The 72,089-nt window shown below is 40.0% G+C and overlaps 2 protein-coding genes across 2 annotated transcripts; one reads left to right on the top strand and one right to left on the bottom strand.

The window, feature by feature from the left end:
• The first annotated feature begins 5,391 nt into the window (after positions 1–5,391).
• Positions 5,392–48,666, top strand: wasf2 (WASP family member 2). Its single transcript, XM_068006689.1, has 9 exons — positions 5,392–5,566; positions 22,151–22,319; positions 23,569–23,703; positions 26,556–26,709; positions 30,282–30,399; positions 32,586–32,716; positions 37,425–37,580; positions 44,912–45,423; positions 47,148–48,666. The coding sequence occupies exons 2-9, from the start codon at positions 22,187–22,189 to the stop codon at positions 47,300–47,302; spliced, it is 1,494 nt and encodes a 497-aa protein (XP_067862790.1). The 5' UTR covers positions 5,392–5,566; positions 22,151–22,186; the 3' UTR covers positions 47,303–48,666.
• A 19,983-nt stretch (positions 48,667–68,649) lies between these two features.
• Positions 68,650–69,963, bottom strand: LOC137342853 (G-protein coupled receptor 12-like). Its single transcript, XM_068007036.1, has one exon. The coding sequence runs from the start codon at positions 69,961–69,963 to the stop codon at positions 68,980–68,982; it is 984 nt and encodes a 327-aa protein (XP_067863137.1). The 3' UTR covers positions 68,650–68,979.
• Between the last annotated feature and the right edge of the window lie 2,126 nt (positions 69,964–72,089).

The raw sequence follows: 72,089 nt of genomic DNA on the forward strand, positions 1-72,089 counted from the left end.
GCCTCAGAATCATTCATTGATTAAGAGGGGACTTTATATTTGAATCATTTTTCAAACAAGCTGACCCATTCTTGGTGGCATTTCTGATTAGCGGGGCCACAAAGAATGCCATAAGTAATGAAAGTTTCAGACTGTAAGTGCGTCCTGGGATGAGATTGGGCAGTGAGTGGCACTCAAGAATGGGAGGGTGACTGGGATAAACCATGTACTTTAAAATAAGAAAAAGCATATGATGCAGTACTGGATAAGAACTGGATCATTCTGGCCTACTTTAATCACTGCTCCTATGTTATGGTAAATGCAAGATAGGACTTGGGGGTTTACAGGAAAATAGAGTGTTGTTGAACATATAACTCACAATCAAAGTACAAGTGAGTGACACAGCTGCAAATTATGACAGATCAGCGCTCTGTCTTGTTTCAGATCGTAAGAATCTCTCCATTATTTTTATTAGGAATTTATAACTTGCCAGTATCTTAACAATTTCAAAATTGTTTGCTGTAACTGCTTCTGGGAGAGCTGTCTGTAGTGTCTCCATATGGAGGAAGTGTGAAATATACATCATCTATTTCATGACACAAAACTATTCAAATAGGGTAAATTTAGGTTTCTCTTCTTCCCAGCAGTCTCTGACTACATTTGAGGAAATATATATGATTGTGGTTATGCTATGTGGGTTGGAAGTTTTGTCATCCTGGTATTTATAAGATGGTGCTGACTCAGGCGGTCTGCAGCTACCAGGTCAGATTGCCTGGTCTAATAATTAATTAGTTAGCAATAATAAGAACAACTTGCATTTTTTATAGCTCCTTTAAATTAAAAAAAATATTTCAAAGTGCTTCACGGAGACTTGAGGAACACAGATGTTGAGGCAAGGAGAGATTAGAAGAAGTGACCAAAAGTTTGGTTGAAGAGGTTTGTTTTAAAGAGACTCTTAAAGTGAGAAGGGAAGTAGAGAGGCTAAGGGATTTCGGGAGGGAATTTCAGAGAGTGGGACTAAAGGAGAGGGGTGCACAAGAGGCTGGAGTGATTGGAATGCTGAAGAAAATTACAGAGATAGGGAAGGGTAAGGCCATGGCGGGATTTAAACACAAGGAATGAGAATTTTAAATTGGAGTCGCAGGAGTCTGGGAGCCGGTGTAGATCAGCAAAGTGGGGAATGATGGGCGAGTGACACGATAGTGCAGGATAAAAGATGGACAGCAGAGCTTTGAATGAGCTGAAATTTATGGAGGGTGAAAGATGGAAGACTGGCCAGGAGAGTCTGGAAGTGGTAAAGGCATGTATGAGGGTTTTAGCAGCAGATGTACTGAGGCAGAAATGGTTGATGTTATGGAGAGGACCAACAACTGGCTACTTATCCTTTTTCTGACATTATTATTGTTCAAAAACATAATTGTAAGGATGTCCGGGAAACCCATACTTCCGGCTTTCCCATCCGCAATTTGACCCCCCGGCCCCTTCCCGGCTCCTAGTCAAAATCCTGGCCATTGTATAGGACATCACGTTTCTTATCATAGGGAGCACGAGCTTGCCAATGCTAGCTGATTTTTATATGAAGCATGAATGGAAAGTATCAGGAGAGAGGTAGAAGCATAACGCACATCACAGTGGTTTATTTTTCAATAAATCAAATCCTGTCATGTATCATATCACGCATTTAGTAATTTTTGGCAGTATACTAAAGTTAATTTGGAAAAATTAAGGAAAGTTAAAATAATTTTTACAGGGGGACTCAGCACTGATGTGTACTGCTGCTTGCTTCTTGATACAAGTGTGTAGTATCATGTTGAGACCACGGGGATTAAATTGGATAAGGCCCGAATCCGGACACGGACATTGCAGTGCGCGATTAGTGTATATATGTATGTAGGTGGTCATTGCCTGGCACTTGTCTGGCGTGAATGTTGCTTGCCACTTATCAGTCCAGGCCTGGATATTGTCCAGGTCTTGCTACATGCAGGCACGGACTGCTTCATTATCTGAGGGGTTGCAAGCGGAACTGAACAGAGCACAATCATCAGCGAACTTCCCCAGTTCTGACCTTCTGATGGAGGGAAGGTCATTGATGAAGCAGCTGAAGATGGTTGGGCCTAGGACACTGCCCTGAGGAACTCCTGAAGCGATATCCTGGGGCTGGGATGATTAGCCTCCAACAACCACAATTAACTTCCTTTGTACAAAGTATGACTCCAGCCACTGGAGTTTTCCCCCTGATTCCCATTGACTTCAATTTTACTAGGGCTTCTTGATGCCACAATCGGTCAAATGCTGCCTTGATGTCAAGGGCAGTCATTCTCACCTTACCTCTGGAATTCAGCTCTTTTTTCTATGTTTGGACTAAGTCCGTAATGAGGTCTGGTGTTGAGTGGTCCTGGCGGAACCCAAACTGAGCATTGGTGAGCAGGTACCACTGTTTCAAGCCGCACACCCACAACTCACTGGTCACACACCTTGGCAGCCATTCAACCATGACAGGTACATCACCCAAACATCCTGCAGGACACTCACCGACACACGTCCGGCTTTCTTGCAGGAGAAGGTGGTGCATTACAGGAGGCAGAAGTGGCAGTGGCATTTAGCCTCTTGAGCCATTCAATGAGATCATGGTTGATCTGTGACCTAACCTCATTTACCCGCCTTAGCCCCATATCCCTTAATATCCTGGGTTAACAAAAATCCATCACTCTCAGACTTAAAATTAACAAGTGAGCTCGCACCAACTACCATTTGCGGGAAGACCTTTCTGAACTTCTCCCACCCTTTGCGTGTAGAAGTGTTTTGTAACATTACTCCTGGCTCTAAATGTTAGGCTATGTCCCCTATTCTAGTATTCAAGTATAGGGGACCTCCAAAAACAGGTACAAATGCATCAGCAACCAGAAGCAATAATCCAGCAACTAACCTGCAAATCCTGCATGGTCCCTTTAAATAGTGTGGTGGGGAGTCTGCCAAGCCGTCTCAGACATGTTCAGATGGTCATGGTTAAGACAGTGCGTTGGCTGCAGTGTTAAGTGCCAAAATGGTGTCTATCCCTTTAAATCAGCATTGCACACTGATCTAACACATGTTCTCCTTACTTAACATGCAGCCAGCGTTGGTCATCTGCACAGTCCCAATTGCTGTTATGTTGCGTGAACCACTTTGGAACTTCAGGAGGCCGCATAGCTCCTACACCATGGGCGCTACATGATCGAATTTCTAGCCCGATATGGCAGTTAGGGGATTCAGTAGTGAGGCAGACTGTTGAAAAATAGTGGGCAAGATTCTTGTGGTTGTGGAGTCAGTTATAATTAAAGAAACAGAATTAGGAGAGACCGAGGAAATTAATCAGAGGAACCTTTTCTCTGTGGAATTTTGAAGTCCATAGTTTATAACAATACTATCACTGGATACTCACATGTATGCTTCATAAGATTTTTTTTCAATAAAAGAATTCTGGCTCAGAAATAATTGGTAACATCACTCAGAGTGGTCACATTACGATTGATGCGGAAATGTTTCAATGGTGCAATGAGGGGTGCTCTTCTGAGCTTCTGGCATGAGACACATTGTTGCAACAGAGCAGAAGGAACTTCACATTGTATCTGATCATATTTTCATGATTGGCCTTAATATTGTTGAGTTGTGTTGTGTTTTTTTTTATTAGGGGGCTTGATTTAGCAGACAGTACTAAATTATAACATAAATTTGATTTTTATAATTTTTATAAATTACTTAGGGGTAAAGGACACCTCTTGTTCATCCTTAACCAATTTGGCGGGTGGCACACATCCAGCCAGAAATGTACATGCGCTTCCTTCCCGTCATATTGAGGCCTTAGTAGTCCGAGTAGTGCCTGAAAAACGGGTGCTGCGCAGACCACTTTCTGGGATCAACTCTAAATATAAGGTTCCCAGGCCTGGAAAAGGTGACTCCCTGATTGATGATTTTAAGACTTTGGGGAGGGGGGAGAATGGAACAGAGCTGGTCTTTTTGGTCTGACTTTTTGTTTTTACGAGTTCTCGCTTTTTGCAGAAATGGGGATTTTTTTTTGTACGGAGTCTCACTTTTGTGTGTGGAGGCATTCTGTATTTGAGGGGTGTCTTTTTTGTGTGTATGGAGGCCTGACTTTAAAAGATTTTCCCTTTTGTGTGTACCAGGATCTTACATTTTTATGTCAGTGATATGGGGTGGGGAAGTCTTGCATTTTTTGTGTATGGGAGTCTCACATTTTTTTATATGGGGGTTACATTGTGTGGCTCTCACTGGATTAGACATGCATATCTAGCCTCCACCTGCATATTAGACATGTGTATCTGGGCACCACCTGGATACTTGTGGGCTAGATGGGCAGTCTTCTCCTGCCTTATGTGCAACACATATCTTTTTATATTGCTGTTAAAGTACTCTAGATAATGATAATGTTGCTGAAGGGGTTCAAAGGTCAGAGCAATAGGTCTGAATACCTAACGAGCACAAACTAACTCCTAACCACTGAGAACCCTATTGTCAGTGCAGTTGCAAAGCATAAACAATATTGGAATAAAAGGTACCATTACACTGAATGGGAAGTTTAAATTGGGACTGCGCCATTGAAATCTGAACCACTGTATGAATTACACAGTAATATTTAACATTCTAAATGAAGGTTGGCATTCAATGTCCAGCAACCTTGAGAAAGGTGCTTCGCTATCAGTTAGGGTCGAAAGGTCCCAAATTTAAAACGTATATAGAATCATAGAATAGTTACAGCACAGAAGGAGGCCATTCGGCCCGTCGAGCCCGTGCCAGCTCTCTGCAAAAGCAGTCCAGCTAGTTCCACTCCCCCCCCACCAGCCCTTATCCCCGATAGAGTCACGCAAACTAATTTGACAAAAAAAAATCAATTGTCCCCTGAGGCAATCATTTCAAAATAGTTCATATTGCAAAGTAAACCAGATTGCTAAATACATTAAAATGTCTCTAGCCGCTGGAATCCCTAATCCCTGGGATCTCAGTTCCTGCCCAAACGCGCCCTGGAATCTGCAACACGACGACGGCGGCGCCTCTATTCCCAAATGAGCGTCCGAAAATTGCGACTCATAATTCAACGAAAAGCCAGGTTTCTTTCTTACACTAAATATAACGTCAGATATCATCCCATCATTATGTTAACAAATTAAAGATTTTAAAACTTGAACAGTTTCTTATTTAGAGCACAGCGAGGTTTAATATCCTTCCCCCCCCCCCCGATCCGTAATGGTTTATCCCAGCGCCTTCGCTCCCGCCGGAGTCTGGCGAGTCATTACGTCACCCCATTTGGACGGAAATGGCGCCATTTAGACCGACGTCATTAACAACCAATCAAATTATAGAAGCCGGCGCTTGGCGGAAGTCCCGGGGCAATTAGTATAATGAGGGGGCGGGATTAGGCGTTGCTATGCTGGTCTGAGTTATGGCGGATGGCGCTGTTTGGCGACTGTAGTCATCCCCGCTCGGGTATTTGGGGAAAAGGGGGTAGAATGGTCGAGGCTTCTGTTTAAGATGCGAATTTCTAAGCGGATCACATTGAGAATCGGTTCGAAGGAAGTTTTTCCCGTTTCAGGTATGAACTGGAAGTTTTTCTTGTGACGAAAGGGCGGGATAGAACCGTGCCTCTGCTAAATTGTGAGTGTCTGCAGGGAAGGGCTTGTGTTCAAACTTCCTGCTAAATTATGATACCCTCCATGGGCCAAAACTTTTATTGGAGTTTTACAATTCAGGCGCCTGTGATCGTTTTTACTCAGTTGTGAAAATCTTCCAGGCATTTTTGATCTGTTTTCAGTCAGTTTTCCTACATGTTGCTGTAACTTTATCATACATTGAGTTCCTTTTATAATAAGTTGTCTCCTGTCAAATATTAACTAGATAGGTGTGTGTATGTTTTTTTTATATATGTATGTTATGTTCAACTATATATGTGTGTATGTATGTATGTATGTATGCATGTGTGTGTGTGTGTATATATATATATATATATATATATATAGTTGAACATAAGTGGGGATCGTTGATCTTCTAACTGTTATCTTGAAAGGTGGGGTTGTTTGTTGCGCTGGTGGAAGTTTTTGCAGCAAATCTTGCTGTAAGTTTCTTTACTGTATTTATATAAACTGTTTATATTAGGAGACGGATTGTATTGGTTGAAGAAATTTCGCCAAAATGTTTCAGCTGAAGGAAAAACTTACGTGACCAACCATTGTGGCCATTTAAACTTTCAGATTGAGCTTCATTTTGAGGAAGGGGAAATACTTGTTCCGGATTGTGATGAATTGAGCCATTTCGACTGCCCTCATTTTGAGGGAGGCACGTAGATTTTCATACCTTGTTCCTTCTTAAAATTGAATTATCATAATTTAAACTGAACAACTTTGAACTGAGTAGTTGACTATTATACATTATACAGTACATATATAAAAATATATTTTCTTCAGCAAATGTATTATTTTGCCCTGGCTTTTAGTGTAGTGTTTAAAAACTGCGTATAGCCACTGCTTTTACATATGAATATCTCACTTCTCCATTATACTTTTTTTTAAAGTATGGCATTTGTTAATCAAATTGGAGTTTGATGTAGTGCTGCATGGTTGGAAATGCGAACATCAAAAATCGTCTATTGAACATCTCCACAAGCAATCAGTGAGTCATACCTGGGTGTGTACTTAACTATTCTTGTCTTCCCACAAGTCACTGCTTTTGTGGGTGACATAAGTTGAGGGAAGACGTTTGAATGTGACGAGAGCTTTGATGAGCAGTATTTCTTTTTTTTTTTAAAAAAACAGCTTTTTAAAAAAAAATGCAAATAGTTCAGTTTAACTGATCCGACCTACAACTTTGGAATTAAAAAAACCTGCAAATGGTTGAAATCTGAAATATAATTGGAATCCTGGAAATATACAGCAGGTCACATGTGAAAAGAGAAAAAAATAGATTAACAGTTCAGTTGTACACCCTTCACCCTATGCTGTTTCTTGGTCAGGTATGGTGATTTCTGAAACAGTGGGCCTATTATTGTGGTTCTGTACCATTGGATTATTTAGGAGACGTGAGTCAGTAAGTAGGATGTGGGCAGTTGCAGTTCTCCAATTCCTGCCTTGTTGGGTTGCTTGTTAAGTCATACTATCATTGCCTGGGACATCACATGGCAATGTGGGGATAGTACACTGGTATCAAATTTAGGGCTGACATTTTAATAAAAATTGTGCACGAGTTGGCATTGAATCTTTGCATCGTGGTCCTCATTAGCGATAGAGCTTCCCTATGATTTCTTGGAATTTTATCACAGTTCTATGGTTCAAAATAGTCTTTTATATTGCTGTAAAATCTCAAAAGGAGCATTTAATGAAATGGAAACTATTTCTGACTTGCCTTCTGAGAACCTAAAGTTCTGCTGTTAATCACGTGAGAAATTTCGCCAAAATGTTTCAGCTGAAGGAAAAACTTACGTGACCAACCATTGTGGCGGTAGAACTATTCCTGAGTTAAGCTGCTCCACACCCGTGTTTAACAGCATTGGTGGAGGATCCTGAGTTTTGATAGCACTGGGAACATGGTCCTCAGATTTGGTGGTAATATGATGTGGAGATGCCGGTGATGGACTGGGGTGGACAAATGTAAGGACTTGCACAACACCAGGTTATAGTCCAACAGCTCCATTCCAAATCACAAGCTCACTCACCTGACGAAGGAGGAAAGCTCCGAAAGCTTGTGATTTGGAATGGAGCTGTTGGACTATAACCTGGTGTTGTGCAAGACCTTACATTGGTGGTAATAGGTTAGGGGAAGGAGGGAAAAGCCAAGTATCATTACTCCATCCATTCCCAGCCCATTTAACCCACCCTCAGCAGGAACGTGGGGATGAAGTAACTTCCAGTATACGCACAGTTTTCAGAATGTGGGGGGAGCAATATTTTTCTAAAATAAAAATATTAGATGGACATGCTACACTGCGGACTTCCAGCTATCAGCTGTGTTCAGGCCAGGTAGAAGCCAAATGCTTGTTTGTAATGGTACAAGTAATTGTTTCCTGTCCATCATGTCCACGTTGCTTGGAGAAAAGGAGATGACAAATCTGGTGAGTGATAACATCCTCCTTACTTTAGGCCTTTAGTAGGGTGGATGGAACATCTACCTGCCCCCACCGAGAAATCTCTGCATCATCTTTGGGGTGTGGACGCAGTGTTTGAGTCTCATCCTTTTTCCTGTCACTACCTGTCCTTTTATGCACTATGCCCTGAAGAAATTCAGGATCGAGGTACCTACCACGAACCTGGTATAAGTTGCCTATCATTTTGTGTATCCCAGGCTTTAAAAAAGTAAGAGATAAAAATTTAGTGCATAGGTAAAGGGGAGATATTACATTACCATCAAGACCATTGATTTATAGCCTTCACAGATAACTGGCCAAAATCATGAAATTTGATACCCTGAACATGGATTTTAAAAAATGACAGACCAGCATGCGATTAAAAAAAACTCGACTTATTTGGTCACCGTAAATCAGTGAACCTAATGCACTGTGTCACATGGCATAACACCCTTGTAGTAAAACATTGAGGAATCTGCTCTTAAAAATATGTATTTCTTATCCTTTACATTGCACTTCAGGTACTAAACTTTCTCTCTGGTTCAAATTTTGTATTCAGAAAAGCAGCAAATTGGAATTCAGCAGGTAGGAAATGTGCGAGTCAAAGTGAGCAAAGCGGCTAGAAACTACCAGTGAATAAGTACTAACCAGGTTTGAAAGCAACGAATGAAGGATGAAGAGCAAGAGCAGTCCATCAGTGAAACAAAGTAGAAGCTGAACCAGTCAAATTGCTGAAAAAAAAATTGTAGTTGGTTGGAGAGCCATCCTGAATTTCCCCAGCTAAATATTTCAGAATCACATGAAGTCACAGGATTGCCTGTACTGTTACAAATCCGTGGAAATATTTTCTCTGTGCCCTATTCCTGTGTTGCGAGCCTATGGCTGAATTTAGTGTATTTGGCTGGAAATGGAATAATTTGATAGGCTGTGTTGACCTTTTTCTGAAAATGTCTTGGTCCTTTCTAACTGGTTGCTGCTCGTGTCAGTCACGACAAGGCTTCTTCCCTTGAATCTTGGTTCCCGAATGCTCCTTTTGAGTCTAACAAGCATTCATGGAGCATACTAGGATTTGCTATTTGAGTGCAGTGGAAAACTGAGATGCCTGTAACTAATGTTTTTTTGCATATGGAAATCTTAAAACAACTTCAACTCTGAGCTTTAGGACTCTGAGGTAAACTATGTAACTAACTATACATCAAGGGTGTCTTATTGATGCTGTATTTACCGTTGTGTTTACTGTTTGAGACTCCACTCACTCCCCAATCCTTTTACCTTTCAGGAATGCTGCTTTTAATTATTTTTTACTCCAAATGTGCATGTCCAGTTATCTGTTAGAAATGTCTGTAAAAGGAACTGGGTGATACAGTGGGTTAGATTGGTAGCCTTTCACCTGTGGGACCTGGGTTCAAGTCCATCCCTGCCTGCTGGGCTGAAGGTTTCCTCTCTTCATTTGAGCTTGAACTGTGCCTGGACTGGAACCAATCTGAAAGGAATATAATTTGACACCAATTATCACTACTTTTATTACTGTTTCATCTCATTATTTTCCAACATTAGTTGCAAAACAAATGCACTGTGGAGATCCATGGCTTGCGATTCATCACTTGGACTGATCGTTACTGACTTGAAATTTTGTTAGTTTTAAGTTATGTTCGGCTATGAAGTGGAAGCAACTACAGTGAACCATCATCATCTGTTTTGCATTTTCATCAGTGAATTAGAGTTTGAACTTGTTTCTGGTGAATACACGGCTAGATATGGTTTCCTTCTGTTCTGTTCCTTCTGGGTAGAAGTAACCTACAATTGCTGAGTAGGGTTGTTCAGTACCCATTGCTCTGTGGGAAAGCTGTGTCTTATCTCTTGGTAGTGTAATGCAGACTCTTCAGTTATCCTCACTCCATTAGCTTCTGCTGTACAAAAAAGTATAACTTACCTAGATTCTCTGGTACCAGCCCGGTTTATCACTCATTAGTCTTATCTGTTGAAAATTATCTCTCGCGCTAAATCTACATAATTTGAATAAGAAATTGTTGTTTTTCATGTATTTGGGTGACCATAAGACCGTAAGAGTCCCTCGAGCCTGCTCCGCCATTTAATGAGATCATGGCTGATCTGATTTTTACCTCAACTCCACTTTCCCGCCCTTTCCCCATAACCTTTGACTCCTTTGCTGATCAAAAATTTATCTAACTCAGCCTTGAATGTATTCAATGACTCAGCCTCCACAGCTTTTTGGGGTAAAGAATTCCAAAGATTCACGACCCTGTGGGAGAAGAAATTCCTCCTCATTTCCATCTTAAACAGGTGACCCCTTCAGAATCCTGTATGTTTCAATAAGATCTCCTCTCATTCTTCTAAACTCCAATGAGTATAGACCCAACCTGTTCAATCTTTCCTCATAAGGCAACCCTTCCATACCCGGAATCAACCTAGTGAACCTTCTCTGAACTGCCTCCAATGCAAATATGTCCTTCCTTAAATAAGGGCACCAGAACTGTACGCAGTACTCCAGGTGTGGTCTCACCAGCACCCTGTACAGTTTAGCATGACTTCCCTGCTTTTATACTCCATCCCCCTAGAAATAAAGGCCAATATTCCGTTTGCCATCCGGATTGCTTGCTGCACCTGTATGTTGACTTTTTGTGTTTCATGTATGAGGCCACCCAGATCCCTCTACTGCAGCATTTTGAAATATTTCTCCATTCAAATAATATTTTGCTTTTTTATTTTTCCTCCCAAAGTGGATGACTTCACATTTTCCCACATTATATTCCAGCTGCCAAATTTTTGCCCATTGGCTTAACCTGTCAATATCCCTTTGCAGACACTTTGTGTCCTCATCGCAACTTGCTTTTCCACCTATCTTTGTATCGTCAGCCAATTTGGTCACACGACACTCTGTTCCTTCATCCAAGTCATTGATATATATTGTAAATAGTTGAGGCCCCAGCACTGATCCCTGCAGCACCCCACTAGTTAGATTGCCATTTTGAAAATGATCCTTTTATCCCGACTTTGTTTTCTGTTAGTTCCAATTAGTTAGAATTGATAACTTGCAAGGGAGTTGGAAATTTTTCTTTTTGATAATGCACCACATTTGACTCCAGTATAAAGCATTGTAATCTGAAAGTATGCTGTCAGCGGCATACCATCAATCCCTCTTTATTCTTTAGCTTTTTTCCCCCAATTACTGCTGTGAACTTGGGTTGGTATGTCATTTGAATGGATTTTCTTGTTGTCGTGATATACATCTCCTGTGATTTGACTTGAGATTAATATCACTTTCGTGCAGTTAGCTGGCAAACATTTTAAAGGTGTTACTTGATATAGGCAAGTTGATTAAAAAGAGACTAAAGAAAATATCAATTATGCTAGAAAAGATAAGTTAAATTTAAATCTTCATTCGTGCAGTATAATTACTGTAAACAAAATTCAGTCCATTGCATAATTTCTTGTGTTGCAGCAATATTAAATATTAAACTATTACAGTTTTGTGATTCACATGTATTTGTCGAATGAATTGTGTGAAACTGAATTTGCTGTCTGTACGCAAAATGTAATGGGTACATCTTAGCAAATTACAACACAGGATTCCTATCGGGCATTTCAGCTGGAGTCATGATGAAATTTTATTGTCTGGACCTGGAGGTTACCTAATATATGCATATCCTTGTTTGTTTTTTTTTGTGGTGTTTTGCTATAAAGTCACGTAGAATTTGATGGAATGTGGTTTTGTGATGAACTGTAGTATTTTAACAGCATCGTAGACATATTTACAGTATATGTGATCAAAAATCTTGCACATGGAGCACATCACTATTGAATGTAACTGTAGCATGAAAAATCAATTCACGCTGTTCTGGTTGGCCCTATAATCTGGAGTCTATTTTTTTCTGTTGACTAGTTAATGACAACATAATCCAGGGATTGTAACAAAGAACCTTTCCTCTGTACACTGGCTACTGGAATGTATCACATGCTGCCATGTGAATTCTCTTTTTTTTGTGAATGGCAATGGCATTTTGGAAAAACACTCTTACCAATCCAGGACACAGTGTTTGAACCAATAAGTGGTTTTACTAACTTAAGCTGTGTCCGGTTCATTCTTGTATCTTAACGCAGTGAGATATATTTATATATTTCCCTATACTCTCCAATGTATAAAATAACAAATATGCAACTCACCACCTCTCTAAACATATGTGCACTTGTGAAAGCCTCGAGCTACCCTGACATTGCTTGTCAGCAGGCATGAAACTTTAAACCACTCAGCCTTGCATCTGGCAGAGTTTTCAAGCACTGACTTTTTTCCATGACTGATTTGGCTGCTCTTATAAATCTGAGAGACAGTCTCTACCTGATGACGTAGAGCAGCAGTCAATTAGGCATATGTAATTTTCTGTTTTAAGAGTAGAATGGTACTCATTTCATATTTCTGTTTTTGCCTTAAATATGAAGTCACTCACCACCACCATCTGGCAATGCAAAGAAAGGATTTTTTTAGGTGAATTGGCTGAAGAATTATGGAAAGTAAGCACAATGTGCGTTTTTTTTACAATAGGTGTAATGTTTAAATAGGCAGGGGAGAAGACTGAGGTAGTCTTAAGAGTTTTGTTTAGCTGAGGAATATCTGTCTGAGTCAGCAAGCTTTCCTTCTGACTGAAAATATTTTTTGTCAAGGGAAAGGGATATGTAATGAATTGAGGTTAAATTTATATGACATTTGTTAAGAGGTAATGTTCGAAAACCCTCTCTGTCCACTCTGTTTTCTAGCATTCGTTTCCAGCATCTCTAATGAAGTCTTTTTGATAAACCCAGATAGGAATGCTTATTTATTTTTCTCTCTTTAGCCAGTATTATGCAGTTAACATTCCTGTCCATTTGAATTAGATTCAAGGATCTGGTATAGTTTACTCCTCAAGTTTAGGGGAAGGATGTAAATACACATGCATCAAATGCAGTGCACAAAAAGAGGAAGTGAGTGGTTTTGTGACTATAATAGCCCACCTTACTGAAGAACTTGCATTTATATAGTGCCTTTCACAACCTCAGGACACCCCAAAACGCTTTTGAAGTGTAGTCACAGTTGTAACGTAGGGAAATGTGGCAAACGATTTTCTCACAGCAAGGTCCGACAGAGTAGCAGTGAGATTAATGACCTGATGATCTGTTTATGGTGGTGTTGGTCGGCCAGGACAACAGGAGAACTACCCTGCTTTGAGTAGTTCAAAATGACAACATCTCCGACAGTTAAGCACTCACTCAGTACAGCCCTGAAGCGTCAGCGTAGATTATGTGCTCCAGTCTCGAGTGAGGCTTGAACAGACAACCTTATGACTCGTGGGCAAGAGTACTACTGAGCCAAGGCTGACCCCTATTAGTCAGTTAAGGGTGAGTAAGCGAAACCTGGGGTAATTTTCATCATAGTGCACTGTGTTTTATTCAAAATGCGTAACATGCCATTAAACGAGTACATTTCTGTTGAAAAGACTTCTGAAAATTATGTTTTCAGATCAGATTTTCTAGAATGAGTGTTGACTAGTATTTTCTTGGAATAAAAACAGAAAATGAAGGATACACATCTGCCTTTTCTCTTTTTTTACAGATGCTGACTGACCTGTGTATTTCCAGCATTTTCAGTTTTTATTTGATTTCCAGCATTTGCAGATTTATTTTTATTTTCTTTATTGGACTGTTTGTACTTTAGTTTTGCTCAAACATATGTACCATAATATTGAGCAGATAGAGTTAACAGCAGTTTTATAAATGTTAAGCTGTGCAGCCTGTGTGACTGTACTCATTACAAGTGTCCTTAATTCCTACACTTGTAGAATGTTTAGTTGGAATATGGATGACCAAACTGATTGAAGTAAGAACAGTTCTGTGAAAGCCATAAGCCCCAGTGCTGTAGAATCTGTCCCATTTCTACTGTAAAGTGGATTTCACAGCAGTAGCAGGAGCAGACATTGTGTATGCACCAGCTTGGGAATGCACACTTGTTTGAAAGTCGCACATTCATAACTTGTAGTTATAGGCATAGCCATAGTCATGACGGCTAAGGGGGAAAACTCCTCTTCAGGTAAAAAGCAATAAGGAGGAATCTGTTATAAGAAAACCTCGACCTGGCATCACTTCATCACAAAGCCAGACTAAAGGAGCTCTTGCAAACATATGCAGCTCTTGTGGAGTCATTTGTTTTTCTTGGGTTTCCTGATTAGTGTCAGTACTCACAAGAAAAAAAAACATCAAGTAGGTATGACACAGGGACAGCTTGGTGCATGTACAGAGCTTGCGTCTGTTTCCAGCGACATGCTGACTTTTTAACTTAAACGGAATGTGTTATCTGCCTCTGCTTTCCAAGTCCCATTGGAGGAGGCCTGTTTGGCAAACAGAGAGGCATTCTGTACATGTACACATCAATGTAAGAGAGTGACAGATTTGGCATCGCTGTCCCAAAACCTGGGATAAGTGTAAATTAGTTTTCAATTCTTTGGTCTGCATAAAGTGTGGATTGCTCATTTAATCGGGATAGTCTCAGTACGTTATACTTTCCAGCCATGATCTGAAGATCTCTACTATGAATTCATGAGACATTGTGACCACTGTGCTGGTTTGATTGTTCCCTCCTCTCCTCCTCTCCCAACAAAACTTTTTTTGGCTACTTATTATTCACATGCCCAAGCAAAAACAATATTTGCTACTAGGTGGTTACAAGAAAGTGGTGTTGTTTAGTTGCTAAACAGTAACACAAATGTGCTGCAGCATAAGCATTGCAGAAGGGTGGGGCAAGTAATAAAACTGAATGTACTCGTCCAACAGGAAGTGAACCTGCTGGTGGTTTGAGCTCAGACAGGCACATGGGGGAGGGGGAAAGAAGTCTATTCCTCATCAGTTGTCATCTACGTGTAGGTTGAGAGGGGAAGATGAAAAGACTTTGCTTTTATAACCAAAAGTTCACATCAAACTATAATCTGTGAACCAATTGTTGAAACATGAGCATTTTAGGCATTTATTCAGAAACTTAGATGCCCTAAAATGGGAACTGAATTTCACCAATTTACTCGTAGCATTTCAAATTCATTTCAGTGCTTATAGTTTCATAAGTTTTGCTTTTGTGATTTGGAGAAGAGGAAAAAGCCTCTGAAAAGCTGCATAGCAGACAGACTGTGAACTGGCTGATGCTGAGGAAACTTAAATTTTGCGGAAGTGCTGTAGAAAGTAGCCACATTGTGTCATGCAACCACTATGTGACTTTTTTGACACTTTTTAGTTGGAGAACAAATATCACGCCAATCTAATTCTTTGCAGTTCCAACTATTCAGCTTGCAATGCTATTTATGGTGTTTCAAATTGATTGTTAGAAGATCTTGATGAATTTCAAAAGGCCTCCTTGATTTCACAGAAACTCATGCATTGTGCAAACAAATGCAGCACATCAAAATAATTTTTTCCCCTATGGTTTGTTGTATGATATTTTAGTGCACAATTTGATTTCATTAATTGTAAAACCACTTAATGGCATCAATTTTGATGTGTAGATCACATCATCGGTACTCAATCCAGGAGCCACTTGTAGCTCACTGCTTCCTAGCTGTAATCCGGAGCAGGCCTGCTGCTTCGTACGTCCCTGGGCCTTAGTTTGTGGCTTTTTTTCCCATTCTCGGGATATGGGTGCTGCTGGCAAGGCCGGCATTTATTGCCCATCACTGGTTGCCCTGAGAAGGTGGTAGTGAACTGCTGATAGCAATTTTGATACAACTTAGTGGCTTGTTTGTCTGCTTTAGAGGGCAGTGAAGAATCAACCATGTTGATGTGGCACTGGAGTCGCATATAGGTCAGACCATGTAACATTGGCAGGTTTCCTTTTATTAAATGGCATTAGTGAACCATTTGTTTTTTTTTGACAATCTGACTGCTTCATTGTCACTTTTATTCATACCAGCTTTTATGTCCAGATGTTTAAAAATTGAATTCAAATTCTGAAACTGCCATGATGGGATTTAAACTCACATTCTCTGGATTATTAGTCCAGACCTCTGGACTAATACTTTATTAACATGGTAGTTGTAGTATGTTACTGAAGCTGGACTCATGGAAGGAGGAAAGCGAGAGGAGAAATGGAGTTGCTTTGTAGGAGGTCCTTGAGATTGACCCTCATGTAAGTCAATGCGAGGGATTTTGACCCTTAACTCCTTGACTAGAGTGATATTAATTTCAAATGCCTTTGTTTTGTCTTGGAGATGAGTGAATGCTTTTTGTGATAATGCAGATATTTTGCAGGAGTTTTTGATCTTTTAAGGGAAGTACTGGTTGAAGACTAACCAACCATGTGGTGTAATAGTCTGAGGGTAAATCCCAGGGCCACTGTAGCCTACTGCCTGACAGCTGGTTACAGAGTTTTTAAAAAAGGGGGCAGTTAGGATTGCATATTTAAAAATTATTTTTCAAAAAAAATTTAAATTGGGATCCTGAGTTGCATGTTGAGGGGAGCTGTCCGAGATGTGCTCAGCAGATGTGATCTGCTTCTCAGATGGGTGAAGGTAAAACTGTCTTTAATTTACTGCTTGCTAATGCCACCCTTGTATTATATAGAACCACATCAAATAAAAGTGGTTCTGTCTATCTTGCCTCCTGGTGCTGTAGAATTGACCCCATTTATATTGAGGGGTGGATTTCAGAGCACCCCTGGTAATAGACACGCAACAGTATACACTTATAGTTTTAAAACTGCATTACATCTTTTGTTTCAGATCATAGATGTTAGTTAAAGTTCCATTTGGGTGGTATGAATGCCCAGTCTTCCCTGGCCAGATAAGCTGTTGCTTTATTAGCTTGCAGTGATTTAGGTGTCCATGTACATGGCTACAAAAAGTCATCTAAAAGGCTAATGAAATGTTGGTCTTTCTTTATCTCAAGGGGGTTGGAATACAAAAGTGAGAAGTGACATTTCAGTTGTACAGTTCCTTGGTCAGACTGCGTTCAGTTTTGGGCACCAAACCTCAGGAAAGGTATATTGGCCGTGGAAGGGGTACAGTGCCAATTCACCAAAATGATACCAGGGCTTAAAGGGTTAAATTATAAGGACCAGTTGCATAAACTTGGTTTGTATTCCTTTGAGTTTAGATGGTTGAGGAGGGGCAATTGAATCGAGATGTTTAAAATGATAAAGGGATTCGATACAGTAGATACAAATAAACTATTTCTTCTGGTGGGGGAATCTAGAACAAGAGGGCATATCTTAAAATTAGAGCTAGACCATTTTAGGAGTGAAATCAGGAAGCACCTTTTCACACGCAAGTTAGTGGATATCTGAAACTCTCTTCTGCAATAGGCTGTGGATGCTGGGTTAATTGAAATTTTCAAGTTTGAGATTGGTAGATTTTGTTGGGTAAGGGTACCAAGGGATATGGAACAAAGGCGGGTAAATGGAGTTGAGATACAGGTCGGCCATGATTTAATTGAATGGCGGAACAGACTCGAGGGGCTGAACGACCTACTCCTGTTCCTGTGTTTTCATTGCTAATTGCTAATGTGTTGCACACTGATACAAAATAGACCTTTAACTGAGACCTTGGAAACAATATATCCTGCAGCATAGGATTGAATACATACAATAAATGAAGTCTTGTATCTTTGCGTAAACCGGCCCCATTGCCCTGATCCTGCCACCAAAGAAAAACAAAACACAGTTTTGCAACTACTGTGACTGAATCAAATTATGTGTGATAATTCTGAGGAAGAATCTACTGCAGATCATAGCTAGAAATATATATATTATAATCTCCCTCTTTCTCCATCGATCTCTCTCTGCTTTGAGCAGGAGGCATGGGTTGGCCATGTCTGCTCCCACAGAAAGAGCTAGCAGCACTATTTATTTATTCTCCACCAGCAGTTCAATTGATTCTGCCACTAGATTTTTCAGAGTTGAGTGCTTTTCGTTAATAGTACCCACTTCCCTTGTATGTGGAATTGGGAAGAATGGCTGCTGTCAGGGTTTGGTGGGCCCATTTTGGACCAGTTGTTATAAGCAAAAATGGCCTTGTACTCTGAGGGCAGTTGAGCCTTAAAATGTCAGCACTCCTGTCGCCACACAGAAGGCCACGAATCAAGAGACACTCGGAAACCTCCTTTTACCCCTCAATTCTAAATATGGCAGCCGCTGAAGCAGTCATTTCTATGAAGCCCCTGATGGCGTCCATTGCTTTGTGTTGTAAAGCATTTAGATGTTTATATGCAAGGAGCATATTGTCACAAAAATAATCTGATCTAACCGCATTAGTTGCCAAATGTTAAGTTGCTGTGTGGTAGTGCAATCTCCACATGTTGACTAAACAATTATTTAGTTCTGCAACGACTAGTGCTTTTTTTCAGAAGTGAGCTGAGTTTGTTACAGAAGGGCTTCTCAATTTCCCTTAATTTTTGAGTTTGATTTATGGATGCAGTTAATGTCATGTGTAAATTCATTAGAAACTAATCAAGTCATACAAAACGGGGCTTCTGCCCTTGCCTCAGCCCATCTGCTAAGCCCATCTGCTAAACCCCTCCACCATGCTTTTGTTACCACCAGATTCGACTATTTGATTGTTCTCCTGGTCGGCCTCCCATCCTCCTCCCCCCCCATTAACTTCAGTGCAAAACTCTGATGCTCGTATCCTAACTGGCACCAGGTCCTGTGCTTGCTGACTTGCATTGGCTCCTGGTTCCCCAGCACCTGAAGTTTAAAATTCTCATTCTTGCCTTTAAGTCTCTCCATGGCCCTACCTCTAACCTCCTCCAGCCATCTCTGAATTCTGCATTCCTCCAATTCTGACTGCTTGCGCATCCCCACTCCTTTGGCCCCACCATTGGCGGCCTTGTCATCAGCCGCCTAAGCCTTGTGCGCAAGGATTTCCTCCCTAGACCTCTGTGCCTCTCAGCCACCTCTTTTTAAAACCCACCTCTTTGACCAAGCTTTTAGTCACCCTTCCTGATATCTCCATCTTTTAGCATTTTTGTCTCATTACACTTCTGTGAAGCAATATAAATGCAAGTTGTTGTAATTATCTTTTGGGGAATCTAAATGTGCCACATTCCCCAGCCATCAAAACCTTTTTCATTTCTTGGACCTGAAACATTTTATGCTTGTTTTTTAAAAAAAAATGATTTTATTCATTGCAAGTTTAGGAAAAATCTCAGGAATTTAATGAATCATTTGTTTTGGTGCTGGGTTATTGTTTCCCTGTAATACTGTCATTGTTGAAGCTGTTGAAATACGAATGGTCAGTGCATTCTCTTGGGCCTATATGTGGAATAAAAAATAATTCCCTGAAAATTGTTTTGTGATTTAATCTTTAAGCAATATGTCTTTGCATCACTAAAATGTAGTGTTTCTATAGATGTGAATGCAGTGTTCACCCTAGGTGAGCAACTGTTTTCAAGAGAATTAATTTACACAAGATAAGTTGCTTCAGAAGAAACGAATGGAGAGACTTCTTGTATGTTCATTAGCGAGACTTCACAAGAACAATCATCATTGTGTTGTGAAATGTTATAACTCTTCAGTTTTTGATTGAAGGTATATTCTATATTGGTACTATATTCCAGGCAATTGATGGTGCTGAGATGGCTGGTATCGTTTTAGTTGACTGAAATTGTAGTGCTTTTGTTTACATTCCTGTACTTGCATCAGTTCATTTTTTGGGTACATGTTTCTTTACAGATTGCATGTTTCACTACAAACAAAATAACTTAAAACAAAATGTATATGCAATGAATTAGAATTTGGAATCATTTTCAATCTCAATTCAACCTAGACTATTTGTTTTTTAGTCTTTACATGAAGCAGCAAAAATAATGTAATGCTGTAACAGTGTGGAAATGAAGAGTGTTCTTTTGACATGACGTCAGTTTTGCTTGCCGTGCATTATGGCATATATGTATTCTTGACCTGTAAATTCCAGTTGATGAAATATTCTAGAAATATTTGTTAGTGAACTATTTGGGTGAAAATGGAATGGTTTGGGGGAAGGGAGGTGGGGGGAGGGTGGTGGTGAGTGTCTTTGACAAGCACGCACTGGTGGCGAGTGATACAATAGCGTTTTAAAAAAAGAACTAGATGGACAGTTGCCAGTAAATGTTTAGGCCAGTGCTGGAATGTGGACCAGCCATTTTGAAATTCATGTTTATCTGTGACAAGCTTGCATGCCTTTGCTAGTCAGCCTGCAGCTGTTTCCACACACAGTTTATGAAGAACTTCAATGTTTCCGATAGGAAGTCTCTAGTCAGTGAACTGCATAAGATTTGAGAAATATACAGCTTAAATTTGTTATCCCAACATATTTTTGAATATCAGTAAGTTGAACATCTTGTTAAAATATACTAGTTCAGTGGTCTGATCACTTTTTATGGTCTGTTTATGCTGTAGAGATGAAGTTGACAAGATTTGCAGTTGCATCAATGAATTTACTAGCACTCATTTTAACCCTTTTTAATGCCAGCTCGAGTGTAATCATTGCAAGTCCCATCAGATCTTTTTGTGAGTTAGTGCAATTGTCACATTTTGTTTTCTTCTTTTCTGATACAAGACATAAATTTTCAATTTTCAGTATCTCTCGTACTCTGATCAAAAAAATAAATATTTTCACCTTAAAATGAGAATTCTCTTGATCGAATATCTGCTGTGGGAATTCTTGTATAATCCACAGAACACTTGAACGTCCATGTCACTCGGGGAACAGTCTAAGCTATTTATGTAGCAACTATTTCTTTGTCATGCATTTTATTTGGAAGGCAGGAAGAAGCAGTGTTGAGTGTTCTAAACTGAAGTTAGTATCTTTTATTAGTGACGAGATTTGTATTTATACAGTTGCTAGTGCCTGAATTTTCCTCAGACCACACAATATAATGGATTAACAGTAAATTCCAGTGCTCTAATAACTTTTAACTCTTGGTTCTAGACCAAGACCAGCAAATTATAACGCTTAGAATTTTTTCAGACTGTTAACTGCTTCAGATTTAGATATTAGCTGCAACCAGAGGCACCTGTAATGGACCAGATCCTTCATGACATTGATCCTGGTGCATGGAAGGATGTTTCAGGTTTAATACATACTCAAACAGCCCTGGTTCAACAGGTTGTAGAAGTTTAAATGGAGATTATACTGAATACAAGGATCAGAATTCTAGGTGACAGCGTTGTTGTGGAGTGAGTTTCACTGGCATAAATACTCTGTGTAGCCTTTTTGATGCAGAATATTAGGGTGTGGTTCCAGCAGTGCTCAAGTTTCCTGGCTTAAGCACTAAGAATTCTTGTGCTGCTCCATTCATTCATTTTGACAGTCCAGCTACAACTCTCTGGTGTTATAGAGGGTTGACATTGGCATGTAGTGGACCATCCTCATCAAATCCTGCATAAAGTGAGCCTGCATTAAGTCTAGTAGCAAGAGGTTGGTTTTCTCCACAGCTTGCCAAAAAGGGATAGGCTGAACAGCTACAGAGTGCAGGACTGCAGACCGTACTATTGGTACAGTTCTTTAGGTGGTTATTTTACAAAACCAACTATGCGAGTAATTTTGGTGAGTCAAATAGTTGACTTTTTGTCTTAAGTACAATCTGAAAAGCAAATGGAGGGAGCTGTTTCCGAACTTCATTCCTTCCTCAAATGCATGATGTTTAATTTACAATTGATCAATTCTCCTTTTTCCTTCCCTGTCTCGCTCATCTACATATCAAAAATCAATTGAAAGAAGCCATATTAACTTTTTTACAGAATAAAACCAAGAATGTAAGATGGGAATTATCTAGAAGAAGAAGAAAAAAAAACTTCTGGAATCAATAAAGAAAATGCGGTTTTATCAAACGTCTTTTTTTGGGAATCCAGTTGGAATGGAGACCAGGCGTGGAGTAATTTTGGCTGTATAAATAAATTGAAGCCTATATTTTAGCAGAAGGAACATCTTCTAGTAAGGAATCCCTTACTAAAAATCAAGGCTGAAGCTTTCATACTTCCTTCCATTAAAATGTTCTGTAATAAACTGTATTACACACACTATTTTCACAACTTTTTTTTAATATTTGCATTTTTAGGTTTTTCCTTGAACTAGCTTCTGAACCTGGACCACAATGCCTTTAGTGACTAGGAACATTGAACCGAGGTATCTGTGCCGCCAGCCTCTGCCTAATAATGTTCAAAGTGAATTGGAATGTGTAACAAATATTACACTTGCAAATGTCATCAGGCAGCTTGGCAGCTTGAGTAAGTATTATGTTCTGTCTCTCAGATTTGTAAATTTTATAAAGAAAGCCCATTTTCCCTACGTGAAACTTTCAAAAGTTGCTATTGAGACTGTTTATGTCAGATTCCTGTAACACAAAAAAAGCAAGATTCAACTTGTAGACTTTTATCTGTTTTTGTCCCTTTTTCTTGTGCTACAGCCTGCTAGTGTGTCTGATAGAAATCTCAATAAAATGTGAGACTGTTGTTTTCAATTGTCTTTTTATTCATTAGTTTGTTTTATTTCGCCTTTTGAAAAACCCATGTTCACTGTCTGCAACAATGAGGAGATGTGTTTGGGCCTTAGATTTCTCTTATTCATCTCTGTACAGGAGCTTCTGATTGATGTGGGATTCATTCTCTTCACTGCCAACTACTCATAACCTCTCTTTTGCTGACCCCAATGTCATGGCATTTGATTCATCTTACTTATCAATATTTTTCAAATGGTGCAGTCTAATAAGGAAAAGTATAATAGGAAATACTACAACATCTGTTTTTGTGAGGTCTAGATTGAAGGAAGTGTCTAGGATGAATAGTGCAGACACCTAGAGATTTGGCTGTCTGCCTCATAAATTGAAGAAAATTTAAATATAGGCTTTCTAGTTTTGTTTCTGTAAATGAATCCAGGTAACATTGAGCTCCTTTATATCTTTGTATTAAAAAGAAAATGCATTGATACAGGAGTCTTCTGTTCAGAAAATTTATATGGATGTAAGTATGAGTCTAGCTAATATAGATATTTTACTTGAGACTCTTAGTCTCAAACCTGTTTTTTATTTTAATTGCAGTTCTGGTGCTGTAATGGAACCATAGAATACTGCCATACCTTTTTGTTTTCCTCCTTCATTCCTCATGAATATCTTGTAACCAGGACTCCTAGTTCAGCCCTCGCCTAAGCCATGTCTCTATTAATGCTGTTAATATCATACCCCCCCCCGCCCACTCCAATTTGTGCCTCAAGCTCACTATTTGTATTCAGAACACTTTGTGCATTTATGTTCCTACAACTCAAACCTGCCTCTGTCTGACAGCCTTTTTAAATCCCTATTTTGCAAATTTCATTTACTGGTTGACTGGACATGATACAGTCCAGGAGGTGCTATCGTGCGCTTGCATGCAAGTGAATTAAAATAACAAGAAAGTTGGTGTTGCAGAATTTGAATCTTAACACTTTGAAGTGAGTATTTTATAATTCTTGGCTGTTAACCTGTTTTTTAAAAATTGACAGGTAAATATGCAGAGGATATCTTTGGTGAGCTATTTAGGGAAGCAGGCAGCTTTGCTGTTAGAGTGAACAGCCTTGGAGAAAGGATTGACCGTCTGCAGGTTAAAGTAACGCAACTCGATCCCAAAGTAGAAGATGGTAAGAATGGCCTTGTGGTATAATTTTTGTTCATTTAGAAATCATATAAATGTTGCTTTCCTTTAATATTAAGTTCATATAAAACCTCTTCATTCTGTGCATTTAGCTCTGTTCTTGCCTTAATTTAGGAGCACCTACAAATTCCTTTCCCCTTTCCACCCCCAGACCAGCAGAGCTTCGTCACTTCACTGACTAGTATTTTTTTTAAACACATGTTCAAGTTGACCTTAATTACGTTATTTAAGAAAGTAAGAAACAGACCGTGATCTCGCAAAATATTTTTGTAGTGTGAGTTAGTCTGAAAAATAGTAAGCAGTATTTTTGTAATCCTATTGCTGCTTGTTTTGGTGCACGATGATTGGATGCAATGAAGGAAGACTGGTTTTTACTACTTCTATCTGGCAAATTTTAAAATAAAAGTATAATTTGGTGAATTTTCTGCTTATTAAAGTGAAGCAGATTAATGCTGGTTAGTGGAGCACTACCTTCAGGCAGCGAGTGTCTACATTGCGCATTTTCTGGTCAAGAACTACCCAAAATAAATTGAGTAAATAAAAACAGATAATGCTGGCCAGATGGCTGCAACATGCCTAGTCGAAAGATGAGTTGCTGTTCCTCGAGTTTGCGTCGAGCAGCTTTGTCCTTGGCCTCCTACGCTGTTCCAGAGAGGTGGAAGTGGGATGGAAATTTAAAGTGGCAAGCAACCGGTAGCTCGGGGTTGCTCTTACGAACAGAAGTGTTCAGCAAAGTGATCTCACAGTCTGCATTTGCTCTCCCTGATGTGGAGGAGACTGCACCATGAGAAGAGACTATACTAGGTTGGAAGAAGTGCCAATAAATCGCTGCCTCACCCAGAAGTAGTATTTGGGGCCCTAGTCGGTGGTATGGGAGGAAGTGAAAGGGCAGGTATTGCATCTCCTGTGCTTGCACAGGAAGGTACTTGGGGAAGGAGAGCATGTAATAGGAGTGAACCAGGGGGTCACAGAGGGAACATTCCCCTTGGAATACTGAAAGGGAGGATGAAGATATGTTTGGTGGTGGGTTCGCATTGGAGGCGGCAAAAATTGATATGGCAGGGGGAAGTGAGGATAAGGGGGACCCTTATCAAGGCTGTGGGAGGGAGAAGTGTAGGTGGAAGTGCGGAAAATCCTGGCTGTGGAAAACTATCATTTTGGAAGCTCTGTTGTGGAGGGTGGCATCATTGGAGCAGATGTCACAGGCAGAAAAACTAGGAGAAGGGAATGGAGTCCCCCTCCCTGCTAGGTGGGAAGAAGTATAATCGAAATAGCTATGGGAGCTTCTAGTAACAAGTGAACGGCTTATTCTCAGAGATGGAGATAGGGAAGGGAAGAATCAGCAATGGATCATGTAAAGGTAAGGGAGGGGTGGAAATTAGAAGCAAAATGAATGAAATTTTGCAGCTCAGGACAGGAAGCAGTACTGAAGAATAAAGCTCATTCTACCCCAATTATGTGCCATAACCCTAATCTCAGAAACCTCAAAGTTGGAGGCAGTAACTTTGTGTTGTGCAGACACCTGCCCCTCCCCCCCCCCCCCCCCCCCCCACCCAGCAGCTTTAGGATTAGCCATCTGAACTGCATTGGTCTTTTTATGGTTCTGTGCAATTACATACGCACAAAGTGGGTTGAGATTTCTCAAACTCATACATTGATTAGCTATATTATGAAGAAGCTGGTGAAGGCCCTGTGTATGATTTACTGTGAAGTATTTTCAATTACATTGGTAGCATTGTACAGTCTCAACAGCATAGTACTTCACCTCCGTAGCAGCTATTTAAAAACAGGCTGGCAGATTAGGATTAACTAGCATAATTTGTTATCCCTTCTAACACAAAACATATGCTCTTTTGCTTTACAAAGAATGTATTTTTTGAGTAATGAATGAAAATGTAGAAGAGTTTATCCCAATGTCATTGCTTAGTTCCCATTCCTACTCCTGTGCATTTCCCATTCCGCAAGCAAAAAATTACACTTTTTTTGACAGAAAAATCACGAGTATAGAATACTTCAAATCTAAATCCAAGTTTTTTTTTTAAACAAAAGTCTTGATATTCCCCTACTTTTGATGGTGCTTCATCCATATTACAATGCTTAACAGAAAATACTGCAGTATTTGTGTATTTCATGTAAGCTATCCCTTCATTTTTGCATCTTTTAGAATGATGTAAATTATATTTTCTACTCTCATGTGTTGCTATTACATTTTTGTTTTCTGCTATCATCAGTCTAGAACATGTTCAAAACCAGAATTTAGAGTACGTGATCTGCCTTGTACATCTGTCTCTGCTGGACCATTGGAAAATAAATAGTTTTATGTAAAAAGCAACCAATTGCACAGTGCATTGAACATAAATAGATGAAAAAAAGAAAATGTATTAATAGCACTGGAAGAAAATATTAAAATAAGCTCCCCTAATGGCTGAGTGAGTAAAGTCACTGTGTGGTGTACTGATACAGCCTGCGAGAGTCCAGGTTTCCTAGACTGTGCTGAGATATCAGCTGAGATGGTGATAGCGGCACTGCAATTGGTCTTGGCTAAAGAAATGAAATAGCAACCAGGATTTCTGCTCTGGATTTGAAATGCATTTTGTGGGCAAAATAAGCATGTGTGGATATTGGTGGAGGGAAGGAACAGGCTCAGCCATGATGCCTTCCCATAGTAGAATAGCCTCCAGAGACTTGCTGGTTAGGCTTGTACACGCAGAATAGCTACTTGGGCAAGGTATTGGAAGACTGTTAGTACTGGTGAAAATTGGAGGGTGGAAGAATTGTACGTACCAACAGACCAGCATGAACACAGTTGAAGATTTAAACTAATCTATTCATTTGCAGTTTCACTGCAAGCTATTAACCTGAGGAAAGCCTTCAAGAGCTCCACAAAGCAGGACCAACAGTTGTTCTGCCGGTCATCTCTGCCAGTTCCTATTGATGACACGTATAATACATGTGACAAGACACCACCTCTTGATATTCTAACTCCATACAGGTATGAGATGCTAACCATAATTTTATGTAAATTAGAAATTTTGATGAGCCTGTGTTTGAGGAAGTAAAGCAAGGAAAGTCAAGAATTTTTGGTTTTAACTCATTTTGTGCAAGATGAATCTTAATATTCCAGCATGAGACCTTTCTTCTTTTGAAAGAGAGGGAGGGAAATGTTTGTGTTTACCTCTGTTTGCCCCAGTTCTTATAATGCACAATATACAGTCCTTGTAAGGCACAATATGGTCACAGGCTTGGTAAAACCTCAGAAATCTTGCGGGATTTCACCAACTTTCAACCTTTTAAATTATTAAGAAGATTGTGTGCATTACAGTGTCGAATAAAAGGCTCATGGCACTTAACCTGAATTACTCAGAATTCTGCTAACTGAAAACAAGCCCCAATTCTGTACATTGGGGAGAAATTATTCACTGACTATTGCCTGAAACTTCTGCATTGGAAACTTTATTCAATTTTGCAAACCACCTGCAGCCTTCGCCCTTTTGGAAACTGCTCAGCCAGTTGTCCTTTCTGACCTAAGATGAAAGTCTTTGTTTGTTGACCACTAATATCTTCCCCCAGTTGATTGATACTGGAAGTACAATTATTTTTATGTGGCTCGATTTCTTAGAAAACACAATGGGTAAACCAAAAAAAGTGACACAATATTTTGACCTTTTTTAACTAAAATTTATAGGAATGTATATGTGTTTTCTGGTAATTGTATTGCTGGATATTGCATTCCTTTTGTATGCAAACAACTGCTCACATTGTTGCAGTCTGAGTGAAGGCTTTTGGAAGGAGATTTTCTTAACTATAAGAAGCCATAAAACACTCTACTGACTTCTTAAAAAAAAAGAATTGCCAGTATTGCAAAAATGCTAATTTATATTGCTTGGTTCAAGTCCCACTCCAGAGACTTGAGCAGAAAATCTAGGCTGACACTTCAGTGCAGTACAGAGGGAACATTGCATTGTTGGAGGTGCCGTCTTTCGGATGAGGCGTTAAACTGAGGCCCAATTGCCCCCTCAGCTAGATGTAAAAGATCCCACGGCACTATTTTGAAGAAGAGCAGGGGGGTTATCATCGATATCCCGGCCAATATTTATCCCTCAACCAACATCGCTTTTTAAAAAAAAAAATATTATCTGGTCATTATCAAATTGCTGTTTGTAGGAGCTTGCTGTGTGCAAATTGGCTACCACATTTGATACATTACAACAGTGATGACACTTCAAAAATACTTCATTGGCTGTAAAGCATTTTGGGACATCCTGGGGTCATGAGAAACGCTATATAAACGCAAGTCTTTTTCTTTGGTGTCCTTTATTTTCTACATTGTATTGTAACTACACTTGCCTTTATATAATATATTTTAAAAAGTCCCATGGCATTTGAGATGCAAACATACAAGAGAAGAATTAGGGGAGATGATCGTCAAAGAGGATGGTTGTGAACAGCCTTTTTAAATTGGGAGGAGAATAGAAGTGCTAAACACATCAATTTGCCATTTTTCAATGATCAAATTAGAGAAATAATTTTCTCCTGTTGTATGAAGAGTAAAGAATAGTTGAATCGAAATACTTGCCCATCTAATTGCAAGTATATGATTGCAATGCACTGGGTACGTCCCATACACTCCTGTTGTGTAGGGTGTCTTGTCCAATAACAAAATGCACTTCTGATGTGGATTTGTCTTTGCACACATCTACATTCCATCTGATGAGCCATGCATATTTCAGAAGTCTAATCCAATGGTTTATAAACTTCTCTGTGGGGGTCCCTTGCAATTTTTTGCCAGCATTGCCCACATCCAGAGAACAATTTTTTTTATATAAAGTACAATCCCATGACCCCTGTCCTAACTGAAATACACTGTCAACTACCCAAAGGAAAACTGCCATAATCAGAGGAAACGTTTTTAAAATTAACATGCAGCAATAGAAACAAGATATACAGAAAAATAAAAAGATCTAGAATACAAGGATCCAAAAGCATTGTTCTTGCTGTTTCTGATATGCCTGGCCCAAACATACAGAAATATGATTACTTTGCACTTGCTTTGGGATCCCTTATAAGTCCTAGTTTGGAAACCTATGGTCTAATCATTTATATAGATGGGGTATTGTACAATTTTTAATTTCAAGGCTAAGTTCTTGGCCAAGCTTCAAATGGGTGTGCTTTGGACAGACATATTTTTGATGATGGACCAACTTAATGATCTTTATGAAAATATCCACTTTATTCAACTATCTGTTAAACAATCTCCTCTTCACAGTCATTAAATGAAAGAGTGTACTGTTTCCTTTCTCAATTTCAAATATAATTATTTTTATAAATAATATTGCTATGGACCAGAATCCGTTGGTAAACAAGAAAAGAAAGAACTTAGTTTTTATAGAATATCTTATCACGCCCTCAGGATGTCCCAAAGTGTTTCACATCGAATGAATCAGTTGACGTGCACAAATTGATTGCCATATTTGTCCAGAACAAGTTGCCACGAATGGCCAGTTAAACAGTTCTTTTGGTGGTAAAACTTGAGGATCGCTGTTGGCTGGGACACCAGAAGAACTCCTTGCTCATTTCTGAATTATGCCATTGGAATTTTTTTTTACATTACCTAAAAAGGCAGACAGGGCTTTAATTTAAAGTACCTCCCGAAAGACAACGGGCATGATTTTGACCCTGAGCTGGGAAAGGGGGCGGTGGTCAAATTGCGGACAGGAAACCTGGAAGTCGAGGTTTCCCGGATGTCCGTACGATTTTGACATAAGGACGCTTTTTTTTTGTCGGTTTGCCGTCTGACTGATCAGCCTGATTGACAGGCTGGCCTCAGTAGGACGGGAGAGCAGCCTGAGAGAGGATGTGTTCAGGTAAGTCTTTAATTGTATGGATGGGGTTGGGCATGGGGGTCGAGTTGGGGGGGGGGGGTTGCGGAGGAAGAGAGGAGAGCCAGTCACAAGGGGAGGGATCAGGGGTCGGTCACGGGGTGGGTGGTGTCGGGGATCCAGGGTCTGCAATCGCTTTTGGTGGGGGGGGGGGGGTGGTGGGGAGGTCATTGCAGATAGGCTTGTTGGGCTTGGGGGAAGCACTACGGTTGAAATTGCAAATTCTGCAAAAATGGAGGCCCCCCAGCCTCCTTGACAGGTTTTAGTGACCAACCTGCCTCCTGGGAGCGGGCTGGTCGCCCGCCCCCTATCTCGCCTCGTTGAAAACTGGAAGTGGGCAGGTTGAGGGTAGGTCTGAAATGTTTGCGATTTTGAATGCCACCCCACCCCCTTCCGCTTTTCAATGTTAAAATCGTGTTCAGTATCTCCGACAATACAGATCATCAGTGCTTCATTGAAGTGTCGGCCGAGATTATGTGCTCCACCCTTGAGTGGAGCTCAGGCACTTAACCTTTTGACTCGTGGACAAGCTGCTACCAACAAAGTTAGTTGTTTAGGGAAATGGAATTTTTGGCAACGTATAAGAAGGCATAAAAAACTCTGAGTTGCTTGAAAGTTAGCTGGTTCCATCAGAATTCTTGTAGTCTTTTAGCATTGTGGTAATGGTGACTTTCTTTTGTCACAGGGAGGATGGAAAAGACAGCCTTAAGTTTTACACAGATCCTTCCTATTTCTTTGACCTCTGGAAAGAAAAGATGCTGCAAGACACCAAGGATATAATGAAAGAAAAAAGGAAACACAGGGTACTGCTTTATATTTCAGTTTCAAATAATGGTGAACGCATGGTTCAGAAATGAAATTAAATGGAGTATCTGATCCCTTTCATTTGTTATTGATTGTCCTAGTAACATGCCCTTTTGTTTTGTTTTACACTGGCAAGTTGGTACTGGCATTTAATACTGACAGGAGCTTGGTATAATTTAGCACAGACTAGATTAACATGAAAAAAAACAACTTGACAGGTCTAAGTTGCATGCCAGCAGGAATAGCTCCAGGCAACTATCATTTCTTAAAAATAAAAACCCAATGCCACGGAGATGTCAATGTGTCTTCCGCCTTATGTGTGTGACCTGTTAAAACTGCCGACTGCCCAGTGGCAGATTCTGCATAGTGACTTGCAGTGTGGCTGTAGACAAGCTGCTTTCAGTTTCGGCCTTGCAAGTACAATCAGAATAGTGGCTTCGTAGCCATCCTCCTATAAAATCCAGAGTGCAGGGACTATGTTGTGAACCTCTATAAGGCAGTTAATTGGCCATGTAGGAGCAATCTCTTCACTCTGCCTGCCAGTGTTAATGTGCTATTGATTGAACAAAGCTATTTGCATTAAGTTGGTTATGAAACCACAGGTCTGTAGGAAAGATGTGAAAAATCACTGGTAAGTGTATCTGAGACAAATTTAGTTAAAGGAGAAGGAAAAGCTAAATGAGAAAGAAAAGTAAAGAGTACTTCCTTTATACAGCAACCACCATCTCCATTTTTAAGATATCTTCTATTTCTCAGAAAATGTCTTTGGCCCCGATATTTGCTGGGAGGGTACAGGTGGGGGGGATCGTAGCGGCCGGGAAACCCGGAGGTGCGGCAGGATCTCATTTAAATCTTTTGTCTCCATTTCCTGACCAGCAGCCAGCCACATTGAGAGGCTGACTATTGGGCGGAAAGGCCTGTGACAGCAGGCCGCAGCTGGGGAGCTGAGTTAAATTTGAGGCACGCAGCCTCATTTAAATAACGGACCTGCCTCTGGAGAGCAGGTTCGTCACCTGCCCCCCAATCTGCCTCCATTAAAACCAGAAGATTGGAGTTGGGTGGGTGGGGGGGGGGTCAGGTTTCAGATTTTTGAATTCTTAACCCTACCTCCTGGCCTGGGGGGTTAAAATTTCCTTCTTTGTTTCAATATATTTTCAGCCTCATGGAGACCTGCCATTTTGAATTTCTGTTCCCATTTCAGCTATTCTTGGTTCATTTCAGGTTAGTGCATCAGATTGGTGAAAAGTATCTGCTCTCATTTGAATCATGTGGAGTTGTCTAGGATGCGTAAGGGCTGCTTGTGTGGCGTACAACATCATTGAGCATCTTGGAGGAGAATAGGAACCCAAAATGGCAGGTCTCATGAGGCCAAAATTTCAGGTCCCACATTTGCTAATTATTAACATGAAGGTAAATTTATTAACTAGCTATTGTACTAAAAAGAAATAGTGGTGGAGTACTTTGCAATGAGATCCTATAAAAATGTAGAATAAATGGTAGACTTTATATAAAAAAAAATTAAAATTGATCTTCCATCCATTTCCTAAACACACTGCTAATCAGGTTGCTTCAATAGAATTGTTAAACTTTGTACTAGGTAAGGCATACTATAGAACGGTACTAGAGCTGCAGGGAATGCCTTGACTCCTACTGTTTTCGTAGCAGTCACTTGGATACAGGAAGCAAGTATATTTTTAGACCAATCTTCTCTTGATGGGGAAACTACTGTACTGTAAGGTTAAAATAAAATAGTGGTCTAAATGGCTATTTAATCATGAATACATATTCACTGACCTCTCAATCCAGAGTGTGAATATTTAACGCTATGAATCATTCAATTTGTAAATGGACTAGAGTTTCTATTTACAAACCTGGTATTTGTACAGAATGTACAGTTATGACTTCAGTTCCATATATCTTGTCCCAAGAGTATTAACAAATGGGAAATAATTCGTCAGATTCAAGTGAGTTATTTTTCAGGGCTCACTTGTGATAATAAGCATTTATGAACGATAATATCAAAACAAGTATTGTATAATGGTGACTTGTACTGCTTGTACATTGTGGTAAGCCATGATGTGAATGTACTTTCATTTGTTTTTTTTTCAATTTTGTTTTTTGAATTTCAAAGTCCTACAGAGCATTATAAATAAAATGTATCCAATGCTCTTATGACTTTTTCTAGAAAGAGAAAAAGGACGTTTCAAATAGAGGGAATCTGAATCCAAGGAAAATTAGAACAAGGAAAGAAGAATGGGATAGGTTGAAAATGGGCAAGGAATTTGTGGAAGCAAAGTCTGTTACGGATGCACCTATGTAAGTTTTGTCATTTGTAAAAACTAATATTTGGGCTCTGACTTTAAATGCAGTGATAAATATCTTGTGACATTTCTTGGTCTTGTATTGAGTACATTTGAAAATTTGGTGCAGCGGGTTCCCATAGATGAGTGGTGCCTGTTTATATTTTAGATTATAATGGATAGTAACCAAGTATAGAGGTGAAACTACACACCCTGTATACTGAAATAAATTATCCTACACACAGACTTTTTTAATGAAACTAAAAACAAAACAATTTATTTCTTTTGTTTTAAATGTCACAATCCTCTCCTTTTCCCCCCACCCCCACCCCCCCAAACACAGCAAGCAACACAGTCACGCAACAAAGTCAATCAAGGTATTTATATAATTGCTGTTGCAGGAAAAACTTTAGTGCAATTTTGCAGTTGTTGATTAAATTAGTGCTAGTGATCCATTTAATGTATCTAATTGCTACAGCAGGGCTGCTAACCCTCACTCATTTGAGTTAGGCGCATTAGTTTTGCTTTAAAAATGTGACCTATTTTCATGTAACTCTGCTCAGCGATAGGATTGTCCAAGCTTAAAACACAGGTTCACATGCTTTCGACAAAACGTATATGTATTCTCCAGTTCTGACTAGTTACTTTAGGAATAAAAATGACATAGCTCTAATGTGAAGTGTGCAAGCCACTTAGTTAAGAATTTCAGGGAATCACGAGAAGTCGCCAAGCAGCAGGTTTTTTGCCTGAGGATGGAATACGATGAGACTGAGAAATAGGAAAGACAGAAAATGCATTTAGAAAAAGGGAATCTTGCCCTCAAAGCTTTGTAGTTTATCAAGTAGCCTAATAACTAAAGCGCCAAAAGCTGTGTTTTTTCTTAAGCTCCTTAGTCACCTTGCGCTCACTCGCACACTGATAGCTGGGAGTGAATGAGCGCAAGAGAGTGACTGAGGATTGTGCAAACCAAAAGGACCATTTTAAAGCCCTGGTTTACTCGAAGCAGCAATATCCTACAGTTTTCACGATAACTTCTGCAGAAAAGGATGTTCTTTTTTTCCAGATAAAACGTCACAGTAAAAGAGGAGATAGTTGAGATACTGGATGGGCTAAAAATTGATAAGAGGAGGTACTAGAAAGGCTTGCTGTACTTAAAATAGATAAGTCACCCGGTCCAAATGGGATGCATCCTAGCTTGCTGAGGTGGAAATTGCAGAGGTACTGGCCACAATTTTACAATCCTCCTTACATATAGGGGTGGTGCCAGAGGACTAGAGAATTGCAAATGTTACACCCTTTTTTGAACAAGGGTGTAAGAGTAAACCCAGCAACTACAGGCCAGTCAGTTTAACCTCAGTAGTGGGGAAGCTTTTAGAAACGATAATCCAGGACAAAATTAATAGTCACTTGGACAAATGTGCATTAATTAAGGAAAGCCAGCACAGATTTTTTTAAATTCGTTCATGGGATGTGGGCGTCGCTGGTGAGGCCAGCATTTATTGCCCATCCCTAATTGCCCTTGAGAAGGTGGAGGTGAGCCGCCGCGTTGAACCGCTGCAGTCCGTGTGGTGAAGGTTCTCCCACAGTGCTGTTAGGAAGGGAGTTCCAGGATTTTGACCCAGCGATGATGAAGGAATGGCGATATATTTCCAAATCAGGATGGTATGTGACTTGGAGGGGAACGTGCAGGTGGTGGTGTTCCCATGTGCCTGCTGCTTTTGTCCTTCTAGGTGGTAGTGTCGCGGGTTTGGGAGGTGCTGTCGAAGAAGCCTTGGCGAGTTGCTGCAGTGCATCCTGTGGATGGTACACACTGCAGCCACAGTGCGCCGGTGGTGAAGGGAGTGAATGTTTAGGGTGGTGGATGGGGTGCCAATCAAGCAGGCTGCTTTGTCCCGAATGGTGTCGAGCTTCTTGAGTGTTGTTGGAACTGCACTTATCCAGGCAAGTGGAGAGTATTCCATCACACTCCTGACTTGTGCCTTGTAGATGATGGAAAGACTTTGGGGAGTCAGGAGGTGAGTCACTCACTGCAGAATACCCAGCCTCTGACCTGCTCTCGTAGCCACAGTATTTATGTGGCTGGTCCAGTTAAGTTTCTGGTCAATGGTGACCCCCAGGTGGGGGATTCGGCGATGGTAATGCCGTTGAATGTCAAGGGGTGGTGGTTAGACACACTTTTGTTGGAGATGGTCATTGCCTAGCACTTGTCTGGTGCGAATGTTACTTGCCACTTACGAGCCCAAGCCTGGATGTTGTCCAGGTCTTGCTGCATGCGGGCTCGGACTGCTTCATTATTTGAGGGGTTGCAAATGGAACTGAACACTGTGCAGTCATCAGCGAACATCCCCATTTCTGACCTTTTATGATGGAGGGAAGGTCATTGATGAAGCAGCTGAAGATGGTTGGGCCTAGGACACTGCCCTGAGGAACTCCTGCAGCAATGTCCTGGGGCTGAGATGATTGGCCTCCAACAACCACTACCATCTTCCTTTGTGCTAGGTATGACTCCAGCCACTGGAGAGTTTTCCCCCTGATTCCCATTGACTTCAATTTTACTAGGGCTCCTTGGTGCCACACTCGGTTAAATGCTGCCTTGATGTCAAGGGCAGTCACTCTCACCTCACCTCTGGAATTCAGCTCTTTTGTCCATGTTTGGACCAAGGCTGTAATGAGGTCTGGAGACGAGTGGCCCTGGTAGAACCCTAAATGAGCATTGGTAAGCAGGTTATTGGTGAGTAAGTGCCGCTTGATAGCGCTGTCGACGACACCTTCCATCACACTTTGCTGATGATTTGAGAGTGGACTGATGGGGAGGTAATTGGCAAATCGTATTTAACCAACTTGATTGAGTTTTTTGATGAGCTAACAGAGAGGTTCGATGAAGGCACTGCGGTTGATGTGTATATGGAATTTCAAAAGGTGTTTGATAAAGTGCTGCATAATAGGCTTGCCATCAAAGTTGAAGTCCATGGAATAAAAGGGGCAGTGGCAGCATTTTTTACGAAATTGGCTAAGTGACAGGAAACAGTAGTGCCGACTGGTTGTTTTTCAGACTGGAGGGAGGTATATAGTGGTATTCCCCAGGAGTCTGTACTAGGACCATTGCTTTTCTTGATATATATTAATGACTTGGACTTGGGAGTACAGGGTACAATTTCAAAATTTGCAGATAACACAAAACTTGGAAGGGTAGAAACCTGTGAGGAGGATAGTGATAGACTTCAAGAGGACATAGACAGGCTGGTGGAATGGGCGGACACGTGGCAGATGAAATTTAACGCAGAAAAGTGTGAAGTGATACGTTTTGGTAGGAAGAATGAGGAGAGGTAATATAAACTAAATGGTACAATTCTAAAAGAGGGTGCGTGAACAGAGAGATCTGGGGGTATATGTGCACAAATCGTTGAAGGTGGCAGGGCAGGTTGAGAAAGTGGTTCAGAAAGCATATGGGATCCTGGGCTTTATAAATAGAGGCAAAGAGTACAAAGGCAAGGTGGTTATGATGAACTTTATAAAACACTAGTTCGGCCACAACTGGAGTGTTGTCTAGTTCTGGGCACTGCACTTTAGGAAGGATGTGAAGGCCTTAGAGGGTGCAGAAGAGATTTACCAGAATGATTCCAGGGATGAGGGACTTCAGTTACATGCATAGACTGGAGAAGCTGGAGTTGCTCTCCTTAGAGCAGAGGAGGTTGAGAGGAGATTTGATGAGAGGTATTCAAAATCATGAAGGGTCTAGACAGTGTAGATAGAGAGAAACTGTTCCCGTTGGCGGAAGGGTCAAGAACCAGAGAACATAGATTTAAGGTGATTGGTTCTTTTGCCAAAGGTGACATGAGGAAAGACTTTTTTACACAGTGAGTGGTTGTGATCCGGAATGCACTGCCTGAGGGGGTGGTGGAGGCAGACTCAATTGTGGCTTTCTGAAGGGAATTGGATAAGTACTTGAAGGTGAAAACATTTGCAGGGCTATGGGGATAGGGCGGGGGAGCGGGACTAGCTGGATTGCTCTCGCAGAGAGCCGGCACGAACTCGATGGGCCTGAATGGCCTCCTTCCATGCTGTAACCTTTCCATAATTCTGTATGGATGATTTCTAATGATTAGCTCATCTTTAAACATGCAAAACATGTGCAATGGGAAACCAGCGCAATATTTGTTGCCTGCATTTTGTTTTCTGAATTTTATACATGCACAATGTTTTTTTGACTACTTTTCCACCAATTTTCTCCCTGCCCCTTCTCTCCTGAATATATTGACTCTTTGGGGCACAGTACCACAGGCACTGGTGTCCCGAGAAGCTTCTATATCAACTTAGACGGTGAGTGCTGGCAAGCTGACATCCTGTCCTCGCAAACGCATTTCCAACATGATTGCTAAAAAATGATCATACCTAGCTAATTTTCCCCTCTCTAACTTAGAAACATTAAGACTAATTCCTGCTGCCACCCTGGCTGAGATCAGCAAACACAACACAGACCTGGGATCAGTGCAATTGGAGGAGTGGAGCATTATATAATAGAGGATCCAGTTTTCTCATGAGGCATTTCTTTAATTTTTCTTTAATTTGATTATGATGACTAGTTATGAGACTTAGTACAAAATAATGTGAATTATTCATTGTGATGTCCATCTATTATGACCTAAAATAAAAGATCATGTTCCATGTTCTGATGAGCAAACTTTTGGATTCATAGATTTACAGGTAATTATACTATTTCACAGGTCAAATACCAATGAGATCTATCCCAATGGAAGTATAAGTTCAGATGGAAATGAGGATCTTGTTTATAGAACTCATGGAAGCTATCGTGATTCAATCATTCCACCTCCTCCAGCATCACCAGGGGCTGATTTACCTCCCCCACCACCTGATTTTGGGTAAGATCAATTAACTTAAAGTACATAAACTGGTACAGTGCCATCTGATATTTAGAAACTTTTTATCAATGGTTAATACGACTAGTTTTCAATTCAAGTAAAAAATGAACTTGTACAAAATTCAAACTCTTCACTCATTCTTTATAAACTAGTTTGAGCAGTGAGGCTCCAATATAGTACAAAAAGCCAGTAGAGGATCGAGCTTTAGCCTCAACAGGAGTTCAGCGCAGTTGCTCCAAAAATATATTTGAGAAATTAAATCATAAGTCGGCAGGAGGAAGTCCTGCGTATTGAATTGACAACAGGCATTCAGTATCAAATACCTGGAACTTGGAAAAGAACAATCACGGACAATACCACAGTACCAAAGGTGGTGCGAGGGAAGTGAAGTAACGCGTAGTAATCAAGGATTCGTTTATTAAGAGAGTAAATAAGTGCTTAGGAGCTGCTGCCAAGAATGATGTAATACCTCCCAGTTGCCAGGCTAAAGGATGTAACCGAGCAGGTGCAAAATATTTTGAAGATGGAAGAGGGACAGACGGAAGTCATGGCTTATGTTGGATCCAAAAACACAGGAAAGAATAGAATTGGAATCCTGCATAGGGAGTTTCCGGAATTGGGAGATAAATTAAAGAGTATAGAAATAGATAGAAGTTACAACATGGGATCTGGACATTCGGTCCAGTCTGTGTTGGCATTCATCCTCCACGTGAGCAAATAGTTCTAATCACATTTACCCATCCTGTTCCCAGATCCTTTCAACCCATTTTCCTTCATCCGCCGATCCAATCTAATCCTGAAAGTTGACATAGTTTCTGCCTCAGCCACTAATCTTGGAAGTGAATTCTATAGCCTCACAACTCTATTTAAAGAAGTTTCTCCTACCCTCTGCTCTAAATCTCATATTTAATCTCGTATCCATGGCCCCTCAGCGACTGGGAACATTCTGCTTCTATCCACTCTGTCCTGTCCCTTCATAATTTTAAACACTTCTATCATATCGCCACGCAATCTGTGGTGTTCTAACAAAGAAAGATCCAAATTTTCAAGTCTGTTTTTGTACTTGCATTTCCTTATACTAGACAGCATGCTGGTGAATCTACATTGTACCCTCTCTAAAGCTTCAATATCCTCCCTATAGTGTGGAGTGTGGTGGAACACCAACACCCACTTCCATCCACTTTGGAAAAACTGCCCTTAACTCCGACTGTTTACTTCCTTCTAACCAATTTTTTATCCAGTTTGCTATACTCCCCCCTAATTCTGTACCGCTTAATCTTCTCGAATAATTTCACTTGTGGTACCTTGTCAAAAGCTTTCCTTAAGTCAAGGTATGCTACATCCACTGCATTTCCCCCATCACCACCTCCAAAGAAATCTGAGGTTTGTCGAGCACGGTCGTCCCTTGTGAAATCCCTGCTGGCTATTTCTAATTATTTCCTATATCTACATATGTGGTAATTTTACCCTTAAAGACTCTAGAATTTTCCTTACTGTAGATGTTAAGCTAACTGGTTTGTAATTACTCTGATTAGCTCTGTCCCCCTTTTTAAAAATGGTTATTATATTGGCCTTCCTCTAGTCCTCCAGCATACTCACAAGAGCCCTGAAATATAATTTCTAGGGCCTCTGCCCTTGCACCTGGGAGGCAATGTAGCATTTGGGACTTTGTCAGTCTCTAACTATTGAACCCCCTATCACTACTGCATGTCAATCTGTGTTTCCATTCCCTCACCCCCACCTTGAGCCATATCTTGTTTGTTGGAACCATTGATATTTATTTGATGGCCCTGCCCAAATCTCTCATTTCCCCCCACAGCATCTGTTTGAGAGTGTAAGTTGCTCTGGGCATTCCTGTTCTCACTGTTCCTTCCTGCCTTTCCCCACTTCTCAAAGTTAGCAACTTTTCTCCTCCACTGCCTCCTCCTTATCTCTCATCGGAGTGACTTCTCAAACTCTCGATTCAAAAACTGCTCTCCCTCCCTGATATGTGAATTGCCTCCGTCTCCTTAAATTCTGAGATTTTGAGCTTGAGCGATGCGAGTTGCTAACGCTTCCTACAGACATATCTGCCTGAGTCCACATCTGATCCTTGAAACTCCCATACCTTGCAGGAATGACACATCACTGCCCCTTCCTTTGCCATTTTTAGGTTTAGTTAGTTTGTTCTACTTTAATGAGACTTGAGATACTGGGACTGTTTCCACTAGGTTGGAAAAAGCCAAGAAGAGATTTAATAGAGGATTTGAAAATTATGAAGCTGTAGTAGTGTGAAAAGGGAAAGATTAGTTCCTCTGGTTGGGGAGTCAGTGATTAAGGAGTCATTAATTTAAAATTATCACAGAGGTGAGGAGAGAGGTTGTTGGAACATGGAATGCTTTGCCACAAGAACTGTTTGAGGTAGAAACTATTGCATCTTTTAAGGGAAATTTGGATAAATATTTGAATCAGAGGAAGATATAGAGCTATGAGGAAAGAGTGGGGCAGTAAGGTTAGTTTAGGATTGTTCTAGAAAAGCGGTGGCACAGACACAATGGACTGAATGGCCTCCATCGATGCTGTGAGCTTCATAGAATGGGATGGATCCCAGTCCCAATGACAGATCTATCCCTCCAGGATCCATTAGCAAGCCAGGTTGGCTAGTCAATCATCAACAATGCCCTGGCATCACCAACTGCTTAATCCAGTATTCATGTGAGATGCTTTGACTGGACAATGGAATTGGATACCTAGTGCCAGCATCACATACTCCCAGGTCTAGGTACAGAATGGGTCGGATGCAGAGCAAAGATCCCCTCTACAGTGTCTCCATCAAACACTCCCAGGGTAGGTACAGCATGGGTTAGATACAGAGTTAAAGCTCCCTCTACACTATCCCATCAAACAATCCCAGGGCAGGTACAACATGGGTTAGATACAGAGTAAAGCACCCTCGACACAATCCCATCAAACACTCTCAGGGCAGATACAGCACGATTGGATGCAGAGTAAAACTCTCTGTACTGATAGATTTTTGGACTCTAAGGGAATCAAGGGATATGGGGATCGGGAGGAAAAGTGGAGTGAGGTCGAAGATCAGCCATGATTTTATTGAATGGTGGAGTAGGCTCGAGGGGCCGTATGGCCTACTCCTGCTCCTATTTCTTATGTTCATACACTATTGTGCATCGATAATGCACCTCAAAGTCCTTGCAGTTTGACTTGTCCCTTCCCTACACCAGCCATCCTTGTGGCATCGCTGAATGAGGTGGCTAACTTAGTGCTAAATTATGGGTTGTTTTATGCCTTGGGTCCATGCCCCTTTTAGAGGTTGTTTGAAATTGCTCCTCGTTCACCTTACCCCCACATGGAGATGAGACTTTTAGCTCATTGTTCAGGACTTGGATTGAACCCAGAAGCGAGAGGCCACCTTTGGGACTCCTGACACGGACAGGTTTATGTTCTAACCCACTCTGCCACCACCTGGCCCAATAGATTGGTTTCAGTCTCAAAGTTACACAGCTTCATCCGAGTTCTTTAGCCCAAGATGACTGACATTGTCCAAATCTAAAAATACAAACTCAATAAATCCATGGCAGTATTTATAAAATTAAACCATAAACACAGTTATAATCAGAACTTAAAGTGAAGGGCGTAGAGCTAGCTACACAGCGCACAGGCTACAATTACATAGAGTACCTGCAGTGATGGTCTTGAAAGTTGCTGTTGGAGTTCCATTATAAACTCAAAAAGGAAAAGTTTTGCAGGGCTATGGGGAAAGTGGGGGTGTGGGAGTGCGTTTTCTCTGGGCTTTTTTCCTCTCCCAGGAGATTACACGTTTGGTCGCGCTGGTACGTCCACCATGGTGCGGGGCAGGCTTGATGGACCAGCTGGTCTTTTCCTGTCCGTCAAATTTTGTATGTTCGTAATTGGGATAGCTCTTTCAAAGGGCCGGCACAGGCACGATGGGCCGAATGGCCTCCTCTTCTATGCTGTAAGATTCTAAAGTTGAGCGTACTTAGCATCTTCTGCTCCTAATTCTAACTCTTGCAAAAGTCCTTTCTCTAACTCTATTTCTATCTTACTCCATTACCAGCTTACTCTGTGATGTGTTCTTGGCTTGCGATGGACACTGGCAACCACCGTCCTTTTATATACCTTTCAGACACAAACCAATTTCAGCTGGTCATCAACCTCCAATCACACAATGTTTAATTAACACCTGGCCAGCGACCTACTTACAGTTGATTGACTGACAGTTAACTGCCAACTAACTTGTTATACAAACCACTGGGCACCATTGAATATCTTAGTACAGAACTTCTTGAAATGGAGCAACTGGCAAATTACGCTGAAATTTATATCGATATTTCCGTCTGCTAGCTATTCCAAAATTTCCTGAGAATCTCATTAGCATATGCCAGAAAATTAAACCCAGCATAAAACAAGTGGAAATCAGCACAAACAATTGGGGCCTGAGGAAAATGCTAAGCTTGCGCCATATTCCTGTGTCAATTCTATCTTTATGCATCAAAAGTAAAGTTTGAAGCCATCAAACCATCCTTTATGCACATTGGGCACAGAATGTTTTTTTTTTTAAAACGTAATCGTGTTAAGTTTTTCCATTTTTTTTAATGCAAATCATTCTCATGCCATTAAAAATGCAGAAAATATGAGCATCCGACCCCATATCATCATCACAAAGACCGCCTACTTCCACCTCCATAACATGGCCCGTCTCAGTGCATCTGCTGCTGAAACCCTATCTGTGCTTTAGTTATTTTCAGATTTGACTCTTCCAGTACTCTCCTGAGGGTGCCATCTTCCACCCTCCATAAACTTCAGCTCATCCAAAACTCCACTGCCCATATTCTAACCTGCACCAAGTCCCACTCACCCATCTCACTGTGATTGTTGACCTACATTGGTTCAGGGACCACCAACACCTCAGTTTTAAAATTCTCACCCTTGTATTCAAATCCCTCCATTTCCTTGCCCCTCCCGATCTCTGTAACCTCCTCCAGCCCTACCACTCTCCAAGAACTCTGCGTTCCTCCAACTCTGGACTCATGTACATCCCCCACTACCTTCGTCCCAACATTGGTGGCTGTGCCTTCAGCGTTCTAGGCCCTAAGCTGTGGAATTTCCTTGCTAAACCTCTCGAGCTCTATATTCTCCTTTAAAACTGACCTCTCTGACCAAGATTTTCGTCACCTGCCCTAATATCTCCTCCTTTGGCTCAGTATCACTTGGGCGTTATTATGCTCCTGTGATGTGCCTGGGGACATTTTCCTATGTTAAAGGCACTATATAAATGCAAATTGTTGTAATTCCCCACCCCACCAACAACAATAACTTTACATTAACATAGCACCTTTAGCATAGAAAAACATCCCATGGCGCTTCTCAGAAGTGCAATCAGATAAAAATCCATGCTGAGCCAAAGAAAGAGATATTAGGAGGGATGACTAAAAGCTTTGTCAGAGGTAGATTTTAAGGAAGGTTTTCAAGGATCTACCCTTGCGCCCCCCCCCCCCCCCAAGCTCTGTTCTTCATCTACATGCTGCCACCCAGCGGCATCAGCCAAAGACATCACATCAGATTCCACATGTACGCTGACACCCAGCTCTACCTCACCACTATCTTTCTCGACCCCTCCACTTCCTCTGTTATCAGCCTGCTTTTCCAACATCTGATCCTGGATGAGCTGCAATTCCCTCTAATTAAACATTGGGAAGTCTGAAGCCATAGGAACAGGAGTAGGCCATTCAGCCCCTCAAGCCCGCTCCGCCATTCAATTAGATCATAGCTGATATGTGCTTCAACTCCAATTACCTGTCTTTGCTCCATATCCCTTGATACCCTTACCTAACAAAAATCTATCTGTCTCAGTCTTGAAAGTAATGAAACTGGCAAAGAAGGGGAGGGTTTTCCGCAGAGCATTCAAGGCTGTTTTCTAGGTCAATGCTGGTTTCCTGGATTAATTTTTACTACTTCATTGTTTCGTTAAACCCACCTTTCCATCTCCTTTGGAACCTTGAATCAACCTCCACTGCTTCTGATCGATTCTTTGCTTCTCCTTTGGCTCACTGAATTTCTAGATTTTTTTTTAGATCACCCTCTGCTAGCACTTTGATACTCTGCTTCACCAGCTGCCAGATGCACCTCCTCTCTGTCGGTTTGGAACTAGGGCCCTCTCCGCACTTGGCTGCTGGTTGCTTCAAGTTCTTCGTTCCCCTTGTGTTCAGCTGGACTTCGTTCAACCGCTGCCTCCTGGCCTTCAGATTTTGGATTGATTAGCTTCTCTTGTCCAGCACACCTGTGCTGTGCGTGACTCATTGCTTAATCTTTTTGGAGACAGATTATGCCAGCATCTGGACAATCTGATTTCATTCTGTTGTCGAATTTTTCTCTGTTCTATCATGAGAGCTGTTGCTATGAAGTCAGACAAAACTAAAAGGGCATTCAAAAATTTTCAATAAAGCAAAAGAACCCACAATGTAAGTGATAATAAACAAGGTTATCTTCCACAAGATTCTTGGATTTCCCCCACCCCAATTTCCAAATAGTATACTGTAGGTTGGTTTGTAAGGTTCCATGAGTGGTTTACAGCATACTAGAGTTCCCCTTTCTAACACCGAAGGCAACATATCAGGCTGACTGTCCTCTACAAAATTCTACCTGAACCAGCACCACTTGAGTTGCTGGTGCTTATGGTGACTTGTAATGTTTTTGCCAGGAACATTAGTGTTGCTGTCATTGTACCTCAACATTTGGCATAAACACAAAAAAATAAGCATAAGTGCCAGCTCGTGTAGCTTCACACTTCGTTTCTTCTACCTGTACCTGAAACTATGCCCCTCATATGAAGAAACTTAAACACAGAGTCAATGATTGCTTGCTAAACCAGGAATGCTGGACCATGTGTTTAGGCTATATGCGATCTGGTTGCCGTTCAGTTTATCTAAATACAATTTATCCTAGTATTTCTGCACAAAAGCAACCGCCAGTAAGTTTTGTGAAGCATCTGTCCTTGTAGTTGTTTCCAACAGTACCCTGTGTTTATGCCAAGCAACGCCAGCATGACTTAAACTTCACGACTTCAGTGGACTTCCACAGGGACCAAACACGTTTGTAAAGGGTTTGTTATAATGTGATTTTATGGCAGTGATGGAGTAAACCTTTCACATAGGTTTACAAGGTTATCGAAAAGTAGAATTTTATGAATGTAGAATAAATGTTCCTAATGTTCACTGTAGCAAAGCCATGTTAGTGAGAAGGTTAAATTGGCATCTTGTGTGTGTGAAGTTGTATTTTTGTGTGTGTGCTAATTGTTTTTATTTTTCTTGCAGCAATGCCATGGATATGCAAATGGATTCTTCAACCCTTAAAAGGATTAGTCTTGTCAGCCCAAGTATTCCTCCTCCAGCACCACCTGCTGGCCTACCAGTGGGAGTCGGACTTGCTCCACCACCAGCACCACCACCTCCACCACCATTCATGGGACTTGAGGGACATGTACCTCCAATTGCTCCACCACCGCCACCTCCCTCAATGCCTCCAATGCAATATAATCAAAATTCCCCTAGTGTTGATGCGCCATCAGTTCCCCCTCCGCCTCCCCCACCTGATCAGTTCCCTCCTGCCCCTATCCACCCGTTCCTATCGTCTGGAGGAGGAGGCCCACCACCACCTCCTCCCCCTCCACCACCTCCTGGTCCACCACCACCAGGCCCACCACCATTATCCTTTGGCGGAGGCACAGCACCACCACCTCCACCACAGTCTTCGGAGCTTAAACCCAAAGCATCTTTGCCACCAGTGAGTGATGCTAGGACCGACTTGCTATCTGCTATTCGGCAAGGTAAAGCAGGTTATGCTATTTTGGTTAGTCATACAGAGGGAGCTAGGAATGTCTATAGAATTGATATAATTTGCTTATTTTCCAATTGCATAAAGTTGGTAACCATATGCTTCTTGCAGTGAAGTGTAGTGGTTATTTCTTGGCAAAGACTATGGCTTTCTCCATACAGCTAGTACACAACTCTTAAGATTACTATAACATCTTTAGCACAAATTTAGCTGAAGGATCATTGATTTGTGTAAAACTTTGATTTGCAGATTACTTTTTAATACTGTTTTATTTAAGGGGAGGGGGAATTTTGACAGTATCTAAATGTTTTGGTTTTAACCGGGTCAGTTGATAGTAAGAATATCGCACTGGATAGCTAATTTATCTTTGGAAGAAACTTGACACTGAATACCATTAGTATGCAATACTGATAAAAAAATAGCAATATAGTTGTGAAGACTTGAAGTTTATGCAGTGACTCGATTGTGAGAAATGTGATTGCAGTCCAGAATAAATGTATTATTCAAAATGAAGTAAAAGAAAACTTACAGATTTTATGTATATCATTTCACTCTTCCCTTCAATTCCAATTTTCTTTTTAAAACGAAAAACTGCTAGGGCTCACCTGATAACTGTGGGGTGTAATTGAGCTATATAGACCAGGAAAGTTTGAGAATTAGTGCTGAGTTAGCTGATTTCAATCAGGGTGTCAAAAGAAGTGATACACTTGGTTACAGTGCTTCTGGACTAGAGAGAAGCAAAAGTCTAGGTTTGATGCTCTAGATTGCTGTCCATTGACATCTACTGGAAAGTGTTCATGTGTCAGGTGAAGACATTGAGGCTGGGGCCCAGAGCTAAGACAGTGGAAAGAGACCTGGGGTTGTGTGGGAGCGGGGAGATTGGAGCCTGGGTTTTGGGGCTGCCAAAGGGACTGGGAGAGCATGTAAGAGTGGGTCCAGGGTTGGGAGGGAGTGCATTTGCAGAGAAGCAGAACCAATACAGTGACACTGAGGAGACCGAGCAAGGAAAGGCTGAGGTTGGTCATGGAGAAAGGATCTAAATGGCTTCATATTACAGCAAACTAAGCAAGAGAAGGCTGGGTGGAGAAGATTGGTCCCTGATAACCACCTGAATTATACCTTATTGACAGGTTACCATCGACTAATGCAATGTCTGTAATAGACAAATTCTTTATAATAGATAGATACAGGTTTTAGTTGATGGCATGTGTAAAGTCAATCACTTTTGTATAGACAGAACTACAGGCTCACTGCTGTCCTTTCGGAGTACTGCAGTCTAGCTGAGTGGAAAAGTTGCAGACGTGTATTTTTGAGACTTTTTTTGGCAGACAGTGAAGCTGAGTACCAGAATGTAGCATGTAATGTTACAATCTGGATAAGTTTACATACACCTTGTTTATTATCACTTCGATTGTGGGTTCTTTTGCTTTATTGAAAATTTTTGAATGCCCTTTTAATTTTGTCTGAATTCATAGCAACAGCTCTCATGATAGAACAGTGAAAAATTCAACAACACAATGAAATCAGATTGTAGAGATGCTGGCATAATCTGTCCCCAGTGCAATTTGAAAGTGCTAATATCTTGACAGTCTCCAGCATTAAAATGCTGTTGCATTCACAGTGATTGATCTAAAGCTGAAAACAAGACTCAGTCAGATAACTTTTTAATGTAAATGATGAACCTAGCATCTAAAACCTATTTGATTTGTTCAATAGGCTTCCAGCTTCGTAAAGTTGAAGAGCAGCGAGAACAAGAGGAAAAGCGGGACCATGTTGGAAATGACGTGGCCACGATCTTGTCTCGACGTATAGCAGTTGAATACAGCGATTCTGAAGAATCGGAATTTGATGACGAGGAATGGTCTGACTAAGCTGGGCTATGCTGACACATTAATCACCAGCTGCCAATATTCTTCTGTTTGAAAAGCCAAACCTTTTCCATCAATGCCTTCACACATAGATGTAGTACTCTAATGTATTATTTGCACAGGCTGTGAATCTGTTGGGAAGATGCATGTCAGACAAGAAAACTTGGCATTATTATGGAGGGCTTATAATGTATGAAGTGCCACATTTACACAGCAATAAGATAGACTTGTCCACGTAGGATTCACCATATGCAGTGCATGTACACACATTTCAACAAGGAGGAGGATAAATGTGCTACAAACCACTGGATTACTAAAATGAAAACAGCTTACAGCCTTATACCAGATTTTAATTGCAGTGTATGTGATCATCCAACAAATGAAATAATGTATTTATCAGCCAATATTTCCTTCCATATAAATTAATGGTATTCTGCCTTTTAATTAAATACTGTAGTTAGAATGATAGAATTCTATAATCTGTTGCACACCAACTATATAAAAATATGCAGATATAATTGAGTCCAGATTCTCACATTTGCTAGTGCTAATCGAGTTTAGATAATTCTTTTAAAATATTCTTATTGACTTAATAGTCCCCAAGCAATCATACCAACCTGTCTTCTGTCTAATTAGCAATGTCACCAAAGTGCTTTATTGAACAAAATTTTAAGGGGAACATGTATAAAATGTCTTTTGTAGGAGTCTTCAGGCCGTAATGATTTATTTTTATTTTTTAATATGGCAACATGGTGCTAAAATAATGTACCAACTGCTTGTATTAATTGCCAACAGGTGTATACTGGTAATTTTAAGGAAGCATATAATGGTTGACCAAAAATGACTAAATTTATGAGGGGACTGCAATTTAATCTTTGTTTACATCATTTGTAGGTGTTTCTACATCTTGCTTATGCAATCATTCAGCAAATAGATGTGAGGAGAGAGCTTCACTGACAAACTATGCAAATTTAGCACTAGTCAAAACTAACATAAGATGGAATCTTGTGTACAATAACATAATCAATAGTGTTCAAAATTTAAAAATATCTTGATCTAAATTTAACAGATTATTTTCTTGGTGTTTTCTGGTAAATTTTGTAATTATACAGCATTATTCAGAAATCGGGTGGATGGGTTAATGAATTTCTATAATTTCCTCCCTGCTTTGGTCTTATCTTTCAGGGGTGGGGAATTGTATTTGTTATCTGGAGTTACTCCAAGTAATTTCAACAGGACTTACCGAGCCTTATCCTAGAGGGATACTCAAGAGAATGTATTTAATTAGAATTGTATGCAACTAAATATTATGTGCAGAGTTTGCTATGGACCTCCTGAAGACTGTTGAAATAAATGGTTACCAAAAATGTTATACATAATTGGATCTGATTTATGAAATGGATACTTGCATAATGAAATGTATTTTATGTAGGTTTTAGCTTTTTCTTTTAATATATGCATTATTTTTCCTTCTTTGTATTTGTCATGACTGCACTATTGGTTTAGACTTTTGATTTGGAATTTTGATTTTAATAAAGTGAAGCTGCACTGTGCTTGTCAGTGCACTGAAAAATGCAGTGTGCACAAAACTTCTCCAATAATCAGCTTGTAGTGTAGTACAACGACGTCAATATTGATGGTGATATCAATATTGCAAAATCTTGCAGCAGATGTGCATTAAAGGGGATGGGCAGTGTCCATCAAATTCTAAAACAAAAAGCTAGGAATGGGACAGAAAAGGTCATTTAAGTAACTGGAGCAGATTGTTTTGTGTTTTGTGTTTTCCTATGGAAAATAATCTCAGCTAACACGCCATTGCTTTACTGAGAGAGTGTTGCACTGTCGAAGGTGCCACCTTTCGAATGAGACGTTAAACTGAGGCCCCCTCTGCACTATTCGAAGATTAGCAAGAGAGTTCTCCCAAGGTCCTGGCTGAAGTTTGTATACATTGACAAACACCACTAAAACAGAATATCTGGTCATTTATCTTACTGCTGTTTGTGGTACCTTACTGTACACAATGGCTGTTGTGTTTTTCTACATTATAAGTGACTACATTTCAAAAGTAATTTGTTAGTTGTAAAGTGCTATGGGACATCCTGAGGTCATGAAAGGTGCTGTATAGGCATTTTTTTTCTCTCAAAAAATGAGATTTATTGAAGTGCTTTTGATACTAATGTTCTGGGAGAACACCAGGAATTACTGTTGAAGTGAGATGTACTAAATAGGAAGCATTTGAAGATGTGGGGGAAAAGGGAGAAATAATATGGTATTTGTCGGCTGAAGGTTTCTTTCAGTGGGTTTCCAGAATAATCTGCATCTGGTTCAATCTGATTTAATCAGTTGACTAAGCGTAAAGTCAGACCATCAGAGGGTACTTTATTACCTGGAAGTGCTAAGAATAACTCAAGAGATAAGTCAGCTCATTGGGAGTTTAACTGATTGTAAGTGTTGCGCCAATATTTGGAACTAAACTATCTGGTAGTGGCTGGCAAGCACTGCTAATAAGCCAGCTAGAGGGAGCCCTGAGTTTAAAGATTCAAAACTCCTCAGAAGGTGGTTGATGTGCTGCAAAACACTCAAACGTTCACTAAGGTGTTTGCTTGAGATGCGATAGTCAAGCATCTATAAATCAAAAATAAAATAAAGAATAGTCAGCATGGATTTCAAAAGGGAAGGTCATGCTTGACCAACCTTATTGAATTTTTTGAATTACTAACAGAAAGGGTAGACAACGGTAATGTAGTAGATGTAATATATTTGGATTTTCAAAAGGCCTTCGATAAGGTACCGCATAGTAGACTCGGGACAGTTAGCAGGATAGGTTGCAAGCTGGCTACTAAACAGAAAACAGTAGGGGTTAAAGGTCGTTACTCAGATGGACAAAAAGTGGGAAGTGGTGTTCCACAAGGATCGGTACTGGAACCACTGTTGTTTACTATTTACATAAACAATTTGGATTCGGGAATTGGGCGTACAATTTCAAAATTTGCGGACGATGCCAAATTGCGGGATATAATTAATACTGAGGAGGACTGCGACAAAATATATGACATTAATAAACTTGCAGAATGGGCGTGTAATTGGCAAATGAATTTCAATATAGACAAGTGTGAGGTGCTACATTTTGGTAGGAAGAATAAGGAGGCCACATACGGTCTAAATGGGGTAGAGGAGCAGAGGGATCTGGGGATACAGATACACAAATCACTAAAAGTAGTGACACAAGTTAAGACCATTTGAAAAAAAAAGCAAAGCACGGGTTCATTTCCAGAGGGATAGAATTGAAAAGCAGGGAAGTTATGTTAAACTTGTATAAAACCTTGGTTAGACCAGACTTGGGAGTACTGTTAACAATTCTGGTGTCCATATTATAAAAAGAACATAGAGGCACTGGAGAAGGTGCAAAAAATATTTACTAGGATGATACCAGAACTGAGAGGTTATACCTATTAGAAAAGATTGAACAGGTTGGGGCTCTTTTCTCTAGAAAAGACAAGACTGAGGGGTAACCTGATAGAGGTCTTTTAAGATTATGGAACGGTTTAAGAGGATAGACTAGAGAAGATGTTTCTACTTGTGGGAGAGACGAGAGCTAGGGGCCATAAATATGATAGTCACTAATAAATCCAATCGGGAATTCAAGAGAAACTTCTTTACCCAGAGAATGGTTAGAATCTAGAACTCACTACCACAAGGAGTAGTTGAGGTGAATAGCATAGATGCATTTAAGGGGAAGCTAGATAAGCACATGAGGGAGAAAGGAATAGAAGGATATGCTGATAGAGTTAGATGAAGTAGGGAGGGAGGAGGCTCTTGTGCAGCATAAACACCAGCATGGACCTGTTGGGCCAAATGCTGTGCATTTTATGTAATCTCACCCAGTAAGTTGACAGCAACTTCCACATACGACAGCAAGATGTAATTGGCATCTTTTCTTGAATTGCTATAGGAATAAAGGAAATCCAATTTCAGCACATCCTGTGCCCAATATTAATAGGTTGCTTTAACTGCAGTCTCTGCTACACCTTACAAAACACTCATGACATTAGTCTCAAAATCTTGTCTCATTAAAATAGCAGTGCATAATTTGAGCAATTGTGAATGTGCAAGTTTGAAGAGTTGCCCTTGCATGCTCATCTTGCTGCAGTCAATCATGGGCATGAATTAAATGAAGTGATTTTAATTTATTTTCTGAAGCTACACCACAGTTCAGACCCAAACATTTGTATTTGTTTTTTTGCCATTGAAATGTAGTACTTTGTGCTATTACATTGGTGGTAACTTCCTTGCATATAATTCATAGCTTAATAATTATCCACCTAAGCTGTTAATTATTGTCCATTGAAACAAATGATTCTGCTGTTACCTGTGTTAATAACTGAGTTTAGTTTATTCAGGTGCTATGCAGGTGGCATATGTTGACCTGTAGTTGTGTCTTTTGCCTCTGGAGGGCAATGGTGCAACAGAAGATTGATTAACTTGACAACCCAATGAAAGCAGCTATGGCACTAAATATTGAAATAAGAAAGTTTTGATTAAAGTAAAACTGGAAGAGTACTAGATTTTAGATCTAGACCACAGAAGGAACTCTTAAATGAACATTTGCTTTCTTTAATAAAAACTAGAATGTTATTTTTTGACAAGGGTGGGGAGAAATAGAGGCATGACAGGGGGGCAGATGCTTCATACTTATTCTTAGAACATGTTTTTTGTTATCAAATGAAGTACCAGATGATAAATACGGAAACAGAAAAGTTTAGATTAAACGTACACCAACTTGCTTAAATTATTTTCTATAATAAATTTCTGTTGTGCAAACTTTAAGCTTTACTGCATGTTTAGTATTTGTGCCTGATCTCTTGAAAATGAGAGCTGTACTTTTTGTGAGTTCCATCTATCTGGTATTGAGAAAAAAATTACAATTTTTTATGGATTTTGGGGTGCTTTACAAGGAATGGTGGGAAATGTGTTCTAATAATCCTCTTAGATCCCAGCAGGCTAGCACTGAAGCAGGAATGTTTCTTCTGGTTTAATTTGGTGTAATATTGAGATTATTGATTTGCTTACCAACTCAAGTTGCTCATTTTATTTGAGTTATTGGCTAATGTCGAGTTAGAAGGATAATTTTTGTGAGAAGAGCATACTACTAGCTTGGCTAAAAGAATCTACTGTTTCCACTGCTTGTCAGGATGTTGTATGTGAATCATTGAGTCATGTCGATAGCACATTGTGTAGAAGCTTTGCCCATCAAATAACTTTTATAGAGTGGAAGTTTGCTTCCACACACTACCACCTGGTACCTCATTTGATACAACTAAAATCTAGTTATCTTTGGTCTAATATACATTCTCTCATTTTTAAATTAGAATAGTTGTCCATTTTACAATGATACACATCTATTACATTTAATAGAGTGGATGATGGATACCATTGTAAAATCAGAGCTGGACCCATCTGGATGAAGTGTAATCCAGCGGTGGTACAATAAACCTAGAGGGCGAAGGTGTACCCAAGAGAATGTACTATTACTGAAGCTTGCATTGAGCCTGGTTGGAACAAAATGGGAGGTCAAAGATGGAGAAGTCAGAGTCAGAATGAGAAGGCAGTTAAACTACCAGTTCAGACAGACAAAGCAGTCACATAACCTGTGTTTGGTCTTAGAATGGATCTGCTGGCAGAAAAATCATCATTCCCCTCTGAGGAGGAGCTGAAGCCTTGGAGCCATGTCAATCTGGAATATTAAGATTGCCCTCCATGTAAATAATCTCTGGAACAAAGGGTGAGACTACCAACTCAGGGCCTATTGTGCAACAGTATCCCTGGTCAATGAACCTCCAAATTACTTGTCTGTTCATACTGGCTCCCCCTGTTGGAAGCAGCCAACCAGATTTCAGTATCGGGTGTTCGTTTGGCTGCTGCACATCAATTTTTGTAGCAGCCTCCCAAATTCAATTCTAGCCCAGCAGTGGAAGGCTTTCCTCCTGTTGGCCCTTTTCTCCTATTAGAAATGGGATATCTAAACAAAAACATTTTCCAAGTAAGCATGGGTCACCTGGGGGCTCCTAGTAAATTAACTAGCTTGGTTAGGGGAGGCTCTTGTCTGGTTCTAGGACACAGTGAGGATCCCCAATCCAGGTGATCACCATCCACTACTTTTACCCTGCCCCCATTTCCCATTCCAGTGATTCTATTGACTTCTTACCGGGGAGACAGTGCATGGTGATTATTCCGATTCGGCATCCTTGATGGGTCTGTGACCCACCTTTTACCTCATTCCACTCTTCGTGGTTGTTGAGTGGCATCCAATCCCAGGCAGTGGCATTCACCTGTGAGGCCAGTTATCAGTGTCTGGCAGCATGCTATTGACTAGTAAATTCTTTCCATTAATCAATCTGTTGCTCTATATATCAGAATGATCCAAATTAGCAAGTGGAAGTCTCCAGAAAAGGGCAGCTACTGACCCCTCATCAGATGACTCACATTGACTTTTGTGGAAAGAGGATGTCAAACTCTGATCTACTGTGTGCCCTCAATGCCAGAGACTTCAACCACCAAGCTCCTGCACTCTGGCATTCTCTTATTAAACCTCTTTGCTTTGCCACCTTCCTTCCCATCCTCAAACTTTTTTTAAACTTATAAGAACATAAGCAATAGGAGTAGGCCATACGGCCCCTCGAGCCTGCTGCGCCATTCAATCAGATCATGGCTGATCTTTGACCTCAACCTTATATCTTTGTGCATTCAGTCACCTCCTTTAAGTCCTACTTGATGGCCACTGCACTCCCTATGAAGTGCCATGGGATCTTTTGTTATTTGAAAGTTGCTGTATAAAAGTTATTTTTGAAATCTCCATGTGAATTGAGGAAAGTCTGAATACATTTAATCCCTGTCACTTTTTAAGGAATTCCAGTTTTCACTTTAGTCAATTTTACTTTAGTCATTATTACTGTAGTAATAATGAAATTGGAGTTGAGATAAATCGTATGTATTTTGAATGCAATATAGTTTGTGAAGTATTTTTCCCCTCCCCTTACCTCTCCTCTCCTATCGAAGACACTAATCTATGCTGGGGTACAGTGTCAGAAGCTTTTTAGTACCATGCCCAAGTGGACATTCTTCATGTGTGAACTCAGTGAGTGCTAGCAGGCTCTTTGATCCTAGAAGGGCATGACCGAAGAGTCCATTTCTGCCTTCTATGGCTGTCTACACGTGCCCTTTCTGACCAGGGTCACTGGATAGTAATGATGAGCAGGAATCCCAACTGACTTTTCCTCACTTTTCCATAGACCATGGGCACTGTTGTGCCCCGACCACTTCTGACTTTGATCAACTCAATCCAGTGATCTTAGCTGGAACCTTTCTGATCTATTTGGCTCAATATTGCACAAAGGCCTTATTTACTGAATTATGTGATTATGGACTGTAATTGCCTAGAGCAATTTTTCTTTAAACAGTGTGTCGTATTTAGAAAACTGAGTCTGAGTGTCAGGCCATCAGAATGATGGAAAGTATTAAGATGAGGCACTTACCCACATGGAAGCACCTCCAAATTAAATTAACGGATGTGGGAGATGCTTTACCAGCATTTGAAGCTAGATAAATGGGAGTATGGTATGGGAATTCCTAAATGGAAAAAAAAAAGAAAATTTGGATGATTGTACACCAACACGTTGCACCATGCAGTAGTAGAATGTAACTCACATTATAATCCTCCAGTGGTGTAGAGGCAGCTGTTGCCCCACAACAACAGAGGCAAAACTGGAAGGGCTGTCACAAGATACTATATTGCACATCCAATTTCAGAGCAGTATAGTTCACATTTTTGTCCAGTGAAGGTGGGACACAAAATAAAGGGAAGGAAAGAAAATACTTTGAACAGAGGGATTTTCACTGTCAGGGGGAAATATTTAGATATTTTTAAACATTAGCAGGACTTGCATGGATGGTTGAAGCGGGATGGAGGCTTTGGCATTTTGTTGATGCTTTCCAAGGTCAAACGAATTCTAGATGTTGCATTAATAATTTCCTAATGTAATTAAGCAGGAAAGCAGTATTACACATGTCTAAAATATTACAGATGTTGTGATGTAGGTGTTTTGTTAGATTGCAAGGAAAGTAAATAACATCTTTTTTAAGTCCAAGCTGACTGTGCACCATCATGTATTGATCTAACAAAAAAGGAAAAGCTGAGAATGTACCAATCCATTCTTTGAGGATTGAAGACAGCTTAGTCTCTGGATAAATATTGGCAAATGATTACCTAAGCCCCTAAGGGGGAAAAAAATGGTGATTCCTGTGTTTTTTTTGCTTCTCAAGCGGCAACAACATCCTTGTCACAGTTTTTCACTGTTGTCTTGCCTTTTCTTGCTTGATTGGTTGAGTGCACTATCTATTCTGATTAAAACAAATTTAATGTAAGATTTTAAAATGCTCCATATGTACCAAACTTTTTCTATTCACTGGTGTAAAGTATTAGGGTTTAAATTGATGTCATGACATGTTTAAGACACAATTATGATTAGACTGAAACTTGAGTTCATTGCCATTTAAGACCAAATTTTCTGACTGTCTTCCCATTAAATTAATCAATCAGTGTATGAGTAAGGTCTTCAGGGTTTCAACTCCTATTGTTAAACAAAATCAACTACTTACAAAATGAAGACCCCCAGAAAAAAAATTATTCATTGTTTTGAAGTTGATAACAAATCCTCATTGACTATGTTGAGTCTGTAAGGCTGACTGTCAATCAGAGATGACGAGACACTGGTTTCTCATCTATACACAAGTCATTATGCTTTGTTCTGTGATTCCAAGTCAACTTTACAGTCCTGATGCAAGTAGATGGTGAGCTTTGTTGTTATATAGGTTAAAATTTGTTCTGCATTTTAAAACAAAAGGATTTGAATGGTCTGGTTGTGATCCCTGGCCATTTGATAAAATAATGTCAGTATCATGCTAGGGAATTAATTCCACCCTCAAATGAGAACCTCTGCTCTCCCCTCATTATACCATGTGGCACTTCCATTTCCACACCTGGAATGTTGTGGTCCCTGAATTAGATTACATAATTTGGGAATAATTGGCAATGGGATCTCATGACCCTAGAAATTGGGTTGAAATACCAAATCTTCCCATTTTGGGCTGGTTATGAACTCCTATCCCAAAATTTGGAAGTATTGTGCCATCCAATTTCTTCAAAGCCAAATATTGTCTATCAAGGTTCAATGAACTTATTCTTAATTTGAAGTAGATCTCAATTCTTGTTGCAGCTTCACTTTTTTTTTAAAACTCAGCATCTTTCCTTTAATCTCTAGATTTCTTTAACTGCAGTGAGTGATGATTTCCAGAGAAAAATGTAATATTGCCATAAATAACTTTGTTAACTGCTAAAGAGAGGGGTATACAACATTTTCATTGACACTGACAAACCAGGTGCCATGTTTAAGGCAGGTTTGTACTGAGGTGTGAAAGAAATGAAACAAAAAGCAAAATACTGCAGATACTGGAAATCAAAAATAAGAAAGTGCTGGACACACTCAGCAGGTCCGATCACTGACCTGAAACATTATCCCTACCTTCCTCTCTCCACATATGCTGCCTGACCTGCTGAGTGTTTCCAGTATTTTCTGTTTGTTTGTGAAAGAAAAGATTTCAAATGTTACCCTTAACAACACTAGAAGAAAAGGAATTTGTTTTTTTAAATCTAAATTTGAATCCATTGGTGTGAAGGTGTAGGCCAGCATTTTTGAACAGTGCTCTGGTACTACCCAGACTCTTGATCACTGTCACGAGTAATTAATATCCTATTTTGTAATAGAACAGGCTTCAGATTCATTTTTGAATCTGATACATTTGTGCATGCTAGCTCCAAAAGCTTGCCTATTTATTCTAGAGGTGGTTTTTGGAACCAGCAGGTAACTGAATACAGAAAATGAAAAGTTGGGTATTGCCTCTCTAGCCAGTTCACAATCCCACATATCATTTCACTGGCTTAGCTTTGCTGCTCAGCAGGGACAAGTTTTTTTTTAAAAGGATGAAATTTAACATTTAAGAAAAAAATCCACATGTATGAGTGCTGTGCATAGAAGCACATTGCTCACACACACAGGCAGTGATTTTTTTAATTAAAAATTGAAATTCTTAAGGTTGTTCCATACAGCAGCCAATGTTAGCCTAAGAGAAAATTACTGCAAGGTAGTACAATCCAGTTGAGAGACTGGGATTCAGCTCGATAGAGGCTACTGTTTTGTGTGCAGGATTTAGGAATCCCACGTGCTCATTTAGCTGACCCATGCACTCCTGAATTCAGAACTGTTTCATGTTAATTACTATACTCTAGTAAAGTTCATGCTTTCGCATATGTGATATCTAAATGGGGTTTGGAACTTGCCATGTCTGATGGGTGAGAACTTGCATGTCAGCACATGGTGTTGCATGTTTATACAATTATACCCAAAGTATTAAGCCACCACCCCTTGATTGTTTTAATTCTCAAATTTAGCTCTCGAACTTTTTATGCCACACCAGTATATTTATTTCAGAAAATAACATTTTGGGATACAGTATATGAGTAATTTGACTCATGACGTGGTAAGTGTAGTATGCTTGGAAGGAACAGGTGACTTTGGACCTCTGGTTCCCAAAGCTCTCCACAGTTCATGTCTGGATCTGTTGTAGAATAATTGATAGAGATTGATTGCTATGATTAGTCAACAACTCCATTATCATCATATGCGCCTACCAGGATGGTAGAAGGTGAACTAGATAGACTGTGGTCTTTGTCTAGCAATTCATATATTCCTATTATTTCCTAATGGATATCTGCTTACTGTCATAGCATTTTCTCGAAAGACATCCATTTTTTCACTTGTGTTCCTGGGTCACACTGATTTTTATACATAGTGGAGTTTTTATTGTTTAAAATATCATTAATCTATTGATATATACTAAAACTTCCACAAATGCTACTCCACAAAATCCCTTTAGATTTTTTTCAGCCAAATATTGAAAAGAGCAGATGTATAATGCAGTTTGTGCTGCGTAATAGAAATTAGCATACCTGAGCAAAGTGGCAGAAATTGTAATTATACTTTAACCAAAAGAACCAAGAGATTGATTAAGAGGGGAAAAATAGAGTACGAGAGTAAACTTACAAGGAAGATAAAAACAGACTGTAAAAGCTTCTATAAATATGTAAAAAGAAAAAGATTAGTGAAGACAAATGTAGGTCCCTTATAGTCAAACGGGAGAATTTATAATGGGGAACAAGGAAATGGCAGAGCAATTAAACAAATACTTTGTCTTCACTGAACAGGACACTAATAACTTCCCAGAAATGCTAGGGAACCAAGGGTCTAGCGAGAAGGAGGAATTAAAGGAAATTAGTATTCGTAAAAAAAAAAGTGCTGGAGAAATTAATGGGACTGAAAGCTGATAAATCCCCAGGGCCTGATGATCTGCATCCCAGAGTACTAAAAGAGATAGCCATGGAAGTAGTGGATGCATTGGTTGGCATCTTCCAAAATTCTATTGATTATGGAACAGTTCCTGCAGATTGGAAGGTGGCAAATGTAACCCCACTTTTTTTTTTAAAAAAGAGGGAGAAAACCGGGAACTACCGACCGGCTAGCCTAACATCAGTAGTAGGGAAAATGTGATAACAGGACACTTCAATGGGATTAGACAAAGTCAACATGGATTTATGAAAGGGAAATCATGTTTGACAAACCGACTAGAGTTTTTTGAAGATGTAACTGGCAGAATAAATAAGGGAGAACCAGTGGATGTGCTGTATTTGGATTTTCAGAAGGCCTTTGATAAAGTCCCACATAAGAGGTTAGTGTGCAAAATTAAAGCACTGGCATAGATTGAGAATTGGTTAACAGACAGGAAACAGAGAATAGGAATAAATGTGTCTTTTTCGGGGTGGCAGGTGGTGACTAGTGGGGTACCTCAGGGATCAGTGCTTGGGCCCCAGCTACAATATATATCAGTGATTTGGATGAAGGAACCAAATGTAATATTTCCAAGTTTGCTGACGACACAAAACTAGGTGGGATTTTAAGTTGTGAGGAGGATGCAAAGAGGCTTCAAGGCAATTTAGACAAATTGAGTGAGTGGGCAAATACATGGCAGATGCAGTATAATGGGATAAATGTGAAGTTATCCACTTTGGAAGGAAAAACAGAAAGGCAGAGTATTATTTAAATGGTGATAGATCGGGAAATGTTGATGTACAAAGGGACCTGAGCGTCCTTGTACACCAGTCACTGAAAGCAAACATGCAGTGCAGTAAGCAGTTAGGAAGGCAAATTCATTGGCCTTCATTGCAAGAGGATTTGAGTACAGGAGCAAGGATGTTTTACTGCAGTTATACAGGGCCTTGGTGAGACCACACCTGGAATATTGTGTGCAGTTTTGGTCTCCTTACTTAAGAGAGGATATACTTGCCATAGGGAGAGTGCAGCGAAGATTCACCAGACTGATTCCTGGGATGGCAGGACTGTCGTATGAGGAGAGATTGGGTCAACTAGGCCAGTATTCACTTGAGTTTAGAAGAATGAGAGGGGATCTCATTGAAACATATAAAATTCTGACAGGGCTAGACAGACTGGATGCAGGGAGGATGTTTCCCCTGGCTGGGGGTCTAGAACGAGGGGTCACAGTCTCAGGAAATGGGGTAGGACATTTAGGACTGAGATGAGGAGAAATTTCTTCACTCAGAGGGTGGTGAACCTGTGGAATTCTCTACCACGGAAGGCTGTGGAGGCCAAGTCACTGAATATATTTAAGAAGGAGATAGATAGGTTTCTAGACACAAGGCATCATGGGGTATGGAGAGAGAGCGGGAATATGGTATTGAAATCAAGAATCAGCCGTGATCATACTGAATGGCGGAGCAGGCTCGAAGGGTGAATGGCCTACTCCTCCTATTTTCTATGTTTTCTTAAGGGGTTTCAAATCATTACGAGGATATTTACCTTTAGTATATTTAAATGTGTAATGAGCTTAGCTCCTACAGGAAACAATCATTATTCTAATATTGGAAAGTATTTACTGAAGTAGAGTATTCTGAAACATGATCTGCATAAAGAGTTGTAACACCAGCTGAAGAAAGATTGAGTTAAAGAGCAGGTCCTGTGATATATTGTGCCCTAAATGTTCTGTGGTGCACAAAAACTGAGGAAATCTAATTCATGCCTAGTCCTGGTGTGAAGCTGTCATTTCCTTTTAACAGCTTCACCTTCAGAGAAATGTAGATATTAATCAATAGCAATTGCTTTGATCTGACTCCAAGATTCATACTAATTTCTATCAAAGCCCTAGTGACAACTGAAAATAGACCATAGGGTTTAGCCTGTCCAGCTTGTTGGAACCATAAAACGGAAAGCAGAGATCAAAGGAACATTGATTCTATTCAAATATTAAATAATTACTTTAATTGTGGTCATTCTTACAAGACATTCTAACAAAATTGTAAAGGGCATCTTTACAACTGGAAGTTCCTGTTCACAAATATTCCCACATCTAAAGTATAGTTACAAGGGCATGTTTAACTAAGTTGAAGTTTGCTTAACAAGCTTTGTTTCATCCAAAAATTAGTAAACTTGTCTCATGCAATGGTAAAACATGAGTAGAAAAACTCATTGAGTTTACAATGCTTCTTTTAAGATGTCTACTGTAGGACTAAGTGTTTTTTGAAAAAAAAAGGAACTTCATTTTTAAAATTTTCATTGTAATCAATTCAGCAAACTGATATGTTTTCAGTAGCTTTCTCATACCTTTTCCTGCATTACAAGAGTGACTACATTTCAAAACTACTTTATTGGATGTAAAGTGCTTTGGGGCCTCTTGAGGTCATGAAAGGCGCCATATAAATGCAAGTCTTTCTTCCTTCCTTAGCACCTAAGTAAACAATCCTTTTAGAAGGATCGGATTTCCTCATTCTCAAAGCCATTGGTGTAAATCTGAGAAAAATTGGCCCGTAGATACCTCATTGACAAAGTTGATGGAAATTGTTTACTATGGTGAAAGGTTCAAACACCATGGAGCATAAATTGAAAATTAGGAAGTTAGAGAACTTTTTGCCTAAAATGTGAGACTTGTGGATTAGGCACTGGGGAAGTCATTTGAAATGGAAAGTAAAAACAAGTTCCAGGGGTTTATTGAAAGATAAATTGTTTCTGGAGTTAAAAAGGATTGATGGTTATGGTTAGAAGGTCAATGGAAGGGAATGGGGGTGTGATCTCTCAAAAAGGTGCAGGTATGTGGCACCTAATGGCCTTTACCAGTTCCTAATAATTTTTATGTTCTTTGTATCTGACAAGCTCTTTATTTTGCCATTATAAGTAACTTTTCTGTATATGCATTGTATCATTTATAAATCACTGAACTGCACAAATACAAACTCAACACATCAAACAAATAATATCAATATACTAATATTCTAAGTCACAAATTATACTGACAATTCCACCCAACAAAAAATTGTTTCATAATCAAGTCAAGCTGCAAAGTTTATTTTTTAAGAACAATGCCTCACAATTATTTCCCTAGCCCTGGCATATTTTCAATAAAACATTGCAGAAAACGTTGAGTTTTTGACAATCAAATTCTAATCTAGGTCACTGTTTGTTATCCATTAGCCTATAAAATGCATATTTGTCTTTGACTTGGTAATTTAATTTGATGAAAAAGCTATAGTTTTAAAAAGCCATATATTTAAACTGGATGCAGTCTACACCATTTAACTGCATAAAATAATATTGTGGTGTACTAGGGCTTGTATTGAGTTTTGCCAGCTCTGATGTCTTCCATGCAACATTCAAAACCAGTGTGGATGGTTATTTGCAGGATTCCCAACAGGTCTGCTTCCTGAAGTGTGTTGTTGCTAAAGTCAGAAAAGTGGCTTCCAGCTATGTAGAAAGGGAGGGGAAATAGATTAGAAATAAGAACCTGTCCTAGCAGGCAACTTTGTATATTTTAATGGTTTTGACTTGATTTAAAAAAAATGACATGAATGGTACATTTTGTTTGTTATAGAAGCTTTCTAAATATGTTTCTACTATAATGAAAATAAATTATCAACTATTGAATTATAATTTAGGAAATAAAGGAAATCTAATAGCTTATACTTTTACTTCAGGCAACTGTGAGTTAAAGGGTATAATCTCAACAGTAGTAGTGGTTTACTGGGTTTATTGCACGTGCAATCAGATGCATGTGAATTCTCGTCCCTCAAATTAACACTACTGATTTACTGCAGTATCATGAATATTTATACCAAAAGGGCACTGCAGTTAATAAAATGTTAAACTTTTTTTCTTGTGTGGATGAAATAGTCAGCACCAAACACCAGCAGGTCACAAAAGGTGCACACCAGGCGATTAGTTGCTAATTGTTTCTTGTTTTAAAAAAAAACTTACATTCATATAGCACTTTTCATGTCCTCAGGAAGTCCCAAAGTGTTTCACAGCTGGTGCAGTAGCTTTGAAGTGTAGTCATTATTATAATGTAGGGAAACATAGCAGCCAATTTGTGCAATTTGGTGTTTTGCTTCAAAATCCTTTCCATCCCCTTCTTTAGCATTTGGTATTGGAAGAAACAAAGAATTGGAGATTTATTGAAATTTTTATGCACTGAGTCATGGGCTGAATCAACTGGACTCTCACTTACCAGACTTGCTGTTGATCAGCCTTTCCCTGCCAGTCGAAGTGCACATTGTTTCTGCTTCTCCTTTGCTTCCCATTTCAATTGTGTTCCCATCTGCCATTCTTATGTCCAAAGTGTCCTACCTCACATTTTGCTGAACTGCATCCTGCCAATATTGTGTCCACTCACTGATGTTGTTTTATGATTTTCTGCACTCTCCTTAACAATTCATTGTGCCTCCTAATTTAATATTGTGCATAAACTTGCACATTCCCCTCTTTAGCAAAATCCAGGTCTTTTACTTATAGAGCGAAAAGTTAGAGGCTCTGCAGAGACCGGTTCACATTTTTCAGCGCACAATTTCTGGTGGTACAATGAGATTGTACTGCATCTATAAGCTTCATCAACATTTAGTAAAATTAGGTCCCATGCAGTATTTATGGTTGCCAACTCCGGTTGCACTTATTCCGGGAGGATTTGTCACGTGACCCCCCTATTCCACCCTTTCCCCATGCTATCACTTGATTGGGTAGTTAGTTAACAAAAGTAAGTGTGCTGATTGGATAAACCTATGGTCAATCAAATTGATTTCATAGTCTGATTGGATTACTGGCAATCGAAATAACGGCACAACCTGATTGGATGGTGAACTAGAAACTCCTTAATCAGTTTTTTTTTTCTTGTATTTAAAATGTTATTTTTAAATTAAATTCTTTGACAGAAAAAGATTTTAAAAATAATTTATTTTGAAAGAATTTTTTAAAAAATAACTTTTTAAAAACCTTTAACATTAAACTTGTATAGAACTTTGGTTAGACCACACTTGGAGTATTGTGAACAGTTTTGGTGTCCATATTATGAAAAGAATATAGAGGCACTGGAGAAGGTGCAGAACAGATTTACTAGGTATAACTTCTCAGTTCTGGTATTATCCTATCAGGAAAGATTGAACAAACTGGGGCTCTTATGTCTAGAAAAGAGAAGACTGAGGGGTGATGTGATAGAGGTCTTTAAGATTATGAAAGGGTTTTATAGGGTAGACTTTGAGAAGATATTTCCAATTGTGTGGGAGACCAAAACTAGGGGCCATAAAGATAAGATAGTCACTAATAAATCCAATAGTGAATTCAGGAGAAACTTATTTACCCAGAGAATGAATGTGCAACTTGATACCACAAGAAGTAGTTGAGGGGTAACATATTAGCATGAATATTAGCATTAGCTAACAGGAAACAGAGAGAAGGTATAAATAGGTCATTTTCAGGTTGGCAAGATGTAACAAGTGGAGTGCCACAGGGATCAGTGCTTGGGCCTCAACTATTTACAATCTATATCAATGACTTGGATGAAGCAACCAAATGTATGGTTGCTAAATTTGCTGATGACACAAAGGAAGGTAGGAAAGTAAATTGTCAAGAGGACATAAAGAGTCTGCAAAGGGATATAGTTAGATTAAACGAGTGGGCAAAAATTTGGCAGATGGCATATAATGTGGGAAAAGGTGAACTTGTCCACTTTGGCAGGAGGAATAGAAAAGCAGTATATTATTTAAATGGAGAGAGATTTCAGAACTCTGAGGTACAGAGGGATCTGAGTGTCCTCATACATGGATCACAAGAAGTTAGTATGCAGGTACAGCAAGTGATTAGTAAGGCAAATGGAATGTTGTCATTTATTGCAAGGGGAATGGAATATAAAAATAGAGATGTTTTGCTACAGTTGTACAGGACATTGGTGAGACAACATCTAGAATACTGTGTGCAGTTTTGGTCTCCTTATTTAAGAGAGGACATAAATGCTTTGGAGGCGGTCTAGTGAAGGTTCACTCAACTGATTCCTGGGATGAGGAGGTTGGACAAGTTGGGCCTGTATACACTGGAGTTTAGAAGAATGAGACGTGATCTTATTGAAACATATAAGATCCTGAGGGGACTAGAAGGGGTAGATGCTGAGAGGATGTTTCCCCTTGTGGGAGAGACTTGAAGTAGGGGCCACAGTTTAAAAATAAGGGGTCTCCCATTTAAGATGGAGATGAGGAGAAATGTTTTCTCTGAGGGTCGTGAATCTGTGGAACTCCCTTCCCCAGAGAGCGGTGGAGGCAGGGTCATTGAATATTTCTAAGGCTGAGTTAGATTGATTCCTGATTAACAAAGGAGTAAAAGGTTATAGTCGGTAGATGGGAAAGTAGAGTTGAGATCACAATCAGATCAGGCATGATCTTATCAAATGGCAGAGCAGGCTCGAGGGGCCGAACGGCCTACTCCTGCTCTTAATTTGTATGTTCGTAGGTGACTAGTATGGGTGTATTTAAGGGGAAGCTAGATAATCACATGAGGGAGAAATGACTAGATGGATATGTTTGATAAGGTTAAATGAAGAAGGGTGGGAGGAGGCTCATGTGGAGCATAAACACCATCATGGACCTGTTGAGCCTAAAGGCCTGTTTCTGTACATTCTATGTAATATGTATCAATGCCTGGAGGAGGACCACGTGTCACTGACCTCCAAATTGAAAATATCTCTTGTATCTCAATTCTCTGCCTTTTGTCTCTCAAATGATGATTTTTTAAATCCATGGCATGGGATTGCCTCCAACTTAAGAACTTAAAATTTTTGAGCTAGTATTGTCTTGTACAAACCCTTATCAAATACCTTCTGAAAATCCATGTAAGCATTTCTGTCAGGTATTGTTTTCTTCCTGTCATGGGGTTAAAACCAGATTCTGTCACAGGAAGTGGACCAGTTTATATTAATATAATCAGTTGCCAATGTCTGGATCGTGTATCCAGTTCAAATGCAAGCATTGTGTGGATTTTGTTTTGTATATGTTTGATTGGCAGCTCTTTTTGACTTTTGGAGATAAATATTTAAATTTGCTTTGTCCCAGTCAATTTTGAAAAATATTTCTCAACCTGTCTTATGAACTTGAATAGTTTGTTTGAAGGCAGCAGAGAGAGACCTGAGCTGGATAAGCCAAAGAGTCTGTGTGGGCAGTCAGAAAAACCTGCAAGGATAACACTTGTACTGTTTAGTTCAGCAGAAGTGAGTGTTATATTTTTACCAGTTTGGAGAGATGGTTAAGCTTATCATTATTGTAAAATCTACAGTGTGTCATTTATCTATTTGCTGTTTAGTAAATCTGTTTGATAGGTTATAACCTCGGCTACAGTCTAGTGAAGTATTTGTTCTACTACCTTTGGAAGTCATGAAACATCATGGGAGAACACTATAACCAATAAGCCAAATACACTGATGAGGGATTTTCTGTTCGATTCCTGGATATGCCACTATTATATAGGAATTGAGCAAGCAGAGGTATACTTTGGGTCACCTGTGGGAATGATTAACTATTTTTCTCAGCATTCGTTCTAAAGTAAACAATCAAAAATGTAATAAGAGTATCAATGGATATCAACTATCAACGACCCCAGTGATTCAGGAAAAACTCTCCCTGATTATGCTTTTCCAAGTACTCATTTAATCTGCCCCCGATAATAAATTCTAGCAATTCACCCCCTACTGGTGTTCAACTCGCTAACTGTAGTTAGATGGTTTGTTTCTGTCTCCCTTTTTGAATATTGGGCTACCTTCCAATCCTTTGGTATTATCCCCAATTTCTTACCTATTTCTTTTCGTCAAGATCATTTAGGACTCTTCACTGACTCAAGCCAATAAGGAATGTCTTTAATATTTAAAAAATAATTAGGGGCTAATGTTCCTTTAAGAAATGTTCTCCATGATGCCTGTAACCATTTACTATTTCCAAAACAATTAGCCTTCTCCATGAATGGGTTCTTCCGCATTTCCTATTTACAAAACGCCCAAAATGTGACATTGAAATGAATTAAAAGGCGTCAATTCGCAAATGTGTTTCACGTTTTAATTTAAATCGCCACAACTAGTGCAGGTCAACGCGATTTACTGAGTCCTGAATAGAAGGTAAACATGGAGGTAACTGAATGCATATGTACGATACCTGCATGAGGCAATCGAAGGCATTAATTGAATCCCATTTCATTTTCTTCCAAAATTGTGAAATATCTGCAGGATGTTGATTATTTTTCCAAAAGCTGTTAGTTTTCACGTAAACAATTGCTTTTTATAAAAAAAAGTATTGCCGAGGATATTGAAAGGGCGAGAGCAGCGAAGGGGTGGTACTCCGCATAATATCAGAACCTGCGAACCTCTCTCAGCGAAGCGGCTGAGGATTGGGTTTTAGAAAAAAACCACCAACAATTTGCAGTAAAATTAGAGCGAAAACGAGGGCGTGAAAATAATCAAACGGCAGAGTGGAATCAAAGGAAATGTGATCCAAATAAGAGGTAAGGCTTTCAAATGAGTTAAATCAATCAATCGACCTCCTAAATTAGGATAGGGAACAAACACATCGATGCTGCTTAATAAATCAATGAAAAATAATAATCTGCAAATCTCTGTATAATGTCATTAATTGAGGGGTGATGCCTCCTGCAGCTCAGTGGCTGCACCTTTTAGCGATGCTGCTAATGGTTAGCTCAGGTGTTCTTATTCCTCTGAGGTTGCTGCTCAGTGCCGGTTAACACGCTAAAACCCGCTTGGATGGAGCTGCTGTATCCCCAAAAGTCAATTAGCATCGTTTTTTATTCCGACGGCGTTCCGACAGAGAAAGGAAATTTGCAGCCTGTTGTGCTGATCCAGCGATTGACGTCAGTGAGCCTCTCTCTCAAGCGTGCGAAGCACGGAGAGAGAGACTCGTGTGAGTGACGCTGGCCAGAGGACACTCCGACTTCCAAAGTAGCACTACTTCAGCGAGCTAACCCCCACCCACCTCGCTTCCTCAAAAGCAAATCAATCAACACTTGGGGGTGTACAGATGCAGGTGTAATTGACGGGCATGTTATCCAACACCGGCATACAGATGTTGCTACTTTATTTGTTTCAGTGAATCTCCAAAATCAACTGAGTGAAGAGAATCCGTTATCTGATACTAAATTGTATTATGGACATTTTAGTTTTTAATTGTTTTAGACGGGTGCAATTTTACAGTAAGAGGTGATTGCTTAAGAATCACGTATGGCATTTAAAACGTACCTTTAGGGAATATGGATTTTATTTGAGATGCATTTCAGGACAGGGGGTCCACTGCAATGCAAACCTCGCCTGTACCCTGCATCACACAGGCATACAAGTGCGTGCATAGACCGCATACGTAGTTAAATACGCTCAAAATTGAAAGATCACTCCCTCTGCTGTTACTGTTCGTTGTAACACGCTGTCAAAAAGTCAGCTGATGCTCAAACAAATAGGATTATCTTTAGATTTCATTGTTAAGAATACATTTTATGTTGTAAAAATTTTTGCTGAAAACGTATATACTTATATTTACAAATGAAGATGATACCGAAGTGTATTGTGGACACTAATTTATTATTAATTATTAACGTTTCTAATTTTAACAGATCAGTTAAATCATGTTGTTTAACTTAGTAGTTTTAATCTGTATTTACATTTAAATATTGACCAGAGGCCAAGATAACCAACTTGTGCAAATATTTAAATGTTGCAATGCATTAAAATAACATTGTGAGATAAAAAGAGGAAGGCATCATATTTCTATCACAAATTATGACTTTTTATTGATGATTGTAAACAAGAATACATCCGAAATCTCAACAAGAACCGAAATTTCACAAACAACTATTTTTAATAAACTCTGTTGTGCAATGTTACAGTAAGGATTGAAATTCAAAGTGCCTTGTACATTTTATACAGTTTTTGTTTTCATTTTTAACTGTGCAAATTCGAGTACAGTACACAAAGTCTTTTAATTGCATTTCATGTTCTTGGTCCGTTTGTTTCCCTTTGCACTGATTCTGCAAACACCATTGTTTCTTTGCAGCGTCAATACCATTTGTTTCCCAATTGTGATTTGGCTTTAGTGCAACGTTTTCACTGAAGGAGCTTTTGACATTCACAGTCTTCGGCTCTAATAAATAGACAGGCACAATAAGACTCAATTGATTCTGCAGCAAATGGATCCGAAGTAGCTAGACGTCACTGGGCGATCTGGACCTAAACGAAAGTTTAGACGAGAAGCAGCCACAACACACTGTCCAAAGAACCTTCTGGATATCTTGGTTCCGGTAGGCATATATTACTGGGTTTATCATAGAATTATAGATGGCTGGTAAGAAGGTAACGTAAGTGTATAAAGACGGGTACGTATAGTCTCCCATCAGGCAATATATTGCAAACGGTAACCAGCAAATTGCAAACGCTCCTAGGATAACTGCAAGCGTGGATATCCCTTTTCTCGTTGTCACATAGTGGGAAGTTGCTAGGAAATGACGCTGCAAAGCAATCTGATGAGCGTGTCTACAGACTATTTTGCAGATCTGCATGTATAATTGCAACATCATTGCAAATATCATGAAAAATGATATGGACAATATGATCAGATTATTTTTGGTGAGCGGTTTTACGATGCTACACATGGAAATGTCTTTGAGACAGTTCCAGCCCATAACGGGAAGCAGACCCAAGCAGATAGAGACACCCCACGTTAGGATCAGCATGATGTAAGTCCTGGTGACAGTTCTTTCCGAGTAGTAAGTCAGTGCGTTGTACAAGGAGAGGTAGCGGTCGATTGTAATGGCTAACAAACTGCTCACAGAAGCAGTAAATGATGCAACTAAGAGTCCGACTGTAACAAGACTGACTACTTCAGATCGAATGCAATAGAGGAACACGAAGTGAACAATAAGTCCCAGTCCAGCCAATAGATCAGCCGTGGCAAGGCTCCCTATCAGCAAAAACATAGGCGTTCTCAAAGCTGGCGTGTAGAAAATGATAGCAACAACAATGGCATTTTCACAGGAGATGATAGTCCCAGAAACACAGAGCACAACGTCCCAGGGGTTGAGTGAAGACTGCTGCACCACCGAGGCTAAGTCTAGAGATGAATTGTCCTCATTAGGTTCGAACCAGCCCGACTGGTCGTCAGTGGAGTTCTTAGAAATATTCTCATTCATGTTGTTGGGTGCTACCTGTAACACGTAGTGTGTATGTATATATGTTTAAAAAATCTGAACACTGTAGCCGTACATATTCAGTAGTCATAGAATATCACATTAAACAGAACTAACAAGTTTCTCTACAATTCGTTCGTCATTTATCTCATCCAAGCATGCATATCGTCTAGTGATTTATATTATAACACTATATTGACACTATTGCAATACATACAAGTAAGATGCATGTTACTTGCATCCACTATTTGCAATTGGAAATATTTTAACGAGAACAAGTAAAACATTCACATTTAACTTGCAACCCCCTCTAAACTAACGTATAGTTTTGGAACTTGAAAGCAATCAATACACTTCTGATTTTCTGCCCCTATTTCAAACAGTAATTGGAATCTGAGGATTACCTGTTTGTTTAGATGTACATTCAAGTTATTTTCCTTCGTTTGCAGCGAGAGAGAGAGAAAGAAAGCAGCGGTGCGACGCTGTAGATTAGCAGCTCCTACTGCTTGCAGGCTCCAATCTGTGTGCAGATCGGTGTGATCTGCTTCATCTGTGATTGCAGTGTCGGGGTGGTCGGGTTGAAGCGTTTTGTGAAGCAGGCAGTGACTCACTTCTCCTTGAAGCTTGGCAAATTGATCGCGCGGCTTCGCGCGCTGCCTGCTCAAGCACCTCAGTGACGTCAAACCGAGCGCAGCAATTAGCTGGCGAGTCGGAGCGGGACGCGCGCTGCATGCAAATGAGCTTCATTCATAAAAGTTCAGTGCCAACTCCCGCCCCAAACTCACCACTACCGTGTACAAAACGCCAGCCCAGGGACCGCGAGATTGGCTTGGAAATTAATGCACTGCAGCAAGGCAATGTGTGGTCTGAAATTTAAAAATGACAAAAGATATATCGACCTGAAGGGGATGATTGATTAACAGATTTATAAAGGGTGTACCGACCCCAAACATGCTTTTATCTGAAACATGAAGCTTTTTCCCCCCCCTCTCTCGAATGATGCAAATCTAGGACACGTTTCTTGTCCTGAAATGTCGCTCCTGGTGGAGAAGGACCGTATAATAAAATTAAAGGAATGCATTATAATAAAAACTGCATTTGATTCTGCGATTTAAGTAAACCGTTGCCATTTACACCAGTATTGTCCTCAGTCATTATCGATTTTCAGGCACCCAAATAATTTAACCGGATGTGGAAATAGTGATCATTGTCACTGTATTTTTTGTGAATGATTGATCATGGCCATATATTTTTTAATTCTATGCTCGTAGACCTTCCTTGGCGTTGCTTGCAGTAAGCCGGAAGGGTAGGGTGGGGAAGAGGTGGAATTGGGTTAGTTTAACAGGGAAACTATTAGAAATGGAAGGGACACTTTTTGGAACACTGATAGACACAATATATAATGTTTTTAAGAAGCCGGGCAGGGGCTGCTGTAAATTCTTCCCACTGCCAAGAAATTCCGGGTCTCTCAGCTGTAATTAACTCTCCGCATTCTGTATTATAAATCCACCCTTCCACGACTGTTTCTATTGTAAATATCGCCCCCCCCGTACTTTGTACACTAAAACCTCTTCTTCCACTGCCAGAAACACCCAGGCATTCTCCCTCCCAGAAATTTCGAGGCAGCCTGTACTGTAAATTCTCCCAGAAACTCTCAAGTACTGGGAATCAGGGGGAAAACTCTCCAGTGGCTGGATTCATACCTAGCACAAAGGAAGATGGTAGTGGTTGTTGGAGGCCAATCATCTCAGCCCTAGGACATTGCTGCAGGAGTTCCTCAGGGCTGTGTCCAAGGCCCAACCATCTTGAGCTGCTTCATCAATGACCTTCCCTCCATCATAAGGTCAGAAATGGGGATGTTCGCTGATGATTGCACAGTGTTCAGTTCCATGCGCAACCCCTCAGATAATGATGCAGTCCGTGCCCACATGCAGCAAGACCTGGACAATATCCAGGCTTGGGCTAATCAGTGGCAAGTAACATTCGCTCCAGACAAGTGCCAGGCAATGAGCATCTCCAACAAGAGAGAATCTAACCACCTCCTTGACATTCAATAACATTACCATCGCCGAATCCCCCACCATCAACATCCTGGGGGTTACCATTGACCAGAAACTTAACTGGACCAG

Source organism: Heptranchias perlo, chromosome 26 (genome assembly GCF_035084215.1).
Source record: "Heptranchias perlo isolate sHepPer1 chromosome 26, sHepPer1.hap1, whole genome shotgun sequence".
Classification (NCBI taxonomy): Eukaryota; Metazoa; Chordata; class Chondrichthyes; order Hexanchiformes; family Hexanchidae; genus Heptranchias; species Heptranchias perlo.

What these genes read in the sequence shown, in the direction of transcription:
- wasf2 (XM_068006689.1), top strand. Translation starts at nt 22,187, where the DNA reads ATGCCTTTAGTGACTAGGAACATTGAACCGAGGTATCTGTGCCGCCAG. An exon ending in CAGGCAGCTTGGCAGCTTGA is followed by an intron (nt 22,320 to 23,568) that starts GTAAGTATTATG and finishes AAAAATTGACAG; the next exon opens with GTAAATATGCAGAGGATATC. An exon ending in CCCCCACCACCTGATTTTGG is followed by an intron (nt 37,581 to 44,911) that starts GTAAGATCAATT and finishes TTTTTCTTGCAG; the next exon opens with CAATGCCATGGATATGCAAA.
- LOC137342853 (XM_068007036.1), bottom strand. Translation starts at nt 69,963, where the DNA reads ATGAATGAGAATATTTCTAAGAACTCCACTGACGACCAGTCGGGCTGG.